This window comes from Haematobia irritans, chromosome 1, assembly GCF_050003625.1.
Source record: "Haematobia irritans isolate KBUSLIRL chromosome 1, ASM5000362v1, whole genome shotgun sequence".
Lineage (NCBI taxonomy): Eukaryota > Metazoa > Arthropoda > Insecta > Diptera > Muscidae > Haematobia > Haematobia irritans.
In genome coordinates this window covers 88192803-88264891 of record NC_134397.1, presented here as the reverse complement: position 1 = coordinate 88264891, position 72089 = coordinate 88192803, and the positions used below count along the sequence as shown (strand labels likewise).

The 72089-nt window shown below is 36.7% G+C and overlaps 2 protein-coding genes and 1 long non-coding RNA gene across 3 annotated transcripts; 2 read left to right on the top strand and 1 right to left on the bottom strand.

Moving 5' to 3' along the window:
- The first annotated feature begins 16841 nt into the window (after window positions 1–16841).
- LOC142239951 (uncharacterized) lies at window positions 16842–23587 on the top strand. The gene is made up of 2 exons (XM_075311682.1): window positions 16842–17166; window positions 21929–23587. The coding sequence occupies exon 2, from the start codon at window positions 22011–22013 to the stop codon at window positions 23088–23090; it is 1080 nt and encodes a 359-aa protein (XP_075167797.1). The 5' UTR covers window positions 16842–17166; window positions 21929–22010; the 3' UTR covers window positions 23091–23587.
- Window positions 23588–26823: 3236 nt separating this feature from the next.
- Window positions 26824–70314, top strand: Ube2g1 (ubiquitin-conjugating enzyme E2G 1). The gene is made up of 3 exons (XM_075291096.1): window positions 26824–27048; window positions 52105–52207; window positions 69710–70314. Exons 1-3 carry the CDS (start codon window positions 27003–27005, stop codon window positions 70065–70067), a joined length of 507 nt encoding a protein of 168 aa, XP_075147211.1. The 5' UTR covers window positions 26824–27002; the 3' UTR covers window positions 70068–70314.
- LOC142221380 (uncharacterized) lies at window positions 63189–64467 on the bottom strand. The gene is made up of 4 exons (XR_012718016.1): window positions 64207–64467; window positions 63848–64113; window positions 63515–63753; window positions 63189–63447 (listed from the first exon to the last, which is right to left on the bottom strand). It is a non-coding gene; the product is annotated as an uncharacterized LOC142221380 (long non-coding RNA).
- Window positions 70315–72089: the final 1775 nt, after the last annotated feature.

The following is a 72089-nucleotide window of genomic DNA, read 5'->3' as shown; positions in this document are numbered from 1 at the left end:
CCTCGCCTGCTGCGGGCCCTTCTGGCGTTTCCCGGTCGTTGTCGACAGCATTGTATTGTCTTCACATCCCGACGACCGCAGTCCCAGCAGAAAAGGATTGGTGCATTCCGGCAACGAGATACCTGGTGGCCACCTTGCCCGCATCTTGGGCAAGCGTTGCGAGGGTCTATTAGTTCGGGAGGACTGATCGGTTGGACATCTTCGTCTATCCTTCTGTGCTGCTCCCTCGGGGGTGCCGAAATGGGTGGTAAACTCTCCAGGACTTCCGCCATTACCAGCAAATCCCTTAGACTGAGGAAATCCCGCCTGCGGATGTACCACAGGTACTCGGGGAGAGCATTGCGGAAGATTCTCTCCACCTTTTGTTCTTCTGTGTAGTTGCCATGACGCATCAGGTTTTGCATCTGTAGGGCGTAGTGTTTAAACGTTTCCCGAGGCTTTTGTTTTCTTCTTCGTATCTCATCCTCCAATTGTTCAAAGTAGCGTGCAGGAAGGAAAAACCGCAGAAATTCATCCTTGAACGCTGCCCACGAGGCTCCGGAAGTGAAGTTATTCCGATACCACACCAAAGCCTTTCCTTCCAACACCTCAGGCATCATCTTCGGCAACATATCTACATCTACCTCATACATTTGGGACAACTCCTCTATCCGTTCGATGAATTCCAGAGGTTCCCGATCTCCACCGAACTTGACTCCCCACTTCCGGACTTGATCGGCCACCATTCGAAGATCCATGACGGGTGCCGGGACAGTTCTGTTTCCATCCGAGTGATTGCTCCCGCTAATCCGTTGGTCTTCGGTGATCGTAACGGGACGACTCTCCCCACGGGCCAACCCGGTGGCTCCACTGGCATCCGCGGTATTTCCGGCCATTGTAACGACAGTCCTGGGAGTTTTCTTGGCGTTGGGATCGAATTCGTCCTGGATTTGAAGAAGCCGCTCCTGGATGATTTGGTCATGGCTTCCACCTACAAATTGGCCAAACCGTTTCCGGAGTTCTTCAACCGTTCCCGAGGTCTCCAACCCGAATTCGCTGAGTAACGCGACCAGTTCCTCCTTGCGAAGGCTATAGGCCCAAGTTGCCCGTAGAGTTCCTGGCATCCTGTGTTCTAAATATTCACTATGGTGTAGTTCCTTCACTGAAACTAGTGTTTCTTCGTTTGTAAATCAACTTCTTTCCTTGTCCCTGCTCGGGCGCCACTGTAACGACGGGATTTCCCACTACTGGCTGGGGTAAGGCTCTCGATGGCCAGGGTGCGTCACAGAAATACTTATTTTGTGGACAAAGAAGAGAAGAAGACTGGGTTTTCGTTTGTAGTGCAGTATCTTTATTGTGCAGTTCTTAGAAATTGTTCTTAATTCTAGTTCGGTATGGTAGCGGCGATGATGAAGTACTGGTTGGAGGAACACTGGGACGGCGGCGTTGCGGCGTGTTAGTAGTTGTGGTACAACAAGCTAGAGTGAACGTGCACACCTCTAGTCGGTGACTGGGCAGGACTGTGGGTAGGTGAGGATACACGGGCTGGTTTTGCTGAGGGGGAAAAGGGAAGGTTGCTAGGGAAATGTGAGCACGTGGCTAGAGTGGTAGCACACCTCTAGCTATGGGATAGAAAAGGTGGGAGCACGTGGTTAGGAGTCAGGAAGGGTGAAATGGGGGAACCGTGGCTAGAGTGGTCGCACACCTCTAGCTATGGGGTAGGGAAGATAGGAGCACGTGGTTTGGTATAGAGGAAGAGGTAGGAACACGTGGTTTTGGAGGAGGGAAAGGATAAATAAGAGGAGACCGTGGCTAGAGTGGTCGCAGACCTCTAGCTATGGGATAGGAAAAGCAAGGGTACGTGATTAGGGGGGAGTGAAAGGATAAATAAGAGGAGACCGTGGCTAGAGTGGTCGCACACCTCTAGCTAGGGGTTAGTAAGGGTAAGAGCACGTGGGTAGGAGTGGGGGAAGGGAGAAATGGAGGGAAACCGTGGCTAGAGTGGTCGCACACCTCTAGCTATGGAATAGGAGAGGTAGGATCTGTTGGTTAGCAATAGGGAAAGGAAGAATGGGGGGAACACGTGGCTAGAGTGGTCGCACACCTCTAGCTATGGGTTAGTAAGGGTAGGAACACGTGGGTAGGAGTGGGGAAGGGAGGAATGGAGGGAAACCGTGGCTAGAGTGGTCGCACACCTCTAGCTATGGGATAGGGAAGTGGGATCAGTTGGTTAGCAATAGGGAAAGGAAGAATGGGGGGAACACGTGGCTAGAGTGGTCGCACACCTCTAGCTATGGGTTAGTAAGGGTAGGGACACGTGGGTAGGAGTGGGGAAGGGAGGAATGGAGGGAAACCGTGGCTAGAGTGGTCGCACACATCTAGCTATGGGATAGGAAAGTGGGATCAGTTGGTTAGCAATAGGGAAAGGAAGAATGGGGGGGAACACGTGGCTAGAGTGGTCGCACACCTCTAGCTATGGGTTAGTAAGGGTAGGAACACGTGGGTAGGAGTGGGGAAGGGAGGAATGGAGGGAAACCGTGGCTAGAGTGGTCGTACACCTCTAGCTATGGGATAGGAAAGTGGGATCAGTTGGTTAGCAATAGGGAAAGGAAGAATGGGGGAACACGTGGCTAGAGTGGTCGCACACCTCTAGCTATGGGTTAGTAAGGGTAGGAACACGTGGGTAGGAGTGGGGAAGGGAGGAATGGAGGGAAACCGTGGCTAGAGTGGTCGCACACCTCTAGCTATGGGATAGGAAAGTGGGATCAGTTGGTTAGCAATAGGGAAAGGAAGAATGGGGGGAACACGTGGCTAGAGTGGTCGCACACCTCTAGCTATGGGTTAGTAAGGGTAGGAACACGTGGGTAGGAGTGGGGAATGGAGAAATGGGTGGAAACCGTAGCTAGAGTGGTCGCACACCTCTAGCTATGGGATAGGAAAGTGGGAAAGGGAGAAATGGAGGGAAACCGTGGCTAGAGTGGTCGCACACCTCTAGCTATGGTATGGGGAATGGAGAAGTAGGGACACGGGGCTAGAGTGGTCGCACACCTCTAGCTGAATCAGTGCTACTCTACAATTTAAATTCCAAACTGCTACTGCGGTGCTCACTTACCTAGTCGATGTTAACTCCTTCGCTGCTGTTGATTGTCTCCCTCGTTCTCACATGTTGCCTGCCTTTTATACCCTTCACAAGCCGGTGTAATAGGTGATGGTCACCTGTTGTGTTGTTGTTTCTAACGGTAACTTATTTACGTCTATTCCTTATATTATTAACTTAAATTCTAATACTTCATAGTTTGTTTCAAAATGACTTTAATTCAAAAAATAACAAAGGTATTTAAATTCAAATTACAAAACAAAATAAAAATTGACTTCAAGTAGGAAAAAAAAAACAAAAAGTTATATGTGGAGCCGAAAACGAAAGATGTGACTTTCGGCGTCACAACCTCTAGCGAAAAATTTCATTCCCATAAGAAATGCATTGCTATTTATGCTAACGAAATTTTCGGTAGCGTTCAATTTCGTAAGCTGGCACGCACCTCTAATGAAAATAACGGGGTTGTCAAAAGCATATTTTGGCAGCAAGCATTTAATTTATTACAATCATTGTAGTATGTTGGATCAACTTTGCATTAGTTGTCGCAATTTCATATTAATTGTTTTGTTTGTTGGTGCAACCGCCTCGATTTTCTTTACTATTATCCTAAACAAATTGCAATATCAAATGAAAGGGCAGATTATATTGAGATTTTATTAATTTATTACAAGATTTACAATCATAATAAACTACGACGATCCCACGGCGGCGGGTTCTGTGTACCGGATCGACCCCATCCATTGGCCAGCGGCTGCCACATCAGTGTACGTGTTGTTTCGTCCGTCTTTTTGTGTTAGAGAAGGTGCATCCCGGGGAGCCTTCTCCGTTTGCTATTGGTCCGAGCCGGGATAGAGGAGAACCCCGGACCATTGTTCAGTCTGCCGAAACCTGCCGGTGAGGTGTAAGCGGTGCTTGGAGTGGGTGCACTTCCGGAACTGCTCCGGCTTAACATCGCTGCGGGAGTATAGTCATACTGACTACGTGGCAGGATGCTGTGCCAGCGATAGCAGCAGCGGGTCGTCTGACTATGCGACTCCCCCGACATCTCCCGTACAACAATATACTCCGCCGCAGCATCTCACACCCAATATTGTTGTTCCAGTTCCGGATAGTGCATCGTTTTTGGAATTTAATTGCAACGGACTCCGGGGTAAGATTAGCGAGATCGTGGACTTTATGAATCGGAAAAGGGTAAGGGTCGCGGCGATCCAGGAAACTAAGCTGAATTCCACCTGCAGCCTACGCCATTGTGATGGATACAATGTGCTTCGAAAGGATCGCACGAGAAGTGGAGGTGGTGGCCTGGCTTTCATATTACACCGTTCCGTGCAATATAGACCTATCCCGCTTGTGCCAGACACTAGTGACCCGTATATGGAATGTATGGGGGTAGCAGTCAAGTCTGGGGTTGCCGAGATAGAGCTATACAATGTGTATATACCGCCGGTGGGTAGCTGTGCTCCAGATTATAGCCCAAACATTGAGTGGCTGTTGTGCGGGCATAACCGATTGGTTCTAGGAGACTTTAATGCCCACCATGAACTTTGGCATTCTCTCCTAGGTAATGACCAGAGAGGCATAGCTTTGGCAGAGCAGATAGATGAACCCACATTTTGCACGGTGAACGAAGAGGCCCCCACGAGGATTATGGGTGACTGCAGCAGTTCGCCAGATTTATCTTTAGCGTCGCCTGGTCTGATAAATGACGTCTCCTGGCAACCCGTCATTTCATTGGGATCGGACCACCTCCCCATAATTCTCAACATCAACCGACCCTCCGATTTCATAGCCTCTGAACGGCGGACGTTTATTAATCAAAAGAAAGCCAACTGGGAAGGCTTCAGAGAATATACCGATCGGGACATCATCAACGCAGCAGCCGCTCGCTTCATACCCGCTGGTCGAATTGCCCAAGTGAGGCCCAACTTCCGAGCCGAAGCGGCGGGACTCGCAGACGAGCGTGATGAACGCCGTCATGCTAATCCTGCTGATCCTAGAATCAGAGAACTAAATCTAGAGATTAGTAAGATAGTCGACGAGCACAAGCGGAACACTTGGTTAGAGCACCTGAAGCAATGTAACTTAGGCACAGGGACTGGTAAATTGTGGTCAACAGTTAGAGCCCTCTCGAACCCCGATACAAGGGATGATGGGATTTCAGTCACCTTTGGCGACGTGACTGTGACTGATCCGAAGAGATGCGCCAAATACTTCAACCGACAGTTTGTCGAGCATCCCGAGAGTGATAGAGCGAAAAGGAGAGCCACACGTCGTATACGTGGTCTCCGAGCCCACGACACACCACAATTTACTGTAGCCGAAGTTACCAGTGTCATCAACAGCGCGAAACCATCCAAGGCGCTGGGCCCCGACGGAATTTCAATGCTAATGCTGAAGCATCTGGGAATACTGGGTGTTGAGTACCTGACCAGACTCCTCAATTTGTCCTTAGAATCACTCATTATACCCGATGTCTGGAAGATGGGAAGGGTGATTCCACTACTAAAACCAGGCAAAGATTCAAGTAAAGGTGAATCGTACAGACCGATATCCCTTCTCTCGCCAGTAGCCAAGACACTTGAGGCACTACTCCTCCCAAGCCTTGTGGAGAATTTTCCAGCTGCCCACCATCAACATGGATTCCGTAGGGTACACAGTACGACGACAGCCTTACATGCCATTTCGACACATATCAATAAGGGACTTAATCAGCCCAGGCCGTGTCATAGGACGGTCCTCGTGGCGCTTGACCTATCAAAAGCATTCGATACGGTCAACCATGCCACATTATTTGAGGACATCGAAAATACGTCCCTACCGGCAGTAGTGAAACGTTGGGTGCTGAATTATATGTGTGGACGCCAGTCGTACGTGGAATTCAGGGACAAAAAGTCAAAACCCCGTAGAGTTAAACAGGGAGTTCTACAGGGTGGGGTGATATCTCCGGCACTGTTTAACCTCTACCTGTCCTCGATTCCACGCCCACCTGACGGCGTCGAGATTGTATCATATGCGGATGACTGTACAATCTTGGCATCTGGGCCCAATGTTGATGACATCTGCGATCGTTTAAATGTCTACTTAGCTAATCTTACCAGTTATTTCACTGCGAGAAACTTGAGGATATCCCCCACCAAATCCTCAGCCACACTATTCACTACATGGACGGCAGAAGTGCGCAGGCAGCTGAATATTAGTGTAGATGGCGAAATAATTCCGACCACAAATTACCCCAAGATTCTGCCCATGCCACTGCAATTTGTAATAAGCTCCGTAGTAGAAACTGGGTCCTCAAGTCACTTGCCGGCGGTACTTGGGGTGCGGACAAAGAAACCTTGTTAACTACCTATAAGGCAATTGGCCGGTCAGTGGTAAACTATGCAGCGCCAGTGTGGACACCGCAGACTAGTGATACGCAGTGAAATAACATTCAAACCTGTCAGAACGCTGCCCTTAGAACTGCGACTGGGTGTCTCCGCAGCACACCCCTGGATCACCTTTATGTGGAGACAAAGATCATCTCTGTGCGAAGACACAACTACATGTTGTCAAAGCAGTATCTCCTGGGTTGTTATCGCAGTAATCATCCAAACCACCATCTCAGGGATCCACAACCACCACCCAGGAACGTAAGGGTTGATATACATAATCTAGAGCGCGAGATCCAGCGCTACAAAAGAGAACCTCTAGATCAAGCAGCGTACCAGGCAGGTTTGAACAGGATTCATGAGGATACTGTAGCTGAAGCGGTGAGAAGCTACAAGGTTAATCCTGTTCTCGGAGTCCGTCCACCGCCCATAGCTCCGGAGGAAAGGGACCTCCCACGGCAGACTAGGGTAGGTTTAGCCCAGTTAAGATCAGGGAAGTGCAGCCGCCTCAATTCCTATTTATCAGTGATTGATAGCAGCGTAGCTGACGTATGTCCAAAATCAACCGTCTAACTGAACGGACGTGTTTTCTAATAGCGGAGTATTTCATCGTAATAAGTACTTATTACGAATTTCACGTGTGGTGGAAATAATAAACCACCATGCAGCGAAATTCAAAGTCATCCACTGGGTTGCTAACTTCAGGGCCCAGTGGACGGGTAACGACTGAAGTTATAAATTTGGGCAGCGACCAAGAGTCAGGCCCAATTAGTCGACCTGTAGACGGGTCGACTGGCGGTGACACTTTGGCAAGTCGAACCTTTTCTAAGGTGACGACATCAAAAGGAGGCAATCCCTCTCGAAAGAGATTCAAGGAACGAAGAAATGCTTTGTTTATCCTAAAGAAATTAGGATCAGTCGACCCAAGCACGTTGTCGGCTAAGCAAAGCGATTCCTTAAAATGGGCTCAAGGAATTCTTGAAGCTGGAAAAAGGGAACGATCACCGGATGAGCTACCATCCTCTAAACGGGATCAAAGATCGTTTGCCTCAGTTGCAAAAGGCAGCCTTGTGATGGCTATTATTAATAAAGGAGCATTGGACGGTATGATTCCAAGACAAAAATGGGGGGAAATTGAGAACGCGATGTCGGGTGTCTACTCAGAGGTGCGAAAACAGTTTCCCGGACCAAGTCCTCGACAGCAAGATGCTGGATGGTATCAAGGACGATATAAGTTAATAGCTTTTGCAGACCAGAGGTCTATGGATTGCTTTAAAGCTGCATTGATGCTAATTGGTGAAGTTTGGGAAGGAGTTAGTCGATAAAAAAGACATACCGGCTAAACCTAGAGCACATGCATGGATACCGGCAAACCCTCCTGATCCTGAGTCAATACTAGAGAGACTAAAAGAATGTAACCCAGATCTTCCAACCGCCGATTGGAAGGTTGGTCGTTTGGATGAGGTGGATGGACCAAGACAACATGCGGTGTTTATATTAAACATAGAGTCGCTGCCACATCTAGCCCAGACCCAACGACGCGTAAGTTATGGCTTTCATGATATCCATATGAAGGTATACAAAAGCGATCAGCCAAAGGATACCGAAACGGACAAGCCTCTGGTAGAGTCAGCAGTGAAAAAATCTCCTAGCGAAGCCGAAGGAGACATAAAACCTGCAGACTATGGCGAAAATCATAGGCGGGAAGTTTCTACAGGCTCAAGCCTCACCAAAGCTGAACCGCGGATTGTTGCGAGAGTCACCGAGATCTGTGAAGAGGAAGCCCTTGATGACTCAATTGAAGCGGCTGATGTGACGGTGGTTGAAAATTTGGATGGTTCTACGGTTCCTCCAGATAAATCTTCACCATTGTAAGGCCGCTTGTGCTGCCTTAAAAGTTCTCCTGATGAAAGGAGACATAGATATAGTTCTTATTCAAGAACCATACATATATATGAACAAGATCTGTGAATTAAGCACTCCGGGTTTCAAACTTTTGCATAATACCGGTAACGATATAAATCGAGCATGTATAATTGCTAAAAACGAACTAAACTTGTTTCTGCTTCCTTCATTGAGCAATGCAGACACTGTCGTAGCCAGTCTAGAGATATCCACATGCAAATATTGGGTATCTTCGGTCTACATGGGACATGATAGGGATATGCCACCCTGTGCCGTTAAGACCTTAGTTGAGGAGTCACTAAAAACAAAGACAAAACTCATTATGGGATGCGATGCAAATGCACATCATAGTATTTGGGGAAGTAGTGATACTAATGCAAGGGAGAGTCGCTAATAGAGTATATTTTGCGTACTAACCTGGTAGTTTGCAATAAGGGAGATGCACCAACCTTCGTCACCAGGAACAGACAAGAGGTTTTGGACGTAACGTTGACCTCTCCGGAACTGAATGATAAGATATCTGAGTGGCAAGTTTTGAGGGAACATAGCTTCTCAGATCATCGCTACATCAGTTTCAGATTGGCTGTTCGTACTTCAAAGACCATATTTCCGCCAAATGTTAGGAAATAGGTATATATAGGAATAGGTATAGGGAATCGTTCAATTTGATGATACCGGAAGTGCCCGAGACAAATATGAGCACTGTGCAAGATATCGAACACGCAGTGGAGCGGATTACTAAGGCCTTCAACATTTCACTGAAAGCTGCATGCCCTAGAGGAAAGCCAAGGGGAAAAAATCGGCCGCCATGGTGGACTACGGAGTTAAGTAATATGAGGAAATCCTGCAGGAAGCTCTTTAACAAAGCAAAGTCCACAAGAGCTCCGGAGGATTGGGACACTTACAAGATGAATCTGAGAGAATATAAACGAGAACTGAGAAGGTCTCAACAAAATTCTTGGGATGATTACTGTAGCAGTATTGAGAATACGTCAGAGGCTTCCAGACTACGGAAGGTACTAGCATCCACTAACACCGCTCCAGGTTTCATTAAAACATCGGAGGGAAATTGGACAACGTCCAGTGAGGAGACATTGGAGGTGCTTTTGGACACACACTTCCCTGGAAATCAGACGGTTGAACCATGTTTCAGCGGTGTAACAGAGGCTCAGCGATCATTTCCTATCGAGGAAATTGTGTCGGAATCTAGAATAAAATGGCCTTTAAGTAGCTTTGGACCATTCAAATCCCCCGGACCTGATGGAATTACTCCGGCGGAGTTACAGGCAGTGGCTGAAAGAATTATCCCCTGGTTGACGGTGATATATAAAAAATGTGGAAACTTAGCATATATTCCAGAAAAGTGGAGGGAAACAAAAGTCGTCTTCATACCTAAAGCAGGATAAACCTCTCACTCGAGTGCGAAGGATTTCCGACCAATCAGCTTATCCTCATTCCTACTTAAGACCCTGGAGAGGATGATAGACATGTATCTTAGAACTAGCGTGGATTCAGGTTTGCTCTCGAAACGACAGCATGCATACTCGAAGGGCAGGTCTACTGAGACCGCATTGTATGAACTGGTCAGCTTTATTGAAAGCTCACTATCTGTCAAAGAATACACAATCGTGGCGTTTCTAGACATCGAAGGGGCGTTCAATAATGTCCATCCGAGCTCGATATTAAATGGACTGACAACTCTGAATGTTGATCCAGGTATACTTAGGCTGTTAGACGAACTTCTAATGAAGAGACGTATTTCAGCCACACTAGGGCAAGCAAACATACAAAGGTATGTGAACAGAGGCACTCCCCAAGGAGGAGTTCTATCACCTCTTCTTTGGAATGTTGCTATAAAAAACCTTCTGGTTTCTCTAGAAAAAGAAAGGATAAAAGTGGTGGCATACGCAGATGATGTGGCTCTAGCAGTCAGGGAAAAATTCCCATCCACAATCAGATATTATACAGAGAGCTCTCCGGATGACTGAGAAATGGGCGAAAGATAATGGTCTTGGTGTAAATCCAGCAAAGACAGAAATAGTCATGTACTGCAAAGATCGCAAAACTCCCACGGTTAGGCCCATTTTCTTAGGGGGTACTGAAATTCCCTTTGGTGAGTGTGCAAAATACCTTGGCGTTATTTTGGACAGGAAGCTGAATTTTAGGCTTAATATTGAAGAGAGGGCGAGAAAAGCCACGGTAGCTTTGTACTCGTGCAAAAAGGCAATAGGGAAAAAGTGGGGACTAAGACCAAAAATTGTGCATTGGCTATACACGGCAGTGGTTAGACCTATAATGCTATATGATGTTGTAGTCTGGTGGCCGGCACTTCAGAAACCGACTTGTTTAGATAAAGTTCAGCGTATGGCGAGCTTATGTATCTCAGGCGCATTTAGTAAGACAGGAACAGACTCCCTTAATGTTATGCTACATCTATTGCCTTTAGACATTTTGGCCAAACAGTCAGCTGCAACAACGGCTGTGCGGTTGCGCGAGCTATCGCTGTGGTCGGAAAAAATGTACGGTCATAGTTCGGTCCTCAAAGTAATGCCAGATGTGCCTAACGTAGTGGATTACACCCTGGCAAAACCACTTTTCGACAAAAAATTTGAAACTCTAATTCCCAACAGTGAGGCGTGGTGTACACAGACCCCGGAGAATAAAAGATATATAGATTTCTATACTGATGGCTCCAAATTGAATGGACAAGTGGGGTTCGGAGTATTTTCTAAAGATCTGGAAATTCGAATAGCGAAAAGATTACCTAATCACTGTAGTGTTTTTCAGGCTGAAATATTGGCAATAAGAGAGGTGGTGAATTGGCTGAGAAGTAATGTTCCAACAAATATTGGCATTAATATATACTCAGACAGTCAACCTGCAATAAAATCCTTGGACTCTGTGTTCCTTAACTCAAAAACGGCCATCGACTGCCGCAAATCTCTCAACGAGATGGCTGAGCAGTACAATATTCACCTAATATGGGTGCCTGGTCATAGGAACATACCGGGGAACTGTAAAGCAGATGTGTTAGCAAGGCTAGGAACTACCTTACATATTCCAGGGGAACTAGAATCTGTTGGTATGGCTCTGGCCACCTGCAAGCTCTTACTGCGTGAGAAGGCTGTTATGATGGCCAATATTCGATGGGAAAATTGCAAGGGTTGTAACGACACCAAGCAAATATGGCCCCATTTAAACTTAAACCGCACACTAGATATGCTAGTGTTCTCAAGGCGTCAGATAGCACTCCTAATATCTGCTATAACGGGTCGCTGCCTGATAGGCGAATTTGCAAAAACTATAGGTGCGAAGTATAATGACTATTGTATAAGCTGTCATGACGTGGAGGAAAAGGAATCAATTAAACACCTCTTGTGTGAGTGTCCTGCTTTTTGTGTAAGGCGTAAGCGAATTTTAGGAGCATATAGCTTTAGATTACTGGCTGACCTGGAAAACGTTAACTTAAGCAGTTTGTTAATGTTTTTGGAGCAATCTGGTTGGTACCACAAAAGTAAATAATAGAGAAGGTTCAGTGGTTAAGACTAGAAGTGCCCATATGTAATAGGTACTTTTAGTTAAATGTGGTATCACAATGGACTGAATAGTCTAAGTGAGCCTGAAATTTAATCGGGCTGCCACTTTAACCTAACCTAACCTATGTCCAATTTACAACCAAGGGCCACACGACACGCGTCATCTTTTCTCTTGCCCAGCTAAACCAACCCGACTTATCGCCAGGTCACTCTGGACGCATCCCACCTTAGTCGCAGAGTTCCTCGATCTAGCCACAAGCTGAAGTACCAAAGCGTATAACATAAAAATGGATGAAATCACTAAAAACTGTTACAACAACAACAACAGCAACAACGAAAATAAATACAAAAAGTGCTAACAACAAAGGCTTTTGATCTACATATATGTGAGATCAATTTACATTACAATTTACAATTTTTTATAGGTAATGTTTGTATACCAATGACAGATGGTTATTAGGTTGCAATTATGTGGTCGAACTACAGAACCTAATTCAATATATACTTGCCAATTTCTTCCTTAAGCCTCTAGATATAAATACAAATCGACTTAGACTCGTCCTGTATTCTTAATACAATAAAAAAAAGCTAGCTTGCCGTAAAAAGTATTTGTAATTTTTTTGTAATTTATTTGTAATTTTTTGCAATTTTTATGGAAACTTTTGTAATATTCCTTTTTTATAAATCGGTGCGATACTTACCTGAAGGCAACTTCTTTTCTATGGGATAAACTTTATTCAATGTATTGCGGACTATTATCAAGTAAATGCTGTTCCCCGTTTTGCAAATTTTGTAGCGTCATACCATTTACCATGTCGATGTTGATTAAATATTTGTTTGTTGCAACAACTATCTTACGCCCGTCCTATAATTGAACTAAGATTCTATTAGTATACTCAACTTTTGGTTGTACCAGTCATTTGTTGATTCCCATGATGTAGGTCTCACTATGCTGGTGGTTAGCTCAACAATTTTATGCAGCATAAAACCAAATTTATCGGCATTGGTTACTGTAACCAATTGAATGGTTATGGGAATTTCGTTTTGATCCTGTGAACTTTTTTATGGTCGTGTTGGGTGTATAATGGGGAAAATAATCAAAACATTGTTCTTGTAACAAAAAAGTTACTGACATCATTTCCTCATTGTAATTATCGAATTGCAACCAACCATTTCTCTGGATGTAGGTGCCCTTCTGGATATATTTAGAAGGACGCCAATAAGAGCCCTTTCAAACAATCGGAGAAAGTGCATTTTAAGATACACTGGTAGAAAAAAGGCGGTACGTGACCATTACCGTTTGGTATTAATAGTTTAGTTCACGTTACCGTTCAATTTTGATGCCACATTATATCAAATCATTTCCATCCGGTATTATTATGGTAGTAACTATCACATCCCCATTACATATATGTCGCCGTTGCTAAAAACTAATTGGTCGCCTTGGTAGTTTATTTTCTGCACATAAAGAAAGTAGGCGAGTAAATTACAATATTTCTTGGAAAACGTGACGACCAAAAACCTAATTTGTGAAGCATTGGTAAGTATAATATGTTTTAGCATTATTATTTTTGTTAATTCGGCATTCTTCTCTCATTAGATGCGTAAGAGAAAGCTTTCCAAATCTCACAGCAAACCACTTGAAGCATGCAGTGCCTGCGATGGGTCAGAGAATTTAGTGAATAACTTGAGAATAACTTTTAGAAAATTATAAAATGAAAAAATGAGGTATATGTATGTATTTTAAAATACATTAAAGAAAAAAGTCTTTGTTGCGTGTGTTTTATTTAACTAACATGTATTAATAAATACCGGGTTTGTATTAAACCCAATACCGTTTTGGTATTATTTGGTAATACCGCACTGTTTATACATCAATACCTTTATGGTATAAATATTAAAATCGTTTAGGTATTATTTTCAATACCATATTGGTATTTTCCCAATACCGTATGGTACTTTCATGCTTTGCGTACCGCTTGTACCGTTCGGTATCGATATTGTACCATACGGGGTTGGCTAACTATCAATAACGTTCGGTTTCGATTTGAGCACGTGTGGTAATAATTTTTTATGGGTGTAATCATAATCTTCGACTGCAAAACTGACATTTTGAAATACAGTGTACTCGCGGTAACGTGAACACCGTATAAGTGTGTAAATATAACCATAGCGATAGGCGAAAATTTTTTGCCGCAACGGCAAATACAATAAGCTTGACGGCGAATAATTCCCTTTTTCACGTTTCCTGGCGTTTTTGTTGTCAATACAGCATGCTTTGACAATACTAAACAATGAAATTGAATAAAAACATACAATGGCTTGTTATTTGTTGAGTTATTTCAAGAAAAAATAATCTACACGTGTCCAGGCAACAGCAATTCCTAGTGGTGAGTTAAAAAAAATTGATAAGCAATGGCAACACTATACCAGTTTTCGCCAAGGAGTTAGAATAAGTTTTAATTTAGCGACACGCCGCTAGCCGTCACGGTATTCTGTCGCGGATTTTGGGCTTCCCATAAGAAATACACGTAAATAAGTGTTCGCCTACCGCCTATCGCTATGGTTATATTTACACACTAAAGGTAGGTACTATGTTTATTGGCACGAAAAAAAGTCCCTAAATCATTCTTTCGCGTTGAAAAATGAGAGTGTTGACAATAGATTTCTAAGGAAGAAAACAGCCATTTTGGAAATATTTCGCGTTTATTTCTCCGAAATTTAATTGACAACATCGCCAAACGTCATAAAATTATTACATATGTATACGCAGCAGCTGATTAGATTGTTTACACACACGCATTCATGATAATTGTTTTGAAAAGTTTTTTCTACCAGTTTTTAAATTGTTTTGCAAACAAACCTCACACAGCACTGGACACTAATAATTGTTAAGAATAAAACGCCAGCCGCTCTACTCCTGGTGTCTTACCACATTCGGCAACAGCTTTAACGACATGTGGTACATTGTCGTCTTCTTCAGCTTTTCCAAATGGATACCGTCAATTTGTAACGCCCATCTAAGAAACATATAATTCCGGTGTTATGCTAACTTTTACATCATGCGCAGCAATGGACTCATTCATCAACAGACTTAATTCGTTGGTGTCCACAATATCTACACAATCGCATTGCAATACCTGCGGACAAGAGTGTACTTATGCCCATGCTGTTGCCGCCTCACTAGCAATTTCAAATCCAGTGGTCACCACCACGGTTCCCACAAAGGATAATAACGCCATTTCATTTGCCAATGTTGTTACCTCGGGGGGAACAACATCATGGGGTGACCAGTTAAAACACGTACACCATACAATAGCTATAGTCAAAGTGAAACTTTTTGTTCAATCAACATAAGCCTATAACTCACGTTCAAGGGTAGTTCCCAAGCAAAAGTCACTGTTCCCGACTTATATTTCGCAAGATAATTCGTCACAAAGGGATGTTAGTGTTCTATACCAGGAACTCTTCGTTGACTGAAATTAATACATTGAGATGCAAAGTGGCTGGTTTACTGAAGAATGTTTCTTGTTATACTCTCCCAATGTATAATTTTATAACTATTTCAGTCACGTTATAAAATTCAACCAGTGTTTTGAATCGATAAAATGCAAGATATATGCATAATTAATTTTTGCATTTTATTTTTGGAACATAGCAATTTACTGCCTGTTCATGAAACACACAATCGACTCGAGACGAATCGTTCGTCTAGATTGAAACTAAAATAACTTTAGATATATTTGCTAGAAAATGCTGGATTTTGTCATTAACTCATTATTAATCATTATCGCACTGCCTTCTTTATAATTACGATGCACGGCCAGTATTTGTGTTTATTATCCCTATACCCAGGAAGAAGAAACGATTGTAAAATGAAATTCACTAAATAGAACTTTATTTTGTTAACACTTTTCTATAAATTTCATGTTATGTACATTATTTCTATTCTATCATGTAGTAGGGAGCCGCTAGATGGTTATTTTTATTTTGTCAATCGATCTTATTGCATTTTTAAATAACAATGCGAACCACATTTGTGTTGTAATTTCACTCAAATCATTTGAATAAATAAATTATTTCTTAATTCACATTGCAAATGGCGCCATGTTTTGAAACTAACTAATCTCAACATATGGAAGGATTTAACACGATCTAATTAGGGACTGTGCGCTTTACGTCAGTTTTTCAACTCGAAAAAAAAACAAAGTACCGCAAACGAAAAAATATTTCGATAGTTTTTCGCATTTTTGGTTTTGTATTGGATTTCGCTGCGGAAACCGAACATAGTACCTACCTTAACGTGAATACGCTTTCTTTGACACTAACTAAGTGTGTAAATATAACCATAGCTATAGGCGGTAGGCGAACACTTATTTACGTGTATTTCTTATGGGAAGCCCAAAATCCGCGACGGAATACCGTGACGGCTAGCGGCGTGTCGCTAAATTAAAACTTATTCTAACTCCTTGGCGAAAACTGGTATAGCGTTGCCATCACTTATCAATTTTTTTAACTCACCACTAGGAATTGCTGTTGCCTGGACACGTGTAGATTATTTTTTCTTGAAATAACTCAACAAATAACAAGCCATTGTATGTTTTTATTCAACTTCATTGTTTAATATTGTCAAAGCATGCTGTATTGACAACAAAAACGCTAGGAAACGTGAAAAAGGGAATTATTCGCCGTCAAGCTTATTGTATTTGCCGTTGCGGCAAAAATGTTTCGCCTACCGCCTACAGACTACACTGGTAGAAAAATGGCGGTACTTGGCTGTTTAAGTTCAAACGTAACGTATATTTTCACCTTTTTAATTGTATCCTACTTTCCTAACTACGGTTCGTTACATCCTTGCGCGTGCGTACTATTTTCTGTCAATTGCTTGCCTCCTTGCCCCATTCTGTTTTGTTCGTTTGTTTTTATGCTACTTCTTGTTGGGAGCTTTCTGTGTTCACAACACAACAAAGGTAAAGATAATTGTTCACGACAATTATTCAATAAAAATACCATAATCGACACAAATTCTAAACCCTAGTGTTTTATTTATTCTCTTTTTTCATAATTTCAAATCCCGCATATTCATTTTGGTCACTTCGTCCCGGATACCTTGGAGATTTCAAAGCTCATGGCTTATTAATTGGATCTCTTCTTTTTCGCACAACAGGCAAATACAATTGGTTCACGACCAACAACAACTGCCCTGCATCTCACATTGGTTCTCGACCATCAGAAAAACAAAAACTTTTCCCCTTTCCAATACATCTAATTGTTTAATAAGGTGCGTATAGTTTTTTTGTTTTTTCATATGTGAGCAAAAGTGCGATTGTTCGGTGTTTTGAAATTATTGAAAAATTAAATTCTAATTGTGTCGACTACAAAAACCCCTACGCGTTCCGTATCGATAAATACAGTCCACTCTCCTCTTTGTATTGTGTCAAGAAATTAATTCTTAATAATAAAATATCCTATTTGTGATTTAAACATTAAATACCCATAATTTTACGGTGTATATTTGCATAAAATCAACATATTTTGCTTTGATAATTTGTGCTAATAATACATTGTTCGAATAATTTAATTGCCGCGTAGTGCATTTCATTTCTTTTGTTTGATTTGGTGGTTGATTTTCATTTACAAAGTCTCTTAAATAAACTCTCTTTTATTTTCTTCGGTTTTTTACACTAACAATAACCATTGAATACCTTCAACATACGTTTGGGTGTTCAAAGTTCATTTCGCGATCGCATACCCAAGCCAAGCTTTGTTTTGATCGTTTTCCTTTACTCTCAGTGCGTTGAAACCACCACCATACAGCATCACTAGTAAGAGCATTGCAACGCACCCACGCTGCTGTTACGAATATACAAATATACATACATATATATACAGTCTGCAATACAGTCTTCGGACATACAATTAGTATACAGTCTCGGGTCGTGGTATTATAACATTAACTTGCAAAAATAATTTTTTCAATGTTAATATATTATAATTGGCGTATCACGTACGACCGATCATAATACTTGTTTTAATCCATTGGCACCCTACAGTAGGTTGTTCACGACAACTTACAGTCACTACTAGCTATAGATTTCCCGATTATTTTCGATTTTTTTAGTTTTCTTTTCCAAAAATTTGATACTTTGTCTCACGGGCAAACGTATTAAAATTTGATTTTTTGGAATTTCACCCTACAGTAGGTTGTTCACGACACCCTACATACATATATTTATAACAAATTTCTTAATTTTTGAGTCTGTATAATTTTTTGAAGTTTGATTTCATACTTGGTCTCACGGACAAGGGTATTAAAGTCAATTTTGAAAAATTGTATTTGCACTCTACAGCCGGTAGTCTACGACTTATTTCAGCGAATTTTAATTATCGTGTTTATTAAAAATTTTTTGGTTTCATTTATCCTATTTATAAACTTATTTGAAATATTTTTACTTTTCATTGATATTCCGTACAGTATCGTCGCACACCCTACTGTCGGTATTTTTTTTTGAATCGGAAATTTGAATTTGGTGTATTTTCGCAGTGCGCGGTTTAATACATTTCCGTTTACGATAGAGTTTTGTGTGACTAGTTCGGGTGAATCTTCGTTCTAATACGCGATTTGTACCCTACATTCGGTCATTGGTAACAATTTAGTCGATTTACGACAATTTGCGAATTTTTATCGTTTTTCCATAAATTGTTTTATTCTATTATTTACATCAATTGTTCAGCATGTCCGTCAGTCCACTACCACCATTTATTCGCGCGTCGGATGCTCTGATTACATTTGGCGCAATGTTTGACTTGCAAAAACCTACCGAGCATACGGTTTACACTCTCGATGTGCAGGGATCTGAGTTGCGGGGATTGTGGGCGGACGTAAAATCGGCCTATGACAAATGCTTAGATTATTTTTCGTCATCAAACGCGGTTGAGCCGAAAGAAGTGCAATCGGCGGACGACAAGTATAAGTCTACATATCGGGCGTATGTTCATTGTCTTTCGACAATTAATGAATTTTTAGACGGGCTGAAATCTACCACACGAAATACTTCTGCACTTCGGGTTTCTGTTCACGACCGAACCTCTACACCGGTTCAGACTCCAGCAAGGGTTCTAGCTGCGGCTACGGGTCATGATAGCCCCTCGGGTTCAATGCGAATTAATATTTCTCATATTTCGCGCGCGAATGAGGATGCAGTTCATCATATCCCCCTGCCACCGTGTGACACTGACGTTTTCAACGGTGATTTCTATTCTTGGCCTTCGTTCAGGGATATTTTTACCGCTGTATATATAAATAACGCTCGGTTATCTGACATAGAACGTCTTTGTCATCTCGTCAGAAAGACAAGTGGCGAGGCTCGAGAAATCGTTTCGCGATTTCCTTTATTAGGTCGGAGTTTTACTTTAGCTTGGGATGCTCTTAGGGAAAATTTCGACAATCCACGTATGCTGGTTAACAACCAATTGAAACTGCTTTTCAATTTGCCAACTCTGAGTCAGGAAACGAGTTCGGGTTTGAAAGATCTTCAACGCGGTATTCGCGCTTGTTTATCCGCCATGTCTGTCTATGAAGTCGATACGAGTGGCTGGGATCCGATTATCGTGTTTATGTGTATTCAACGGCTGCCTAGCTCTACCGTAAATCTTTGGGAACAATCGGTTCGCGATAAGGCTGCTTTATCCTCTTGGAGGGACATGGATCTCTTTCTCACGGAAAGAATTCAAACTTTGACGTGCGTTCACGATTTGAGAAATATAAACGGCAATTCGAAAACTACTGACAGGAAAATTAGGGCGCATTTCACCAATGCGGGTCCATCAAATCGTCCTCAGTCTGCAACTTCTAATTCGAATTCCACCACGCGAAAATCCAAACCCTCTTGCGTATTATGTCCGGGACAGATTCATTCGCTTCGCGACTGTTCCAAATTCAAGGCTATCTCGGTGAATGATCGATTTTCTACAATCAAACGACATCGAATTTGTGTTAATTGTCTTTCGCACCTTCATGAGGTTCCGAATTGTACGAGTTCCTTTAATTGTTCAGTGTGTCATAAACGACACCACTCATTATTACACCGCTCATCCAATGTCGCTCCGGTTGTTCAGTCCTCAATGTCTGCTCCGTCCGTAAGTAATGAAAATCAAAATCTGAATTCCAACAATCTCATGCCATCTACATCTGCTGCTTCGAGGCAGGTTTTTCATACGTCACAAAATAGGACTATGCTGTTGGGCACAGCAATGGTGAACATTATTCACCAGGGGTCAAGTTTCTCCGTCCGTTCTTTAATTGATCCAGCCTCTGAGGCTTCATTCATAAGTGAACGATTGAGACACCAACTGAAACTTTCGTGTGACCGCACCTTTGTAAAAATTTCGGGGGTTAATCAAGCGCCCTCTGCGACTATCAATAAGAAGTGTTCATTCACTTTGAGTTCTTCTATAGATACTACCGTATCCTTGGGAATCACGGCTTTCGTTGTGCCTGAGATTTCGGGAAATTTGCCATCGTGCCAAGTCTCGGTGGGCGACGATCCTCGCCTTTCTCGGCTACAATTGGCAGATAGGAATCTATTTGAAGGCAGAGCGGTTGATCTTTTACTAGGAGCCGATTTGTATCCACATATTCTTTTAGAAGGGATTGAAAGAAATGTGTTGGGTACACTTATAGCGCAGAGGACAATTTTCGGTTGGATTGTCACTGGTCCTATTTCATGCTCATCTTTACAGGTCTTCACGACTACTCTCAAAGTTTTCGAGGAAGACATTTCAAATAAGCCTCTTCTTAGATTCTGGGAATCAGAAGAAACGCCTCGTAGTAGCATTCTTTTACCCTCCGACATTATTTGTGAGGATAATGATCGTCGAACCTCGTGCCGCGATTCGGATGGTAGATTTGTGATTTCGCACCCATGTTGCACCAAGTTGCCATTAACCATTAAATTGGAAATTTATCGACCGATTATTTTTGAACGGTTCTTACGGAACGGGCGTTCGCAGTCACATCTATTTAACATTGGATTGGTATCTGATCAGGTAGATTGCAGGTACCTTACCCGGGATCATATGCACCAAGTTAGTGGTCCACTAACTTCTAACGGCAATTCTTGCTACTTGTCACATCACCCCGTAATTAATTTTGGAGGACAGACTACCGAATTACGTTCGATTGTCGATGTTTCTAATTATATTTGTAATAGTGCTCGTTTGAACAATATTTTTCACGTCGGTCCGGCTTTACGATCCGATTTATTGTTGCTTATTTTACAGTTGCAGAAGGTTATCGTGTCTCGTGGATTGATTGACTCTACGGGTATCCCCCAGTCGAATTCTTTGGTTGAACGTCATGTCTTTTCCGATGTGTCGGAAAAGGCATACGCGGGGGTAAATTATGTACGAATACATTCTTCCTTTTTTGAAGATTGCAATTATTTTCAATATCGACTGTCGTCGTATCGTTTCTTGCAAGGAACTTCTCCATCACATCGGTTTGCACCGCTTAGTGTAGCGATTCGTTTCGATGAGATAAAGGCGGTGAAATTACGGTTGGCTGTTATATCACAGCAACTCCACTTTTCTGGGGAGTATCAATGTTTTGTTGACAAAAGGCTATTACCACTGGAAACTTCGCTGTTGCCTTTAAACCCCTTCTTGGACCAAGAAGGTTTTATGCGTCTTAATGTGCAACTGTCGAAATCGCTCCCGTTTTGCTACACTAAGAAATACCCAATTGTATTGTCATGTGCAAGTCGATTCTCTATGTTATTGGGTGCGTTTCTTCAAGAAATATCTGTCCATGTCAAGAATCAATTAATATTGCAAGTACTTCATATTCAGTATAGGGTGCCTTGGGTTAAAACTCGGCTTAGGGTGATTCGGCACCAGCCTCGAACAATGGTTAATAGAGATAATCAATACTTATTTTCAAGATCTTATTATCACGTACGCGTCGTCGAAATCTAGACTCAAATTGGGGTTGTTAGGCGTCCAATTAAATCTTACGATTTTAACACGTTTTATTAATACTTTAGAATGGAATCGATTAAGGAACTTTTCGATGGGGAACTTCCCGAGTACGACGTGGCCATGCTCTCTGATTAGGAACGCGAGGAGATGTCTACTCTTGGTCAGCATACTGCTGACGTTACACCAAACCACATTCCATTGACATCTCCTTCCAAAGCCGCCAAAGTTAGCATTAATGTAGCTGCTACTAGCTCATCACCATCCCCTATAAACTTAAATGCTGCAGAACCTTATGTCCAAAATCTGCAAGCCGCGCAGCCGTCTACTACGGCCCCGATAGTTTGTAGGCCACTTCAAGCCGCGCAACCGTCTACTACGGTCCCGTTAGCTAATGATACTCAACGATCTGGACCACACTCGGGCTCGAATGGTAGAAAAATTAGAAATTGTGTGGTTTGCAGTAGAAGGCATCCCCTTTACTACTGTCCCTCATTTAAGAGATTGAGCCATGAAAAGAAGCTTCGCACCGTTGTGCTCCACCGGTTGTGTTCGAACTGTTTCGGAAACGGTCATAGCTTCCATCAATGTCCAGTCCCTCAGAAATGTCGCATTTGTTCTGAGAGGCATCATACCCTCCTCCATCCTCCTAATGGTACGAAGTCCGTTCGTACCCATGGTCCGTCTCGTTCACGAAATTATCCGTCCGCTTGTGTAGCCCCTCCCGCTGTCTGTCCGACTCTTAGGTTGCCCACAAGTATCCAATATGTTACCTCGTTGGCACCAAGTTTAATAGTCCATTTGTTCTTTGGAAATCGGGCTGTACCAGCGAGGGCACTATTGGATCCTTGTGGACGCGTTAGCCAAATTTGTTCTTCGCTTGTCCGTTATTTTAGAATTCCCACGTCGTCTGTAGATAGCGATAATTTCTGTCGTCTCACTATCCATTCCATACATAACCCTAACCAAAAGGTAAATGTTACGCTGCGGGTGGGCGATTTGTCCCATGTTCGGTCTCCCTCCGATTCAGTCTCGGAAACACTGGTCGAGCACTTCCCGGGCTTTCAATTAGCGGATCCCGAATTTTACCGCAGCAGAGGTGTGGCTCTGATCTTGGGACCGGATATCTATCCACAAGTTATGCGCGGCCAGATCCATTCGAGTCCGGGTCAACCCCTAGCCCAATACACTATCTTTGGGTGGGTCATATCGGGTCCATGCTCTTCGTAAGGAGATCTGCTATTCCAATAAAATGCGTGTTTACTACACGCACTGGATTTACTATCCAACTTGTTTTTGGAAAAAAAAACTGAAATAAAATGCTCACATGAAAACAAATGAACTATCGCTTGTTAATTTTATTATTTATTTAATTATTTTGAATTTATATTTTGATTTAATTCCTTTTTGATTGTAATTAGAATAATGCTAAATTTTTACTAATTTTATTCCAACATACCAGGATGTTGCAAGGCGGGCGGCAATGTTTAAGTTCAAACGTAACGTATATTTTCCCCTTTTTAATTGTATCCTACTTTCCTAACTACGGTTCGTTACATCCTTGCGCGTGCGTACTATTTTCTGTCAATTGCTTGCCTCCTTGCCCCATTCTGTTTTGTTCGTTTGTTTTTATGCTACTTCTTGTTGGGAGCTTTCTGTGTTCACAACACAACAAAGGTAAAGATAATTGTTCACGACAATTATTCAATAAAAATACCATAATCGACACAAATTCTAAACCCTAGTGTTTTATTTATTCTCTTTTTTCATAATTTCAAATCCCGCATATTCAATGGTCATTACCGTTTGGTATTGATTGATTGGATCACATTACCTATTAATTGTAATACCACTTTATATCAAATGATTTACATCCTGTATTATTATGGTATGAACTATCACATCCCCGTAACATATGATATGTCGACGTTGATAAAAACTAATTGGTCGCCTTTGTAGTTTATTTTCTGCACAAAAAAAAAAGGAAATAGGCTAGTAAATTACAACATTTCTGGGAAATCAACGCAAACTTAAATTTGTGAACACAGCGAAGCATCGGTAAGTATAATATGTTTTAGCATTATTAATATTTGCTAATTCAGAATCCTTCTCTCATTAAATGCGTGCGAGACATACATAAGCTTTCCAAATCTCACTACAAACAACTTTACTGCATGCCTCAGTTCCTGCGATGGGACATAGAATTTAGAGAATAACTTTGCATGAAAAACTGATGTGGTATATGTATGTATTTTATGTATTAAATACACTAAAGGAAAAAGTTTTTGAGTGTTTTATTAAACTAAAATGAATTAACAAATTCCGGATTTGTATTAAACTTATTACCGTTTTGGTATTATTTAGTAATATCGCACTGTTTATACATCAATACCTTTATGGTATAAATATTAATACCGCTTAAGTATTATTTTCAATACCATATTGGGATTTTCATAATAACGTATGGTACTTTCATGCTAATTTCGCTATTCGAATATACTTCGAAACCCACTTGTCCATCCAATTTGGGGCCAACAGTGTAGAAATCTAAATGACGTTTTTCCCATGCTATGTCCCTGCCAACATTTTTTGAATTTGGGGGCGCTTCTGAGAATCCCCACTACGTCGAAAACAATCATACGACATCAAAAACTCGTCGGAAAAGCGCCGTCACTATTGAGAAGTTGTACCACGCCAAGTTACTACGAAAAGTTTCTCATCAGCGCAATTATTAGGTGCCTATTTAGATCAATTTCGAAGGACGCCAATAAGAACCCCTGATAGTTTGCAGGAGTCTGTGGTAGCGATGAGGATGAAATGGAACCTTGAAATGCTGGCAGGGAAGTGATCGTTTTTCAAATATTTTTCCAGGCACGCTATCTCCATCGAAAATAAACAAACTGGCTGATAGACGCTGCAATATGTAACTTGCTACTTAAAACTCAACATCATTCTTTTATTAATGCAAAAAATTATGTTAAATGCGATGAGATAAACCGAAAAATGTTATATTTATAAGAAATTATAAATGTTTAATCAAACCAATAAACATCTACACAATCGTGTTTAACTTGACCACAATGATTCTTCTACAATTACCTTAAAATGCACTTTTTCTAATAGTTTGCAGGGGTTCTTATTGGCGTCCTTCGAAATTGCTCTTAATAGGCACCTAATAATTGCACTGATGAGAAACTTTTTCGTAGTAACTTGGCGTGGTACAACTTCTCAATAGTGACGGCGCTTTTCCATTTCATCCTCATCGCTACCACAGACTCGTAAGTGACACTGCAACAATCGCAAACTGTGATAGTATTTTGCCATCACTATTCGCATGAAAGTATTTTGCCATCACTATTGTTACAAGAGCCATTTTATATTTTGTGAAACACCAAGCGCAACTGGCTTATTATAATTTATTTCAATGAAAACGAAAATAAAGTGCTGAAAACATGTTATTACGCTTAAAATTGTGAAAAGTAAATTGGTGAACAATTTTTGACTTTCCAAATGGAATAAAGTGATAGTTTTTCAAATATTTTTCCAGGCACGCTGCCTCCATTGGGAATAAAAGTACTGTCTGATAGACGCTACAACATTTAACTTACAACTTGTAACTCAACATCAATCTCTTATTAATGCATAAAAATGTGTTAAATGTGATGTGATAGCCGTATAAATGTTATATTTATGAGAATTTATAAATGTTTCATAAAATTAATAAACATCTAAACAATCGTGTTTTACTTGACCACAATGATTCTTTTACAACTATCTTAAAATGCACTTTGTCCGATTTTTTTAAGGGGCTCTTATTGGCGTCCTTCTAAATGTATCCGGAAGGGCTCCTAATAATTGCACTCATGCGATACTTTTTTGTAGTAACTTGGCGTGGTACAACTTCTCAATAGTGACGGCGCTTTTCCGAGGAGTTTTGGATATCGTATACGACTGTTTTCGACGTAGTGGGGATTCTCTGAAGCGTCCCATATTCAAAAAATGTTGGCAGGGTTTAAGCCCGCATCCCGATAATAGAAATACAGTGCACTCGCGGTAACGTGAACTAATTAAACCCAAGAGAGTTCACGTTAGCGAAAATGTACACGTTAGTGAACTTCAGCGAATTTCAGAACAAAACATCGCCATATTCGGGAGTTTTACACGTTCTAAAGTGATAGTCTTTAATTTTTTGTTATTAGTAATATTAAAAACTTAATTTAATTTCATAACAAAAATTAAAAAAAAGATCGGGAAAATATAAGTGGGTATGGAACTATAAAGCAATTTAAATTAATAATTAAAATTCACGAAAAAAGTTAAACTAGATCACTAAAAAATTCCGTAGTTGTATTTGAAATTGCATTTGGCATTGTTAATCTGCCTTTAACCTCAAATCTCATGATTACGGATTATGCGCTTTATGCGCTTTACAGACTATCAGTTATTCCGGACGGAATGTCGGTGTTTATAAAGAATCTTTCAGTGTGTCGGATCGATACGACTTGTCGGCGATGACTAAATAATCGGTAAATGTGTTATCGATCCCATAAACATGCAGCAGTATCGATTATACCTTCGGACTTAACTTATAATGTGCACAATATATGGGATATGTCCGACACGAGCACTGTCGTCCGGAATAACTGATAGTCTGTAAAGCGCATAACAGCTATGACACATTTTGGAATTGAAATTTTGCGATTTTCAATTCCATACGCTTTAGCGCGATTTCTGGAACAAGCATTATAATTCGCACGATATTATTTTCGATACCAATCGCAAAATTTTGTGATTTTGAGTATAAAGATTTCATTCCTAGTGTGAACGTAATATTATAGTGTGAACGAAGTATATGCGGTGGCAGGACGCCATTTAGGTAATGGGTTTTATGTCTCATCTCATAGTTATTTTCGTACACTTACAATGGAAATTACAATTTGTAGATAAATTGGTACAGTGGGAGTAGTAGAATTCCAACCCTGATTGTAACCATACACGGTTTAATAATATTACGGTCAAAAGTTTGCGGTGTTGTATACTTTTATTTGCTCCTGACCGTTCAAAAACGTAACCAAAAAAGGGAAGACGGGCCGTAGCTTATTTTCTGCACACCAAGTATCATAGTTTTTTTTTGTAAGAAATATGTCTGAACCTCAGTCATCGCTACTTTTAAAAAAGCAATTGGCAGGTGAGATCTCGATAAACCTATACTACTAACGCGATATATGTATATTTATATTGTTCGACAGCGTTTATAAGGCGTATAAAGGATATACATTCTGAAACTTATTTCGTGGAATCTTTCGCTTGCAGAAATTTTTTTATTTACCATGCGCTATCCACCATCTGTATAAATTGGTTCAATGATTGATAGGGGGCACCTCGTGTTTTCTTGAGTTCAATAAATAGCCGCACGTCCGTTTTGATTTTTTTTATATTAATAGATGAAAATTACTTCCAGAATTATGTGACTCACCACTAAACTTTCGATGGTAACGAGACAGACACTTTTTGTACATTAACTTGATCCCCGGTTCCATATCATCAGTTGTGCATAATTGTTAAATGTGATTGATTCTGAGCCTAATGAAATTTTTAATTTTGCTTACTAAATTCTGCGACAAGTGCTCATCTCAGATATCCACACTTCGATCCATGTCACATATTGATCCCTAGCGATCTCTTATGTGTGTTGAGAGTGTCATATTTTATGGTGTATGTTTGCTAACAATTAATTCACAATAGCTTCATTATATGCTGTATAGGACGTGCCCCCAATTTTCCTTAGAGATAATCAACTCGATACAATTCCATAATGGGAATTTCTTATAATATATTCCTTTCTATACTTACCACCAATAGAGAGGTGTGTAATAGGTTTACCATTCCGTTTGTAATGTTTAAATATCAGTTTCCAATTTCTCGATAAAAGGGAAAATACTATATTGATGGACTACATTGGTCCAAGATTTTATATATAGCCGGATTTGCAGATTTTAAGTATGTGCGCTCCTCCTTAAAAAACCTTTTTTTACACTCAATTCGCTTGATACATGTAGCTAATGTTTCTTTTGATCAATAATAATAAAATATGCCAAATGTGGCGGTCCATATTTCGATATAAATAAATGTCCTGATTTGCGTTCTCATATATTTTTTTCGTTTGTATGAAAATATGTCCATTATCAAAAATGAGTATTTTCAAACTTTTGGCCTGAGAGTTCCAATGTTAACAATGTTTATACTTTTCCTTGACACCTACATATAATATATGTTCGTTTCCAACTAGACAACAAAATATGAAGTGACTTGCTTTTCGTTAGTTGATTAAAAATTGTCACTATTTTTAGCTCTTTACCTACAATAAAATAGGATTTAAAAATTTATATTTTAATCAAACAAAAATGTATTCGTATAAAAATTAAATAAAGCACTTCAACTTAAAAATACAACAATTCTGGATTACAGAACCCTTTCTTTTTTAAAAGACCCTTCTTGCTCTTGCATAATCTGCAACCATTATGGAATTTAAATAAGTTTTGAATGAAATGAAATTTCTGAAAATGCTATGTTTGATGTTGCATTTGATAACATAAATGTTATTATAATGTTCTTACAATCCAATTAAACATTATTTAAACTTTTCTAATCATTTGGTAAACGTAATTATAGTTCTGGGTATCATTAATGATTAAGTTAACACAGGGGAATAAAATTGAAATTTTTTGTGTAGATTTGAAATTTATAGCAAAATTTTAGTAATTTGACTTGGTTTTTTTTCTTTCACCTCGACTTTTCGAGTTATGTTCAAAATTAAGGCACTTCCGCTACATATATTGGAATAAATTTAAAACGGTTCACCATAGTAAATAAAAAAGAAAAACAATCGAAAATCCTAAACAATATTCTCTTTAAACCGTGCCTACATTGTTTTTCAATTTTCCAAGTAGTTTTAAAGATATCGTTAAAGTTTTGAAAAAAAAAATTAAAATTAAAAAAGAATTGTTCTTTAAAAATTCCTAAAAATGGGACAAAAATCACAGTTTTGGTCCAGAAACATTGTTAAATATATTTCGAATAAAATGAGCTTTATTTCATTACAATCAGTGCACAACTTTTGATTTTGTATACGACTTACTGAATTGATATAAATTTTGTAAATCCAAAATGATTTACAAAAAATATATATTAAATTATTAAATTATTTTGTGTAGCAATACTACCTCGTCGTTTCCTGTCGAAGACATACACCATCTCAAACAATTGTCCGTATATCAACCTGTTAAAGCTATATTTCATCGTATCGCAGAAACTAGATAATTTGATTTTATTCGATATTTTAGGTATCAAATAGAAAATAATTATTCAAGCTTGACTAGAATACAAAATACAATGAAATATAGCTTTAACAGTTAGGTGTATTGAGATAGTGTATCTGACTATATCATTATAGGCAACATTTAATTTCCGTCTGTCTTCAACATCACAATTAGCAAACACTTCGCAACCATAAAGAAGGGTCGGAACAAGATAGGATTTGGCTAACAGTATTTGAATATTCAGTGGTGTGGAATTTCGTACATGTTGCGGAGTTTACCCACAGTACGTTTTATGTGATTGTTCCACGTTAGCGTTGAATTAAAGACGATACGAAGATTGCTCGGTGAGAGTACGCTGTGTTCCCAATAATGACGTTAATATTAGTACAGTAATTCCTCGATTTACTTCGTGATTGGTTCCGGAATTTGACGACGTTAATCGAAACGACGTAAATCGAATTAAACTATCATTATTCAAAAATATCAGAGTTTAAAAATTAAGCAAATGACAACCCGTTACGTTGTATACATATAAAAAACATCGCTACTTCGACAAATGCGTGATATATGCAATATCAATCAGAATTAGACAAATTTTCGGTAAGAATTTCAGCAATAAATGTTTCGTTGTTATCATCATTGGTACTTATTTCTCCTATGGAAGGCGTTTCTGATAAAGTTGGCAAAAAAATCGACGACGTAAATCGAAGTTGGATGGAACACAAAATTTTACGACGTAAATCGAAACAACGTAAACCGAGGCGACGTAAATCGAGAAATTGCTGTAATATATGTTGTATTCCTATTACCAATCAGTAAGAATTTTGACTTTTTGGGGTTAGACCATTGTTTTTGGCCATGCGTGAATTACCTTGTTTATCACATATACAGTAATTTGCAGCCGTACTAGGGAATTGGTATAGTTTCTGCAGTTTAAGTGGAAGCAAAGAGTAATCTACAGTGTCAAAGGCCTTGCTGTGATCTAGTAATATGAGAAATGATAACATTCGATTATCCAAAGTAGACTTAATGCCTTCCACAACATCTAGTAGAGCTGTTGTACAGTATCGTTGTTTTCGAAATCCTGATTGGCTATCAGTTAAAAGGTGTTTATACCTTTCACCATAGGATGGGGGATATGCTAACTTTTGTCATTCCGTGTCGTGGAGAAATTCTGAGTCGATCTAGCTGTGTGCGTCAGATCTGCCTTACGGAGACTCCTGGAAGAGCAAATCTCATGCGATCCAGTTAAAAATTGGTACGTGATGTTAGTATATGACTTTTATGATATGCTAACTTTTGTCATTCCGTGTGTAACACACCGAAATATTAGTTTCAGACCCCACCCATAAAGTATATTTGTATATGCTGTGTCGTGGAGAAATTCTGAGTCGATCTAGCTTTGTCCGTCAGATCTGCCTTACGGAGACTCCTGGAAGAGCAAATCTTATGCGATCCGCCTAAAATTTGGTACGTGCTGTTAGTATATGACTTTTAATAACCATGCGGTTTATATGGTTTATATATATAATATAAACCATATAAACCGAACCCTAAATTAGTAGAACTTTCTACGAAATCCATCGTAGAGGGTACATAAGTTTTGGCATGGCCGAACTTACGGCCATGCCATGACATTAACTAAAAGTACCTATTTTTTCAACATTTAACATCATCTTTATTTACACTGAATTTCAATTCATATGTAGCAATCCCTCGATTTACGTCGCCTCGGTTTACGTCGTTTCGATTAACGTTGTCAAATTCCGGAACCAATCACGACGTAGATCGAGGGATTACTGTATACCATTATGCCAAACTGTATCGATGCTTAACAGAGAAACAAATTTAACTTTAGAAAGAGTAAATAGTTAAAATGAAAAATGAGCAAAAACTATAGAGGGGCAGTATACACCCATATACCAAATTTTAGGGCACGATGAGTAAAATCTAAATCTGAAATAATTTAATCAAGTTTACTGCCAGAATTCGAGATATTTGTACTTTAAGTGGCGATTGAGTTAAAGTTAAAAACAAACGTGACCACTGTGCAAAAACTATAGAGGGGGCTGTATACACCCATATACCAAATTTTAGGGCACGATGAGTAGAATCCAAATCTGAAATAATTTCATCAGTTCATTGCCAGAATTCGAGAGATTTTCACTTTAAGTGGCGATTGAGTTAAAGTTAAAAACAAATGTGAACACTGTTCAAAAACTATAGAGGATGAAATTATTTCAGATTTAGATTCTACTCATCGTGCCCTAAAATTTGGTATATGGGTGTATACTGGCAATGAACTTGATGAACAATGAACTTTTTTTTCATGGACAATGCCTTGTTTTGTTTGGTCAGTATCATATTTTTCAATCTGCTGACTTGATGAACGCAACTGTGTTCTTTTTTAAACCCGAACTGTTCCTTTGCAATAAGAGAATTGTCGGAAGCAAAATGCCTTTTTTAAATATTTTCCCAAATTACTTAGCAAGCTAAAAGAAGGTCTATAACTTTGTGGATCCGTTTGAGTTTTGTTTGGTTTAAGAATTTCAATTACCTTAGCCCTCTTGAAATCAACAGGAAAATAATTCAAGTTTAAACAAGAGTTAAAGATGACTGATAATTGTATGGCTTTTGCTGGCAGATCTTTAATTATTATAAATTCCAGGCGACAGAGTTTTCAGTGATTTTATTATATGTGAAACTTCTTCAATTGTTGTGGGAATTGTTTCTTCGTCTTCGTTCGTTCGTTTCTGTTTTCTCTTTAAAAAGCTACATACTTTTGAATTAACGATTCTATCGATAGAGTGCTTATAGGAAGTAAGACAAGTTTCTGATAATAAAGTGTACGTATGCTAGTTATTTATATTTTCACTGTCACATCTATAAGTTTTGTTATTAACAGTAAAATTTGGAATGTTCTTCAAAAGGATTTGACACCTGATTTTAATCTGGAGAGCATATTACTCCGCTAGTTGTTACGGTGTAGGTTAATTTTTTATTTAAGTGGTCGTGTCGCGAGTTTAGCAATTTTGTTTATCTCAATAGACTCGGATACCACAAAATTTTCTGTCGATATTAGAATTTTGTTTTCAATAAATTGTTTAAATGAAGTCCAATTAGTCCGTTTAAAGTTAAAAAAATAACTGGTGTCTATGAAGTTCATGGTGGATGAGTTTATTGTACACCAAAAAATTGTTGGAACAGCAAAAATGCTTGCTAAAACCACAGTTTTTGTAACAAATAACAAACAAATACTGCTTAATTAGCAAACGTGTTTGCTAAAAGTTTTCGACAAATATCGCTGACGAAATAAGGAACTGCGTTAGTTTTTTCTGCTATAACAACTACAAATTTTTATTGTCTATCAAAAATCTTTGTCATTTTTTAATCGACATTTTGAGATAAAATAAAGTCAGAGAGAATAAAAACACAAGAGGACGAAAAATTCTCTTCTGCGAAGAAAACAAACGTCAACCGTATAGATGTCGCATAATGCATGCAGCTTTGGTATTACCGACGTTGCGGTCAAAGCGCTGTTTTGATAAATTCTTTATAAAGTCATCGGCAGTTATAATTTCAAATTGTCTGCCAAAAACTTTAATGGCATGAAAACATTTATAAAAATAAATACTTTTCGTAAAGCCGACAGAGAACTGAACTGGGGGACGCCGACGCAAATTGTATGATATTTGAGAGAAGCGCCGACAAAAATTGCATGACATTAGAGAAATTTTCCTCATGACTGCCACCTACTGACGCAGTTTCGCTTCACAGTTTCGTTCTCTTGTCTTTTTATTCTCTCTGATAAAGCATCTAATACAATAACTTCTACATTTCTCCGTAATACAAGAAACTTTGGAAAATATACCAAAATATCAGCTCTTATTGGAAAATACTTTACAAAAATATAGAGTCCTTTTAGAAGACCTTCATCGAGTTTAGTTTGCTGTTGCTGTCATTGCCGAAGACATTGACATTTAAGATAGTAATTTTCTGAGAGGTTTAGCATATACACAATTCCCAGGGTTCGTTTCCATAAAATAATGTTTTAACTAAAATGTAAATTACTATCTTCTTATGGGTCATTTATATTGAATAGGGCTACTTGTTCACAAATTTCATTGCATAATCAAAAAATACTAATTGTTTTTTAATGTTTGAATAATGTGTACCATTTGACTATTTTGGGCTTATTGCAGCAGTAATTCTACTATCAGATAGACCGGAGTGAATTTGTAATTTTATTCAGATAAGGGTGGTATTAAGTTCGAGTTTAGCTGCTAAAAACATGATTTTTTCACGATTACTTTTCTTTAATAATCCATTTTAAGGAATACAAAATTTGTGAAAATTTGCTTTGGGCTTTTCCCCATCAAGTTATAATAAAATTTGCAACAAATATGTATAATTTCATGCATTTTTCTTATTGATTTAGTTTTCACTTTAGCGATTTTAGCGGCTAAACTCGAACTTAATACTCACCTATAAGCAAAAACCTATAAGCAGAAAAGTTCGATAATTTTACTCTTCATACTTGTTTTCACAAAAAATATGCCGCTCGTAATTAAACACAACCGTTCTGTGAGAGAGTCAGTAGCAAACTTGTTGAATATGGTAACTCTGTACAGCGTGGATGCTGTTAGCTTTGTAGTTTCATACGTTTTTCTATAATCTCTTTATTCTTTATCGTACTCTTGAATTGTTAAGACAATTTTTGTAAATAAATAGCAAAACTAAACAGGTTATGGGCCCAGGACATTAAAACACATTACGATTGGAAGTTAATTATTGAAATAAGAAGATTTTAGAAAAGAAAATGGCTGTTCCTATCGCTCAAATAAAGAAGTTGGCAGCAATTATGATAGCTGGTCTATACAAATGAAAATTGTCCTGATACACAATGTTTATTGGAAAATTGCGAGAGGACAAGAAACGAGAAATGCGGCAAATACAAAATAGGAAGAAATTAATGAAAAGGCTTTAGCATCAATTTGCTTGAGCGTGAAGTCGTCGCAGTTGCTATATAAGAGGATGCTCCACATCTAACGAAGCTGGGGAAAAGCTCAAGGAGATATGTATGCTAAAGGGTCCATTGCAAAAGGTATCACTGTACAAGCGATGGCTGGGTCTTTCCATGCCGAAGAAGAAAATTGCTGAGGTTACTGAGAAACTCCACGAGACTGGCATAGACATTTAGGAGGAGCTTCTGGAAATTATGTTGCTATCGAGCCTTCCAAAAGAGTTCGATAATTTCGTTGTTGAAACGAAAAATCCTTGAAGAGGGAAAGAGACGACAAGAACAACATAATGAGGAAGACACATCAACACAACAACAAGCATTCGCAGCTAAAGAGGGCAACAAAAAATACAACGCAAAGAAACTGTTCAAAGGTAAATGCTATATATGTGGAGTAACGGGACACATCGCAAGTAAATGTGATAAAAGAGACAAAAAGTAACAGGCGTTAACGATGTTAGCTGCAACAGAGGCATCAAATTTTGTAGATAGTGGCGCCACTTCACATATGTGCAATGATCGTGCTATGTTTATTCGATTCAATGAGCATAGAGAAATCATAGCATTGGCTATAAATATATTACAGCCGTTGGGAAGAGCGACGTCATCATGCACAATAGCGGATACGAATTGTTGTTGGAGAATGTTTTATATTCACCATAGCTACAGGCAAACTTTATATCTGTATCCAAGGCTGTGGACAAAGGCTTCCCCAGCAAAAACTCTCATTACCCGGTAATCTTGTAGGTAAGCCGTTTTTAAAAATAATAGCCACTTATTAATTGGCATCGCTCCGGATTACATTTACATACGCATGTCCTAGGAGGAAAGTACTTCTCCCCAGTCATACTTTCGGCCATGAAATAATTAGTGCTTTTAAAGCATATAATAACCTAATATGTAATCACTTATTCGTAGATACACCAAAGCTTGTAAAATAGCCACTTATTGTCTCAGGCAATCAAATCTCGAAAATATTGATTTCTATCGCCGATTACAATGGATCAAAATATGGCAAGTAATGCTGTAATACACCCAGAAAAAAGTGCCTTCGAAACTAAAGGAAAAAGTTTTCATCAATTTAGATTAGCCATTTTATTTACATTAAGTTAAATTACAACAGTTTACACTGAAAATGTACACTTGATGAGAGTCGATTTTTTTATGTATTTTGATCTGCTGAAATCGAAAAAAAAATGTTTTAAAATTTGCATGGAACAGTTTTTGAGATATCCTGTTATTTTTATTTTTTCGCTCTTTTCTCTCTAAACAAATTATATCTCGAGTTAAAAATGTCCGATTATATCGTTGGTACTTAAATGAAAGGTATTAAGATGACGAATAATCGTGTAAAATTGGATCTGTTATAAGTTAAGTGGTTCAAAAATTTTCGATGCGAAAAGCCATATTTTCAAAAAATTATAAAGGACCTTTTCCGCCAGAAAAGTATAAACCATTGAAAAAACGTCTGGAAGAGAAGTTCATGATCGTATAGATGATACTCTAACGTAAGTAATAAGATCAATTAGAAGAAAAACGACCGAAAAATGTCGTCCCATAAAAAAAAAATAATTTTTTTCGAATTCAGCAGATCAAAATACATACGAAAAGTTGCCTTTCATTAAGTGTACATTAATTATTTTTTTTTTGTAAACTAGTGTTATTGTGTGAAATAATAAAATTTACTTGCTTCAGTAAAAAAATCCTAAACTGAAAGAAGTTTGGAATAGTTCATTAAGTAGAATAAGACATGGCATTTTACTAATACTGTTTTCTTAGCGTGATAATCGAATTTACTACTGAACAAGAAAATTTTATTCACTGAACAAACACACACCGAACAAAAACTAAAACCAAATTTAGTAAAATTTCTTATAAAATGATAACTCTGACTTTTTTTATTATAGAAAGCTTATCATACATACGAATAACACTTAGCATAGAAAAATATTTCAGTTCATTCGTATTTAGCCAACTGCCTAAAAATTTGAGAATAACAATTCGAAAATTATTAGGCATTATATTTATTTTTGTCATTACAAGTAAGTCATTATAACTCACCGCAATGTAATGCAACGTGTAATGACAGCTTTACTCCTGGTAATGCCAATTGTAATGAGATGTGGTTACCTAGTTTTTGCTGGGTCAAAATTCTTGATGCGTTACGCCAGGACAAAAATTGTTGCTATTGGAAATTCATCCTTATGACATTTAAACTTTAATAGTTTGTCTCAGTTATTCGAAAGACACATGGTATGATCATTAAAAAGAATTCTGATATGAAATGTAAAACATGTATCCTTAGTAAAATACATGTTTTACCATTTCCGAGGATGTCCGAGAACAAATCCGATGGCGTTTTAGACTTGATACATACGGATGTGTGTGGCCCATTTAGAACAAATTCAGTTGGCGGTTCTAAATACTTTCTGACGTTTATCGATGATAAGTTCAGAACTATTTTCGAGCGAGCCATCAATACGGCAGCATACATAAGAAACAGGTGTCCTACGAAGATTTTAGGAGATAAAACACCTTACGAAGTATGGTATGATAAAAAGCCGAATGTGAAACATTTGGTTCAAGCGCTGTTGCCCTCGATAAGAAGAAGTCAAAGTTTGAAGCAAAGGGTACTGCATGCATTATGGTCGGGTTTTCTTCGTCTTCAAAGACGTACCGTCTATTCGATAAACAGAGGAGAAAAGTATATGAACATCGAGATGTACTTTTCAATGAGGAGCAGTTCTTTAATGATACAGTTGAGGAGCCTGAGAATTATCTAACTCTATATACGGTTCGGAAACTTCTTAGCCTATCAATGAAAGAGAATAGTTAGTTTTTAAAAAATATTTTTATTTTTCAATATAATCTCCTGAAACTTCAATACACTTAGTCCAACGCTTTTCTAGCAGTTCTATCCCTTGATTAAAATAGTTTTCTTAAGGTCTTAAAAAATAGTGTTTTACAACTGTAATTGCATCTTCATTTGAGGTAAAACGCTTGCCAGCAAGGATTTTTTTAGATTTGGGAACAAGTAAAAGTCACTGGGATCTAAATCAGGCGAATATGGTGGATGGTCAAACAGCTCGTACTTTAATTTGTTGATTTTAGACATTGTTAAAACACTCTTGTGCGCTGGTGCGTTGTCTTGATGAAAAATTATTTTTTTGTGTTGTAAGCCAGGACGTTTTTCTCGAATTTGTGCATTTTATTGATCCAAAAGGTTGCAATAGTACTCTGAATTTATTGTTTTACCCTTTTGCAGATAGGCAATCAATAAAATACCTTTGAAGTCCCAATTAAAATAAGAAGTGTCCCATCTATTCGGAAATTTAATGAATTTAAATCATTTCTATGTAATTTTACGGAATTACCGAGTATTATTGCATTGCAAGAAACATGGTTTCAGGAGGGTTTGACGCAATTATATGGAATACCGGGGTATACAAGTGTGCATTGCTGTAGATGCGATGGTTATGGGGGGACATCCGTTAATGTTAGGGATTGTTTGAATTTTACGGTAGAATTATTTAGAATCTACAACTATGTGGAACTTATTGTCTTATCATTGTGTGGTGTAAGAACAAACCAATTACATTCGCGTCATTTTATAGATCACAAAAGTGTAGAATAGGAGAGTTCATACCGATACTTGATAGCCTGTTATACGATTATGCCCGGAATCCGATTATAATAATTGGAGATTCTAATGTGGATTTATTTTTAAACCCCGCTTTTACAGATTTGATTAATGTTGTGGAGTCTTACGATTGCAGAAATATACATAATCTTATAACGGGCCGTTGCGTCAATCTTGCATAGATCATGTATTTAGCAGTTGTACTAATGTTTTTATTGACTCTGTAGAGTGTACTCTATCAGATCACAATATGATATATTGTAAGGTGGAAGTAGTTGCTTCGCATAAAAAGTACATCGAGTTTGAGAAGGTATTTTGCGACTATGAAAAGGCTAAGGAGTTTTTGAATAATGCTCTATGAGTAGTTCAGATCTGGCAGATAATGTCGTCTCATGCTTACAGCAAGCCATAACGTATTCGTCGATTAAGACTAAGTGTAGAAGACTTTCACGTTTTGAAATGACCCCATGGGTGAACAGGAATCTACAGGCTTTGATTCTGATGAAGGAAAAGCTCTTAAGGAGGAGAAGGAGAGCGTCGAATACTAGTGACGTTAATGAGTTACTGAAGCGTGTTAGTAGAATTATTCGTATTGCCATCAAAATTTGTAGGGAAAATTATTATGCAGATAGTCTGGCCAAAATTGGCAGTGATCCGAGTAAAGGTTGGAGTTTCATAAACAAGACGCTAGGTCGTAATAAAAAGCCAGCTGTTAATCTCGGATAGTAGGGGATGATAAGATGAAGACAGATATCTTCAACGCACATTTCATTGAATCAATTGCGTGTCTGAAGAACCAAATTCCATACAATTGTTTGGACAATTTTAATTCGTTGAGAACACTTACACAACGTTCTGAAAGGTTCATCCTAGAAGACTTGGCTAATGATGACATATTGAATGTTATATCCAGTATGGATGTTTGTAAGAGCCCTGGGTGTGATAATATGTCACCCAAATTTGTATGGGAATGTAGGTGCGAACTAGTGCCGATTTTAGTCACCCTGTTTAATATGATTATTTCTACTTCCGTTTATCCTGACATATTTAAGATTCATAAAGTAGTACCAATTCCTAAGGACATGAACACACTGGATGTCAATAGGTATCGGCCTGTTGCAATTTTATCTACGATTGATAAGATACTGGAAAAGATATTATGCGAGAGGCTTCAGTCATATATGGAGATGAATAAATTCATACACGACAGGAAATTTTGGTTTAGAAAAGGTGGGAGCACAAAGGAGGCAGTAGTTAATGTTATTGGAACAGTATGTAAAGGATTAGATGGGGGATATAAGGGAGTGGGGTCTGTATTCTACGATTTTACGAAGGCGTTTGATCTTATTGATCATGTTATTTTATTAAAGAAATTGAGTTTGTATGGGAATCAGGGAAAGGAGAATAAATTATTTGAAAGCTATTTTGTGAACAGGAAACAGTTTGTGCAAATAAACAACTGTCGCAGTTTTATGTCTAGTGTCAAATATGGCGTTCCACAAGGTAGTGCTTTGGGACCGTTATTTTTATCTATATATTTAAATGACTTAAAAGATCTTGAGTTATGGGGTAGTCTTAATTTGTTCGCGGATGATATGTGTTTGTTGTATCCATACAAGCATGAGGAAGCGTTGCAAATCCAGATGGAAAAAGATGTAGCATTAATTCTTGAATTTTCAAGGCTGAATAAATTGGTCATAAATCCCTCTAAAACTCAGCTTGTTAGATTTAGGCCACATAATTCAAATGAGCGGAATAATTTTTCAATAACGCTAAACGGAGAGCGTGTTACCGAGTCCTAACAGGTTGGCTGATAATTCCCCGGTCTAACAAAGAAAAACACATTTTTTGTCAAAATTCGTTTTTATTATTCAACATAGTTTTTATTATTCCAATTTTTTGAAACCATTTTGGTAGTACTCCTTCGGTTTTGCCTCAAAATAGGCCTCAGTTTCGGCGATCACCTCTTCATTGCAGCCAAATTTTTTCCCTGCGAGCATCCTTTTGAGGTCTGAGATCTGTGTGCCAGATCTGGAGAATCTGTGTGCCAGATCTGGAGAATACGGTGGGTGGGGAAGCAATTCGAAGCCCAATTCATGAATTTTTGCCATCGTTCTCAATGGCTTGTGGCACGGTGCGTTGTCTTGGTGGAACAACACTTTTTTCTTCTTCATATGGGGCCGTTTTACCGCGATTTCGACCTTCAAACGCTTCAATAACGCCATATAGTAGTCACTGTTGATGGTTTTTCCCTTCTCAAGAGTAATCGATAAAAATTATTCCATGCGCATCTCAAGGTTAGGTTATGTGGCAGCCCGATGTATCAGGCTCACTTAGTCTATTCAGTCCATTGTGATACCACAGTGGTGAACTTCTCTCTTATCACTGAGTGCTGCCCGATTCCATGTTAAGCTCAATGACAAGGGACCTCCTTTTTATAGCCGAGTCCGAACGGCGTTCCACATTCCAGTGAAACCACTTAGAGAAGCTTTGAAACCCTCAGAAATGTCACCAGCATTACTGAGGTGAGATAATCCACCGCTGAAAAACTTTTTGGTGTTCGGTCTTAGCCGGAATCGAACCCACGACCTTGTGTATGCAAGGCGGTCATGCTAACCTTTGCACCACGGTGGCTCCATGCGCATCCCAAAAAAAACAGAGGCCATTACTTTGCCAGCGGACTTTTGAGTCTTTCCACGCTTCGGAGACGGTTCACCGGTCGCTGTCCACTCAGCCGACTTTCGATTGGACTCAGGAGTGTAGTGATGGAGGCATGTTTCATCCATTGTCACATATCGACGGAAAAACTCGGGTGTATTACGAGTTAACAGCTGCAAACACCGCTCAAAATCATCAACACGTTGTTTTTGGTCAAATGTGAGCTCGCGCGGCACCCATTTTGCACAGAGCTTCCGCATATCCAAATGAATGATATGACCAACACGTTCCTGCTATATCGATCAACTTCATTTTACGGTCATTCAAAATCATTTTGTGGATTTTTTTGATATTTTCGTCGGTAACCACCTCTTTCGGGCGTCCACTGTGTTCAATGTCCTCCGTGCTCATTTCACCACGCTTGGGGCAGAGTCCGGAAACTCATTATCAAGCCAAGTTTTTGCTTCCGCCGTATTTTTTCCCTTCAGAAAACACTATTTTATCAAAACACGAAATTCCTTTTTTCCAGTTTTTTTCACAATAACAAAAGTTGCTTCACAAAAGACGCTCTATCTCACAAACTAATTGAATTACAGACGTCAAATTTTGACACGAATCATTTGAAGGTTGGTACTATATAATAATGTATTTAATACTAGCGACGCCATCTATGTATCAAAGCGGGGACTTATCAGCCAACCTGTTATAGCGTAAGGTATTTGGGAGTAACATTACAGAGTGATTTGAATTGGGATCTTCATATGATCGATTTAAAAAACAAAATAGCGCCAGCCGTTGGCATACTATATAAACTTCGATACAAATTGAACAAAGAAGCAAAATTGATGATATATCAAGTTCTGATACAATCTCATCTGAATTATATGGCAATTAGTTATGGTTATAGGACTAAAATCAAAAATTGTGCATTGGCTGTACACGGCAGTGGTTAGACCTATCATGCTATATGGTGTTATAAATAGTCTGGTGGCCGGCACTTCACCAGCCAACAAGTTTAGACAAAGTTCAGCGTATGGCGTGCTTGTGTATCTCAGGTGCATTCAGCAAGACAGGAGCAAATTCCCTTAATGTCATACTGCATCTATTGCCTTTAGACATTTTGGCCAAACAGTCAGCTGCAAGAACGGCTGTTCGGTTGCGCGAGCTATGGCTGTGGTCGGAAAAAAGTTACGGTCATAGTTCGGTCCTCAAAATAATGCCAGATGTGCCTAACACTTTGGCGAGACCACTTTTCGACAATAAGTTTGAGACTCTAATTCCTAACAGTGAGGCGTGGTGTACACGGACCCCGGGGAATAAAAGATATATAGATTTCTACACTGATGGCTCCAAATTGGATGACCAAGTGGGTTTCGGAGTATATTGTAAAGATCTGGAACTTCGAATAGCGAAAAGATTACCTGATTACTGTAGTATTTTTCAGGCTGAAAAATTAGCAATAAGAGAAGTGGTGAATTGGCTGAGAAGTAATGCTCCAAACAATATTGGCATTAATATATACTCAGACAGTCAACCTGCAATAAAATCCTTGGACTCTGTGTTCCTCAACTCGAAAACGGCCATCGACTGCCGCAAATCTCTCAATGAGATGGCTGAGCAGCACAATATTCACCTAATATGGGTGCCTGGCCATAGGAACATACCGGGGAACATCGAAGCAGATGAGCTAGCAAGGCTAGGAACTACCTTACATATTCCAGGGGAACTAGAATCTGTTAGTATGGCTCTGGCTACCTGCAAGCTCTTACTGCGTGAGAAGGCTATCATGATGGCAAATGTTCGATGGGTGAATTGCAAGGGTTGTAACGACACCAACCAAATATGGCCCCATTTAAACTTAAACCGCACACTAGATATGCTAGTGTTCACAAGACGCCAGATATCACTCCTGATATCTGCTATAACGGGTCGCTGCCTGATAGGCGATTTTGCAAAAACTATTGGTGCGAAGTATAATGACTATTGTATGAGCTGTCATGATGCGGAGGAAAAGGAATCAATAAAACACCTATTGTGTGAGTGTCCTGCATTTTGTGTAAGGCGTAAGTAAATTTTAGGGGCACATAGCTTCAGATGACTGTCGGACCTGGAAAACGTTAACTTAAGCAGTCTCCTAATGTTTTTGGAACAATCTGGTTGGTTCAACAGAAGAAAATAATCGAGAAGGTTCAGCGGTTAAAACTAGATGTGCCCATATATAATAGGTACTTTTAGTTAATGTGGTATCACAATGGACTGAATTGTCCAAGTGAGCCTGAATCTTAATCGGGCTGCCACTTTAACCTAACCTATGGTTATAGGAGAAATAATTCCAATATGAGGGCTTTACAGAGGATGCAAAATAAAGCTCTCAAATCTGTATATAATTTATCTAGAAATTTCTCAACCCTGGCTTTATTCAGGGATGTCGCTAAATCTATTATGCCTTTATATGGATTGCACTTATATCAAGCTGTGGTTTACGTTTTTAAATGCCTCAATAATATTGGCTATCACCATGTTACATTCTCTCAAAACCAGAATAATGTAAGCACAAGAGGCAGGATGAACCTTAGAATACCCCTATGTTGGCTTGAAAGAACGAAACAAAGAATAGACTTTTTAGGACCTAAAGCATATAATAGTCTACCTCCTGGAATAAAGTCCACTAAAAATATTTCAGACTTCAAATTACGCTCAAAAAATCATATTTTAAATTCTGTTGAAACACTTTTACTTTAGCAACTTGTACTGATATTGCTATCAAACGATACATTACTATATTCATTATAAATACAATTATATGCGATTCTATCTGTTGGAAATAAAAGTAACTATTCTTGAGAGTAAATCTTCAAATTTATTTATTTTGTAAAATTAACTTCAAAATTAATAGTTTTCTCAATCTGATATTTTTTCCAACTGACGTTAAACTCAATAATTCAAATAAACTAATATTTTTTTGTTCAATGGTATAGTGATGAATAAAGAAAATAGTAAAACAGGTATTTGTCGGCAACATTCTCCCCCTCGTTAAAACATCGTTTTAACCAATTGGAGCAGAGCGCTTAACATCCAGTTTCGCTAATTTGGCAACGGGTCGATGTATAATGCCACCTTCTGTTACTACTTCCGCACTTCGGATATTTCCATCTTTTGATTTATATACTGTCTGGACTATCCCTTTCGGCCAACTATTTCGTGGTAGATTGACATCAACTACTATAACCACATCATTTATTTCAAGAGGTTTACATTTTTCAAACCACTTTGTCCGTCTAGTTATAGTAGGAAGATATTCGTTTACCCATTTTTTCCAAAACATGTCGGCAAACGATTGGTATATCATGATTTTTTTCTTCTAATTCACCTAGATTTTCTAGAACAAACTTAGAGTTTGACTTCCAGTTTCTTATGAAAAAACCACCTTCTCCATGTATAAATGATACTTCCTTTGCCAGAGATATTGCTTCACTTTCGTTACATGCACTATCCAATAGGTCGTCGACGTAGTTGTGGTTCAAAATAGAATCAACGGCTCTTGGGAAATGGACGCTGAAATCCATAGCATTCGTATTCTTAACATATTGGGCAGAACTTGGAGAACATGCCGCTCCGAAAGTCATAACTTGCATAACATATATATCAGGGTTCCTGTTTTCAGCATTTCGCCATAAAAATCTTTGAGCGCCTTGATCCTCTTTACGAATTAGAACCTGATGAAACATTTCTTTTATGTCTCCTGAAATTGCAATTTTTCCAATTCGAAAGCCATGCAGAACAGTTAATAAAGGAGTCACCAAATCAGGTCCTTTAAGTAACATAGAATTCAAAGAAGTATTGTTTACTTTTGCTGCTGCATCCCATACTAATCGAATTTTCCCTGGTTTATTCGGGTTAGTTACCGTAAATATTGGAAGGTACCATGTAACGCCTTCTAGAACCTCGGTTTTACCTACTTTCCGAGCGTACCCTTTTTTCACCAAATCATCTATCTGTTGAGTAATAATTTGTATATATTCAAGACTTGCCTTTTTTTCGAGACACTGAAGTCGTTTCATTGCCATTGAAAAACTATCAGGAACAACAGGTATATTTTCTTTCCAAAGCAAGCCGGTTTCAAATTTACGACCTACAAGATGAGTGGTTTTTTCTAAAATTTGTATAGCACGCTTTTCTTCTTCGGAAACCAGTTCATATTTACAGCCGACATTTTCCAAAGACATGTATTCGGAAACCACTCTTTGTAATTTCTCAATTTCATCATCACAATGACAATATTCTTTATTGTGGAAACCAACTGTTTTTTCCATGCTTACCTCATTACCACCGTGAATAACCCATCCCAACCTTGTCTTTGTTACGCTTGGTTCATTTCTGTTTCCTTCAATCGTCTTCAAAGAGTTGCAAACATAGCTATTATTTAGGCCGATCAAGATTTTCGGAGACGCATTGCTATAAGTAGTTATAGGTATATTTCTTAAATAAGGGTAAGATTCCAGATCCTGTTTTAGTACATTCTGCATTGGTAAGGAGAGATTTTTAACGGTCCTTACATTAGACAGTTCATATTTTTTAGACATTTCTTTGCATCCCGATATGAAGACATCGACTTGTAGAGAATCTTCCTCTACACGGCTTGTTTCTGAAGTCCATTTTAAACATAAATTTTTGGCTTCGCCCTCTAAACCCAGTTGATCGCAAATATCTCAATGTAACGAACATAACACGCTCTTGATTCCATATTATAAATAGACCTAGCGACAGAGTACCGAGCATAATCAAAATCAGATCCCGTCCTCTTATAACGTCTAAAACATCTATTCCTATCAATCCTGAGTCTCGTCAACACAGGAGAATACAATGGCCGATTCCTAGGGAAATCCACCCATCCACGAGGCAAAGAGAGAAAGCAGGGTGATACCTATCATCAGGATAAAAAGCAGGATCACATCTGGACAAATCAAAATTATAAGGATCGTCTACAAAAACCAAATCAAGAATCTTCCCAAAGAAATTCAAAACTCCATTTATCTGACCAAAACCAGCATCAAGAAAAGATCCAAAAAAGTCGTCACCCATTCCGATCCACCAGAACTATCAGGCAAGTCGAGCCAAGACACCATAGGCAAATTAAAATCGCCCAAAACCACGATCCTGTCCGAATCATTCATTCCAGACATAATACTATTTATTGCCACAAAATGACGCTCATAGATAGAACACTCAGAAGCCGGAGGAATATATGAGAATGTGACGAATAACCTGCTAGGTAATCTAGCTAAGTTATCAGACGTTGGTCGGTCTCCGACCAACAAACTCCTTAACGGAGGCCAAAAATCACGATTACACAGCGTATCGAAGAGATCAGCATCGACAATAATCTTAAATGAAGATCTATTCTCAGAGAACTGAGACTTCAACCTAATAGTCCTAAAACCCGATATACTATCGACCCTAGACCTAATATAACAATCAATGTCCTCAGCCTTCGTCTCAGCGGAAAAACGAGAAACAAAAACTACCCTCTTTGAGGCAACCATATTGAGTCTCTTCGATCATTGTTACCAACGTACTACTCATCTACCACCTTTGCAGCCAGTCCAGCACACCTCGAATGCCAATACCCATCACAAAGCCAGCATACAATAACAATCTCATCATCAGGAGCAATTTTACAATCCTCATTCGTATGCTCGGATGAATTCAGTTATGCATATATCTTGCATTTTATCGATTCAAAACACTGGTTGAATTTTAAAACGTGCCTGAAATAGCTATCGGAACTTATACATTGGGAGAGTATAACAAGAAACATCCTTCAGTAATCCAGCCACTTTGCATCTCAATGTATAAATTTCAGTCAACGAAGAGTCTCCGGTATAGGACACTAACATCCCTTTGTGACTTTGATTTGGATATAATGAAAGCCATAACATACACGGCCCTGGGACTTTGCTAGATGTGGCAAAGACTGAATGTTCAATATAAACACTGCTTGCCGTCTTGGTCCATCCACTTCATCCAAACGACCAACCTTTCAATCAGCAGTTGGAAGATCTGGATTACATTGTTTTAGTCTATTTAAAATAGATTAAGGGTCAGGAGGGTTTGCAGGTATCCACGCATGTGCTCTAGGTCTAGCCGGTATGTCTTCTCGACTAACTCTAGAGCAGCTCCTTCCCAAACAAAAAAGTGCTCGGGTCGACTAATCCTAATTTCTTTAGAATAAACAAGGCACTTCTGCGCAGTGTTGCCAGTATTTTCCGAGCTCTTGTCCCCAAAATGGATCGCTTTTATCCCCAAAAATCCCCAATTTAATTTAAAATTCCCCATAAAAATCCCCAAGAAATTTTTGGCAAGTTTTTTGAAAAAAAAGTAAACGAATAGACTCATCTGTAGAAAATCCGTACAAAATTAAAAAAAAAAAAAAAAACATTTTAAATGAAATAAAAATGTGTAATTTTTGTTATACCAGTTTGCGAGTTACAAAAAGATGAAGATTTCAAAACACAAAACCAGGAGACGGGTGCTCAAAATATCATCCGATACCAGCCCCATCAGAGTTAATTATTGGTATAAAGAGTCATCGAGTCATCTTATGCAAATCCTCGCTCGAGAAATAAAAATGGGAGTTCGGTCAACATATAGTCAAGAAATAAAATTGACTTATCGATCAAAATGCGTTGCTGTCCCGATATGAGCTCTACTCTGTATGTACGGGATATGGGATACATTTTCAAAATCAGTGATGTACGCATATGGGTCCTTACGAAATAATTTCACAATAGTAAAAAATTTCTTAGGAAAAAGAGTAAATTGTAAAGAAGCTCTTGGGCCACCCTAATAAATTCCGTGGAATAAAGAGGAGGAAAGTTTATTTTTTTTATTTTTGAGAATCTCTGTACTTCTTTAAGCCTTTTTTTAAGCATGTAAAGAATTTCATATAAACCATAGTTCTTACTGTGATAATTACTCGTATACTGATCAAGTATCGAAAATTCCCCAAATTTGTGGAAATTCCCAACCAAATACCCAAGTCCCCAACTCAAAAATTTGGTCCCCATCCACGAAAAAATATCCCCGATTTGGGGAAAAATCCCCAATACTGGCAACACTGCTTCTGCGTTCCTTAAATCTCTTTCTGGAGGGATTACCTCCTTTTGATGTCGAAGGTTCGACTTGTCAAATTATCGCAACCCGTCTGCAGGTCGACTAATTGGACCTAACTCTTGGTCATTGCCCAAATTTATAACTTCAGTCGATACCCGTCCACTGGGCCCTGAAGTTAGCAACCCAGTGGATGACATTGAATTTCGCTGCATGGTGGCTTAATTTACCACCACACTTGAAATTCGTAATAAGTACTTATTACGATGAATTAATAAGCTATTAAAAACACGTCCGTTCAGTTCGACGGTTGAATGAAAATTTTATAGTACATTTTTGGTGCTTATTGCCATTCGGGAGTTTGCATTACTGGTCAGGCGCATCCCGTAAGAAGGGACCAGATTGCCTTAATGTCATGCTGCGTCTATTATCGTTAGACATATTAGCCAGTCAGCAGCAACAACGGCTGTACGGTTGCGTGAGGTATCGATGTGGTCGGAAAAAATGCGCAGTCACAGTTCAGTCCTCAAAATAATGCCAGATGTTTAAAAGGTAGTGGATTACACTCTGTCGAAAACTCTTTTTCATCAAAAAGTTTGAAACTGTAATTCCCAACAGTGGGGCGTGGAGCACACAGACCCCGGGGAATAAAAGTTATATAGATTTCTACACGGATGGTTCTAAATTGGCGTGAAGAGTAATGGCTACCGCATGAGTTCTAATGATACGGAGGAAAAGAAATCAATTAAACTCCTCTTGTAAGCGAATTTTAGAGGCATATAGCTTTAGATTACTGGCGGGCCTGGAAAACGTTAACTTAAGCAGTCTGCTAATGGTTTTGGAACAATCTGGTTGGTGCAACAGAAGAAAAACGAGTATGTTCTGTGTTGAAAACTAGAAGTGTCCATATGTAATAGGTAGTTTTACTTAATGTGGTATCACAATGAACTGTATAGTCTAAGTTAACCCGAAAATAAACTTTTTCATTTAAAAAATTAATTGATACAATTAAATTTGTATCTAATCTAGAAACCTTAAGTCAATGATTTTTTAATTAAAAAATTAATTGGTACAATTAACATTTTAAGCAAATTCGGAAGACTAAGTCAGTTAAAATATTTTTTTAAATGTGTAATTAAAAATTTATTTCAGTTAAGAAAATTATTGATAAAAAAGAAAATCAATATAAAAAAAGTAAAATAATACAGAAAATTAAATTAAAAAGTTCACACCCACGGGATTTGAAACGTGGCTGTTGACTTTTTCACTTCCATGGAAGTTCTTTTGTAAATGTTTTGCAAATTACTAGAATTTTCAATTTTTATTGAGTTTAAATGGAAAAAATATATTTCTACAAAAATATAAGCCGAAAATAACAAAATAAAAATGTTGTACAATATGAAAAAATCTTTTGAAAAATATTTGATAAAAACAATTTGCCGCTGGTGAGATTTGAGCCTGTGTTCCTTTTTTCATTCATACTAGTAGTTAGAATGTTATGCCTTGGTGTCATATTACGATCATAAAGGGTGATACGGTAAAAATTTGGTCAATATAAACTTGACGTATTTCTTTCAATTTTGCATTTAAAAAACCTGAACACCCCTCATTTTTAAGGTGTGTGTGTGTAGAATGTTGCTCCTATTTTGATTTTGGAATTCACTCTTCAGTTGTCAAAATGCCGTGAAGCAAGAAGAGTAGCGTATCAAAATTTTGCTCGCGCATCGCGAAAATCCGAGCTACTCGCACGCAAAGCTGGTAAAATCGCTAAAAGTTGCCAAATCAACCGTTACAAATGTAATTAAAGTGTTTGGGGAACGTTTGTCGACAACTAGGAAGTCTGGATCGAGGGGAAATCGAAAACCGGAAGCCGCTGAGACGACAAAGAGAGTTGCCGGTAGTTTCAAGCGAAACCCTAACCTCTCTCTCCGAGATGCCGCAAATAAGCTGGGTGTATAGTCTACAACCGTGCATCGAGCCAAAAAACGAGCCGGACTATCGACTTAAAACAAGGTAGTGACTCCAAATCGCGATGATAAACAAAATACGACGGCCAAAGCGCGATCCCGGAGGCTGTACACGACGATGCTGACGAAGTTTGACTGCGTGGTAATGGACGACGAAACCTACGTCAAAGCCGACTACAAACAGCTTCCGGGGCAGGAGTTTTTTACGGCAAAAGGAAAGGGAAAGATAGCAGATATTTTCAAGCACATAAAACTGTGAAAGTTCGCAAAGAAATATCTGGTTTGGCAAACCATCTGTACCTGTGGCTTGAAAAGCAGCATTTTCATAGCTTCCGGGACTGTCAACCAAGAAATTTACGTGAAAGAGTGTTTGAATAAACGTCTGCTGCCTTTCCTGAAGAAACACGATTGTTCCGTACTGTTTTGGCCGGATTTGGCATCTTGCCATTACGGTAAAAAGGCCATGGAGTGGTACGCCGCCAACAACGTGCAGGTGGTTCCCAAGGACAAGAACCCTCCCAACACGCCAGAGCTCCGCCCAATTGAGAAATACTGGACTGTTGTCAAGCGGAACCTAAAGAAGACCAAAAAAACTGCTAAGGACGAGCAGCAGTTCAAGGCAAACTGGCTTTCTGCGGCGAAGAAGGTGGACAAGGTGGCTGTACAAAATCTGATGGCAGGTGTCAAGCGTGAGGCCCGGCAATTCGGATTTGGAAAAGCGAAAGCCTAACTGAATATTTTTCCCGAATTTTATACTAATTGAACTTGAAAAAGAAATTTAATTTGATTTTTTAAATAAACGATTTCACCGATTTACACGCGTTTTCCCTTGACCAAATTTTGACCGTATCACCCTTTATCACAAACATTTGAATTGACGTTTCGACTCAAGTTCAATAGCGTTTGTGTCTGAGTTTGCAAAGGCGTGCTGTTATGGTGCCAACAAACTCAGGGCGGAGCGAAAAATTTCTTCAAATTGTAGAACTTAGATAATTAGAATATTAAAGTGTAATAAAAATATTGTTCAAAATAAAAAATTGGTGAAAAACTATTTGTTTTAGTTTTTTTTCAAATTTCTTCATTGGCATGAACTTCCAAGCAAAACTTCTAAAGCAGTGCAAAGGATCCGAAAACGAAGTACTTCCGTCCTATGACAAGCCCATGTAAAATTTTTTGGAAATGATCCAAGTTTGCACTACTTCCGGATCACAAGTTGGGTACAAACAAAAAATTTTTATTCTGATTCAATCACGAAATTAATTGATCCTCTTAATTTTTTAATTGAAATGTCTTCAATCACAAAAATGATAATATCAATCACAGTTTTAATTGGGTATAAAAATACTTGATTAAAAAATTTATTGATTTCATTAGCAAATTTAAATTAATTTTTTAATTGATCCAATTAAAAATTTAATTGAAATTGACTGCAAAAATAAATTTTAATTAATTTTGTTACTATTTTCAACTACTTAACTGACTTGATGTTGTTTGTAGGTTAAAAAATGTATTGTTTGAAATAAATTTTTAATTAAAAATTAAGAAAATATCAATTTTTTAGCTGACTTATACACCCGAGTTTTATTAAGAAGATAATTGTATCAATTAATTTCAATCAATTTAATTAGATAGACCTTGATATTATTATATGATCAGATCTACCAATTTATACCCGCGTAGTTTATATCATATGGTTTACAGCGAACGTTGAGCATTTTAACGTTACATAAACTGAAATTGATTTAACTCAAAGAAAAAACTGTCTCTAAAAAATAAGTACAGTAATACCTCGATTTATGTCGTGAATGGTTTCGGAATTTAACGACGTTAATCGAAACGACGTAAACCGAATTAAAAATTGATCATACTTACCCTAAGTCCGCTGTGTCCGAGAAACAAAACAATAATGCATTCATGATTGAAAAGCTACACACATAGAAATAAATCGAATGCTAAACGTGTACAGAGTTAAAAACTGGGATTCCCCTGCTTTTACTTACAAATTGTAAACAATTGAAGTTGAAATTGAATTGAAAAAAATCGACGACGTAAATCGAAGTTGGATGGAAAAAAAAATTGACGACGTAAATCGAAACCGAGGCGACGTAAATCGAGGGATTGCTGTGCCCTTGTCAAATTAGGGGATCTAATCAGATATGATTAGATCTCAAAATTGGCCTTTTTAGATATAAGCACATATAAACAGATATGATGAGATATAATTATAATTCTATATATGACCAGATATATTAACAGATCCAACTATGTATAGGGATGCATATAATTACATGTAAGACATTAGGTCTAGACCAATATTAAGATCTGATCACATCTACTTCCATAGTAATTACATATGATTAGATAATAGCATTTTTTCGGATCTACTCATCTAATCGTATCGGATAAGCAGATCTCTTTATTTTTACTCGGGTACTAAAAGGTAAACTGTAGTTGTGGAATATATCTTTTATTTTGCCCATTAAAACATATAGAAATTTATAAAAAATCTATTATCTTTTGATATTTTTAGAGTTGAATAAAAATCCCGTGGAAGGATTTTCAGCTGGATTGATAGATGAGAATGACATATTTAGATGGGAAGTACTCATTATTGGACCTCCAGATACACTGTAGTAAGTAATATTATAAGTAATAAATAAAATCCTAATATCAACAAATTATACACTAATAATATTAATAATAGTTTCGATCATATCAGTTGATATATGTAACTTTGTCTGATTAGACTTGCTTGTTTTAGATTACATTACATTGCAGGAGAGCAGTTCATCACTGTGGTGGTGAAATAGTAGGCTGCCAATTTACCTAACCTAACATACGCAGGATTTTATTTCGAGGGCCCAACCAAAAAAAAAAAAACAAAATTAGTAAAATTTAAAAAGTAGAATCATCGTTGAAAAAACTGAAGCCACTATTGGACAAAATGTAGGTCTATTTCAGCAAAAAAAGAAGATGGAACTTAATACAAATAAGTTCCCGTCCGTGTAAAAATTGGTGGCTCTAATCTGATATGATTAGATCTTAAAATTGTCCCCTTTAGATATAAGTAGAATTGTCCCCTTTAGATATAATTATACACCCTCACAAAAAATCGCTTCTGTAACATATACTCCCAAACATATTTTGCTTCAAGCATATACATTTTTGGGTATTGCCCAAACATTTATATGTTTGATCTCTACCAATATATAATATGTTTGAAAGCATATTGGTCTAAACAATATATGTTTGGGTAGTCTAAGTTCCAAACATTTTGTATTTTTGCATCCAAATTCAATAATGTTGTCTTCCAAAAAACAATATGTTATTATGTGACCATATAATATGTTTGGAAGCATTTTGCACCCAAAAATATTATATGCTTAAAAAAATTCTCCCAAACAATATTGTGCTCAAAATTGTATTTATTTATTTATATATTTACAATCATAATGAATTATGAAAATAAACAGGTAATATAGGTGCTAACAACATAGGTTTTCGACCTGAATGCTCAAAATTTTGTTTCTGCCCAATTGTATATTCCCCGACATCTTTCTCACTTCCACGAGATTTTTTAGTTCTTAGCACCTTTTTCTGTAATACAAACATTGCAGAAGAAATTATTCAATTTTATGATTTTTTTTATTTTAATTTTACCTTTTGCCGGACGGGGATTCGAACAGCGGACCACACAGTTTGTAAGGATCAAAGAAGTAGCTGTTCAATTGCCCAAGGAAAAATAGAATGTTAATTTTGTAATAACAAGCAACAACCACCAACTTAATTCAATATCGCTCCCTGTTAAATAGCGTTCCAAGCTACTAAACACATATATGTTTATAGGCTATTTCTAAATTAATATATGTTTGCATCCAATCATATTATATTTACAAACATTTTATGTCCCAAACATAATATGTTCTAACATATTAACATATATGTCCCAAACATGTTATGGTAGTTTATGAACATTATATGCTTGCACTCAAAAATATTGTGTTTAAAAATTTGTGTTCCAAACATATAATGTTTATAGCCAAACATATGAAAATCAGTCTTTTTCAACCGTGTATACACATGTGGACAGAAAAATAGGAGTAAGTATTTTCTTTTTAAATGAGGCTATGGTTTTTATATTTTTTTATTGAGTATTTCGGATTAATTTTTTATTGTTGGTTTGTTCTTCAATCATATTTGTTGTTTTGATTTCAGCTTAAAACCATTGTGTTGACTAAACTGCAAGAGTAGCTTACCCAACAGAGGAAAAATATATTAGTCAAATTTATTTGGGCAAAGCCCTATAGACTGCAAGATGGTTGGATGGAGTGCCGTTTCGGAATTACAACATTCCTCATCAGCATCCTCTACACCCTCAAAAAAATTGCTTCTATAATATATGTTCCAAAACTATTTTGGAGGAAGTACATATATTATTGGATATTGCCGAAACATTATTATGTTTATTTTATGTGAACATATATGTTTGGAAGCATTTTGAGCCCAAAAATATTATATGCTTGGAAGAATTTTCTCGCCAAGAAGATTGTGCTGATTCCCTCACATAATTTGCACTTCCACGAAATTGTTTAGTTCAAATAATGTTGAAGAAATTATTCAATTTTATAACTTTTTTAAATTTTACTTTTCGCCTGGACGGAGAATCGAACCGGGAACCATGCAATTTGTAAGCCAACACACTACCAGTGGGCTACGTAGCTGTTATAGTCACCAATAGACACTTATCGTTATAAGTTACATTTATATAGCATAGATTGCAGCGCCCACGAGCCGATGCAAACAAAACATTCAACAGAAACATATATTTGTTGGCCACGTGGAGCAGTAGTTAGCATGTCCGCCTTGCATGCAAAGGATCCTAGGTTGTTCAATTTATTTTTGTATTTATATTTATATATTATTAAATTAAATTTTTACAATGAAACTTCGAAATGTGTGTTATTAAAGATTTGCAGTCAGAACAGAACAGTGCTTGATATAAACGAAATGGACTGAGACTGAGCAAAAATAACAATTATGTAACGAAAAAATAGGCTTGGTATAAAAGTTTGAAATTTTCGAAGAAATTCAAAAACTCTACCAAAAGAAGAGAGTGAAGTCGAGTATGAACATACATAATTTTACCATATACACATAAATTTATTAAAGTGTCAACTATTTTTTACTAGCATTTCACACCATTTTAAATGCATTTAAATTTTCTCGTATTTTGAAATTCAAATAAATATGAATAGTTATTAACGAATAATTTTGTACTTAATTTAATTTGTTACACCCAGAAAAGGAATATGATCACCTCAAACATGTTTTAAGAGCAAAATGTTATTTTTGGATGGTGACCATGTAACATGGTTTTCGCAACCATGTTATTTTCTCGGAAATCATGTATCTGATTTCGGCAAGAAAATAACATTTTAGTGACGAACATGTTACATGGTCACCATGTTTGAGGTGATCATATTCCTTCTCTGCGTGTACCTTTAGGGCCGGAATTAAGTTGGCACTAACGCTCTAAAATGACAATTTTTTCAAAAAGCAAATAAACTTTTTCAATTATTGCTTTCAATTATTGCTTTGGAGTTTTTCCGCTAAAATGAAAAATAATTTTAGCGGCAAAACGCGAACTTAATGCCCGCTATTATTTTTGAAAGTGTTTGTCAACTCATCTTGGACTACTTATTAATAAAGAGGAACAAAACGTATTTTTTTATTTTTTATATATTTTCCACTGTTTTTTTTTTTTAATTTCCTTTCTTGCTAAATATTTTTACTTACTCGTCGTACGCTCCGATTTCTTTTGACGAACCAACAAAAAAATGTGCCCATAATGCCAAAATGATAAACAAAACACATGTCCACAAATACTTAAATTGCTGCTCTCAAAGCAAAAACACATGCTTTTTTTAATATCTATTCTCCTGGTTCCGAATGTCTACTCTCTTTACTTCGAATACGCAATTTAATGTTCAAATTAAATAATATTTAGACTTAAGCATATCCAATTTTTGGGGAAGCCTTATTAACATGCCAAGCGCATAGCCAAAACAAATGAACACGTAAAACAGTTTTCCGAAACAACATACAAGCAGTTTCAAAAAATTGCTCTCTTTTGATTCTCTCGCTGTGTTATGTTGATATTTTTCGTCAACCCTCCCGGATTCTTTCTCTATACTCTCTCTGTCTCTCCCTGAATAAAATATCACAACATATATATGTTTACTCGAAATTTGTAAATTTATATATGTTTACATTCATACATATTTTTTTAGAATTACAATACAATTATTGCAGCAATGTATTTCACGTCTACCGCTTGATCTAGTTTAACATGTTCAAGTTAATTGAGTTTACTGAAAATGCGCTAGTAAAAAAGCTCTATATTTGTAGGCTATTTTTAAATATGTAACCAGATTCCTCCAATCTTCTTCATTTTTTTCCATTCAAAATGTTCAAAAATTCTTCATAGTTCAATGTTGACTTTCCGAAGGCTGCTCTTCTAAATTCATTTTCTTCTCTTCTTCTTTTCTTATCTTGGATATTTCACAATTTACATTCTCTCTCCGATTCATTGGCTGTGAAGCTGTTACAATTTAAATGTAGCATTCCATTCTTGCTTTAAAAATCCAGGTAATTTCCTCCGGTGTATAATTTTCATTCAAATATAACTGTGCTCTTGATGGATTCAAAAATTTGTAATCTCTTGTACGACTTTCTGATTTACATTTTATTCTGTTATGTTTCAGAGCAAGCTTTAATGAACACAAGAGCTCTTTTGAACAAATATTCCACGACTCCATGGTATTTAGTGCTTCTTTCACCCAAAATACATTTTTACGTATCAGTAGAGTAGTTAGCTGCTTAGGGAGTCTATCGCGGTGATACTGGAACATAGCTCTACAAATATACTTAAGGTGTAATCCTAACGAGTATATTTGACTGTCTTCTACATCCGTTTCCAGCAATAGAATATATGTTGGAGTAAAGCTCGGAAGTCGCAATAACTTCTTTATGAAATATATTTGCAATGAATTCACATCACGGAAATGTGTATAGCCCCAGACTTGAGCCGCAAATGTTTGCACTGTCCTACAAACAGTGAGGAATAATTTCCATTTGGCATTCATATTTATATCATTGCGGCCGAGAAAACTCTCCCAGATTGAATTGATTGCATTTTTTGCCATATTGTTACGATTTTGGATATGTTTTCCAAATTTCAAGGTTGGTGTAAGTATAACTCCCAGGTATTTAAACTCGTTTGTTATTCTTACTTTACTTCCATTAAATGTCCATGTTTCATTTGTGCTCAATCTTCCTCCATTTCGAAAAACCATTATTTCAGATTTTTCCAGATTTACATCCAGATTCCACATTTTACAATAATCTTCGAGTTTGTGTATCATATTCTGCATCTTTTTTATATCATCAGTTAGTATAACTATATCATCGGCATATAATAACAACCGAATGTTTAGACCGTCTATATTTATCCGTCTTCTAGATGTTCATGTAAATCATTTACATAGAGGGCAAATAGTATGGGTGACAATAAGCACCCCTGCTTTACTCCCCTAGTTGTTGCGAAGTATTCAGACATCCCTTGCTCCGTCCAAACTGCTGAAACAGTGTTTTCGTATATCTTTTTTATTAACCGTACCATTTTAGTTGATAGTCCCATTTGGTGTAACTTGTAAATTAAGGCTTGTCGTGATATATTATCCAAGGCTGCTTTAAAATCGATGAAAAATGCATACACTTTCTTTTTTTCAGCTAATTTCAAGCTTACTATGGCTGCCAGGTTATAAATGTTATCAATGGTAGAACAATACCTCCGAAATCCTGCTTGATATTCCGTTAGTATATTGTAATGTTCTACCCAGTTATAAAGTCGATTGTTCAAAATGCCCATAAATATTTTGCCTGCACAATTCATGAATGATATGCCTCTATAGTGTGATGGGTCGTCTAAATCGCCTTTTTTATGAATTGGATAGATGATCGTCCTTTTGAATGTATCATAAATAGCGCAATTATTGTATATTTCATTATAACTTCTTAAAAGTTGGAGGTGGAATTGCTCGGTTGCGTTTATGAAAAATGCATATGGTATTCCGTCTTCACCCGGAGCCTTGTTTAATTTGACCCTCTGAAGCATTTGTTTTAGTTGTCTTAAAGTTATAGGCTCATCGAGAATTGGATCTTGGTATAAAATTGGAGCGTAGTATATCGTGGTCGTAATTTGTGGTGGATTTAAGAGTCGCTCGTAGAATTCTTTGAATGTGAAGGGTGTAATGTTCGGGCCGATTTTGCTTTGATGGTTTCGCATTTCTCTGGCCATCATCCACCATTCTTTAGCGTTTTTTATGCCATTCAATTTTGTTGCGATATTCGTATAATAATTAGTTTTGCTACTGTTGCAAATATAAATATTTTGTTTTCCAAAGAGTTCGATTTCCCATATTTTGCCAAAAGCTGAAAACTCTGTAGTCGTGCTTCATTACATGCTGCGTTATACCATCTATTTTTTGGTTGAAATGATTGGCTTCTGTTGGATGACTTAGGCCAAGATTTCACTATCATTCTGCAAATTGTTTTTCCTCGATGTTAAATTGTGACCATATAAAGAATCATTGAGATTTCTCTGGTACCTATTTTTTCTTCATTCTTCCACATTAACTTTGGGAGTAATTCCATCCTTTTTCCAATGTCTAATGACGTGTGACAGTTAATTTTTAAAACGATTGGGAAGTGGCCTGACCAGCTTGCATCTCCGACCGTAAACTCTCTGACAATTCCTAGCAAATCCTGAGACATGGAGCATCGTTGCAAATTTTCAAAAATGTTTTACCCTTATTATTAACTGTCTTATCTTTTGATTTTCTAACATCAAATCCAGCAACAAAAGTTTCCTTATAAATTTCAACTATATTCTGTTTCAATCTTCCAATGCGAACGTTTAAGTCTCCTATGATTATTCCATTTCTAATATCTTGATCTGTAAATATTTTTTTAGTTTATTGAAGTATGTTGGCCAAGAATCCGGTGGCAAGTATGTCGGTATTAATGTGAAACAATATGTTTTGCTATTTATATTTACAATTTGACCCTCACATCCTTCCTTCACTTCATATGAAGTACCAATATCTTCTAATTTCTTGCTGATTCCATATACTTTTTGATTTGATTTTTGATTTATTGATTGATTTCATAAAGCTAGTACAACAAGATCTTAAATCTTATAAATGAAAGTACCAGCTTATCATATTACAAATGTTATATGTAAGAAACAAAATAAAAAGTTATAAATTATATTTTGAACGTATTAACATAATATAATAAATAAAAACATATTAACATAATATAATAAAAAGAAGTGAAAAGTGTGTAAAAAGTATGTAAAAATAAAATTTTGTAATTAAAAACAATATATATTATTTTCTTTAAGTAAATGTTTTAAATATTTCTTTTTTAAACAAATTAGCATTGCTTATAGTTTGTAGACGTGATGGTAAGGAGTTCCAAAGACGAAAACTAAATATAAAGAATTGTCTCTCTGATATCAATGACTTGATTCGTGGGTGTATTACTTTTAGTCCTCTGTTTGATCGGGCAAAACGAATACAGTTGTAAAGGTGCTGAGGTTCTTTAGTGTAAATTATTTTATGTAGTTGTGTCAGGCATTTCACTTTTAATAGGTTCTCGAACGTAACATTAAATAGTTTAAAAGCAAACTCAGATATTCGGTCTCGGCGGCCTTTGTTGAAAACATATCGTGCAATGTTGTTGATGCTACTTTCAATTTAAGGGAATCTGAGTAGTCGCAGCTCGCAAATAATTCACAACCATACAATAGACTTGGTATTAAGTACGATTTAGCTAATAGAATGCGTATGGATATTGGTGTATTTGTCCGAACAGCCCATAAATTACGCAGCATTCCTTGAAGCTTACCAACGGCACATGTTATATGATCTGTCCACGATAGTTTCGAGTTAAATAGAATACCGAGATTCCTATGGGCCTCAACATATTCGATTGCAGTTTTGTCAATGTATAGTCTGTTACGGATCACACTGTTTTCAATACTTTTATTTCTGGATATGACAAGATATTTTGTTTTTGACGAATTTAGTTGTAATCCATTATGATGGGCCCAATTTTGAATTCTATTCAAATCGGCATTTATATTTTGGACACATGTATCGATATCTGACACCCTCATACTGGAGTATACCTGTACATCGTCTGCATACATGTGTATGTTACAAGTAAGTGGGACATCAGCCAAATCATTAATGTACATGCTGAAAAGGGTTGGGCCAAGGATGGATCCTTGAGGAACACCTCTTGATATGTCCTTAGGATTCGAACTCATATTGTTTATAACAACGATTTGTGAACGGGATCTTAGATACGAGGAGATGAAATTACAGGCAGTTCTGGAAAAGTAGAAAAAATGGTGAAGTTTAGATAGCAATATGTTGTGATTTACCGTATCAAATGCCTTGCTGTGGTCAAGAAGCACTAAATACGTTATCATGTTATCATCGAGCCGTTCCCGTATGTTTTCAACAACTTCAGTAAGAGCTGTGATGCAATTTCTTCTCTTCCTAATTCCTCCATTAGCTCTCCCAAAAACGACAATTCCGTGTTGCTGGTATAAAGATTAGATGAAATCCGCTTAAAAACGCCCTTGCTCTTTCTGTTTTCTGATCTTCTAGATGAGTTTCCAATAAAATGAAAATATCGAAAAAGGAAGGATACAGGTATATATTTTGTAAACCATTTACATTATAACATAGTATTGAAATCATAGTCTCATTTATCGTGTTGGCATCTGCTCCGGATTTTTGGCCTTTCCTAGTTTTTTGAATTCGGGTAGGTTTTTAGATTTTCAAAATTTATATTAATATTCCGAGCTGCATCCCCATATAGTTTAACCAATTCATTCATTCCGTCTCTACCACCGCAAACAAGAACGTTTCCATTACCCCACTTAAACCAGCTTTCTTTCATTATCATTTTATCCTCACGGATTTTAATTTTATGCTCTTTGCTAAAGCTTAATATTTCTTTTTTTTAGTTTCAAAAAGGCTTTTTTATATTCCTGTTGTTTTGGAATCATATCACGCTCAATGGAGATGTACCTGCCAGTTTTGAAGTGTTTGAAAACTTCTTCTATACCATCTTGATTTTCGAGTTCCACTATTACTGCCATTTTTCCGTTGCGTTCAAAAAATTTTTGATTGTTTTTATGGACACCAAGTTTTTCCACAAATAATTTTTTAGCTTCTTCCTTGGGTTTATTTGTCGGGGATAAACCTTTAATAAACAGTTTGTTTCACTTTACATGGTTTTGTAGCCATTCGATATATCTTTTTCATTGTCTCATTCTCATTCCGTACTTTACTCAGTTCTTCCAATTTTTTGATACCATTTTGGTAGTACTCCTTCGGGTTGTCTCAAAATAGGCCTCAGTTTCGGCGATCACCTCTTCATTGCAGCCAAATTTTTTCCCTGCGAGCATCCTTTTGAGGTCTGAGAACAAGAAAAAGTCGCTGGGTGCCAGATCTGGAGAATACGGTGGGTGGGGAAGCAATTCGAAGCCCAATTCATGATTTTTGCCATCGTTCTCAATGACTTGTGGCACGGTGCGTTGTCTTGGTGGAACAACATTTTTTCTTCTTCATATGGGGCCGTTTTGCCGCGATTTCGACCTTTAAACGCTCCAAGAACGCCGTATAATAGTCACTGTTGATGGTTTTTCCCTTCTCAAGATAATCGATAAAAATTATTCCATGCGCATCCCAAAAAACAGAGGTCATTACTTTGCCAGCGGACTTTTGAGCCTTTCCACGCTTCGGAGACGGTTCACCGGTCGCTGTTCGCTCAGCCGACTGTCGATTGGACTCAGGAGTGTAGTGATGGAGCCATGTTTCATCCATTGTCACATATCGACGGAAAAACTCGGGTGTATTACGAGTTAACAGTTGCAAAACCGCACAGAATCATCAACACGTTGTTGTTTTTGGTCAAATGTGAGCTCGCGCGGCACCCATTTTGCACAGAGCTTCCGCATATCCAAATATTTATGGATGCTATGACCAACACGTTCCTTTGATATCATTAAGGCCTCTGCTATCTCGATCAACTTCATTTTACGGTCATTCAAAATCATTTTGTTAATTTTTTGATGTTTTCATCGGAAACCACCTCTTTCGGCCGTCCACTGCGTTCACCGTCCTCCGTGCTCATTTCACCACGCTTGAATTTTGCATACCAATCAATTATTGTTGATTTCCCTGGGGCAGAGTCCGGAAACTCAGGCCACAAAATTTCTACACATTTCCGTTTTGGTGTTTGATTCGATAGTGACATCGCTCCTTAAGGTTTCAGTTAAAATAAGAACCATGGCTGAATAAGGAGGTTGAATCACGATAACAAAAACAACAAATTTCAATATGTTGTTTACAATTTTAAGAAGTCAAAATCAGCTGATAAAAGTGGCAATTATTTATTCTTTCAATTGTCCTGAGAAAATAATTAAAATCCAGAGAAAAATAAAGGTTAAAATTTAATTGCGTCACCTATGAGTGATTGTGAAGTGGATAATTCATCCGAGGAACGCCGATATGAGACAAATAAGACTATAATACCCACCAAAGTTAAGAATGGAAGTCAGTCAAATGGATCTTCGCCATCTATTAACAAAAACAGTTTATGATGCAGTTTAAAAACTGATGTACGTGGTATTTTGGGTCTGGAATATGTTATCAAGATACTCAAGTCATCTTTGAACAATTCTCCAGCTATGAATGCGCGAGTTTGTTTGAGATGCATTTGCATGCAGTGTCATTTGGAGAGCTGCAATCACCATAAACATATGATTTTGACATCTTAAAATTTTGTCGAAATAAAAAAATTGTAACTATATGGGTCCATGATTTAACCTTCTTGTTCAGCCATGATAAGAACCTTTAACGGCTATTCTAATATGGCAACACCATACTTTGACAATTACACACAAAAAAAAATTTTTTTGATTTCAATCACGAAAATCACGGATTCAATCATTTTTTTAATTGAAAGGTCTTCAATCACGAAAATGATAGTATCAATCACCCATTTTGATAGAAAACCAACACGATTTTCAGTTAAAAACTTTTGTCACGGAATCAATTAATTGTGTGATTGAATCAATTAAAAACGTGATTGATTTTTAACATAAAACTCAATTGAATCAATTAAAATTTTAATTAATTTCGCGACAAAAATCAATCAACTATTTGATTCATTCAATTAAATAATTAATTGAAATTGGCTATAAATTTCAATCAAAAAATTTATATATTGCGACCCCAAAATCGTATTTAGTTTTATTTGAAATAAAAGGAAATATGTGTTTCTTATAAAACATATTTATTTTATTTTTATTTTATTTGCAAAATATTTTATAAATAAATTTACAAAATATAGTTTAAAGGTGCCTAATAACTAGATCATATGCACCTGTCGGTGTTTAAGCATATACTGTTTGTTACAAAAGAAAACTAAACTATTCAGTTGTCGTAAATAAGAAGAAAGAAAAAAGAATAGGTAATAACACATATTTAATATTTTATTATTTTTTGAATTATGCAATAGACAAATAAATTTGGTTCTTGTCATTTGTGTTCTGTTCTAACATAACTTACACATACAATTACTATCAATAACAACTATAGGGTGAATAAATAAACTATATAAATCATTATCTTCCTTATAATAATAACCATGTCAGCATGTTCCTTATAATATGTAGATGCGCCTAGATTTCCAATAAATCAGCAGCCTGTAAGCTAAATTAGTTTTTCTGAAAGTAAACAGAATAATTCGAATTTAATTTTGTTCAATTAAAACTTGATTTTGTTAAACATTACCTGCATAGAATATCAAATTCAATTCTTAGTTCCAGATTGCAGGTTTATAATCTTCTTTTGCAGTTGTAGTCTTTTAGCATAAAAAGGTGTATTAAGGAGCTCGGTAATTTCATTTTAGTAACAATTCCTTTCCAAAAGTTCCACACATTGAAATCGTCTATTAAAATTTGAACCAATCAAAGACAAAAATAATGGCAAAGCAATGTATTTGGTATTATATTGATGATACTTTGCAAATTCTGGAAATAAAAAAAATATAAATGGAAAATACATATTTTTATTATTTTCGGATATTTTTCATATTTTAAAATCCAAAAGAAAGAACTTTTTTACCATTACATAATTCATCTCATTAGTTTATATATCAGATATACTGCTCTCTACTTGGGTTCAAACTGGAAAAGGCAGGTAAAACAAAAATGCAATTTAATGCCAACGCTACTTCGCAACTTCAAGGTGAATCTTCCAACAAACTCATACCGGTTTTAAGAAAACTATGAGTGTACCCACTTTTTGATTGCAAACATATTCTTATATATTTGATAAAAGGATGGAGTTGATGGGATTAATTGGTAACTTTCACGAAATAAAATTGGTCACTAAAAGAAATGAATAAAAAATATATTATTTTAGTCCGTTTAATGTAAACAGGATTCAATGTAAAACGGTATTCACATTTCACAATTTCTTACCTTTAATAAACGTAGATTGTTTTCCATTTTTACAATGCCACAAAACACAAACACAGGTAATTTCAAATGCGTTCTCTCATATATTTTTTTCCAACCTTTACCACGTGGCCATTTGTTGTTGCACAGTTTATTTATTTCAACCCTTTGCTATGATTTGTTGTTGCGTTCAAAATATTTATGCACACATTTTGAATGCAGCTGACAGAATTTCGCCAATCATGTTTTTCAATTTACGCGAAAAACAAAAACCCAACCGTTCGTTACGAGTTACTTCCACAGACTGATCTCTCCATCATACATTGTTGAATAAATACCCATTCTCTTGTTCTCTTTTCGCTCTTTCCATTGCTCAAAATTATTCAATTTCAATCACAAAGGTGATTAGATCAATCACATGTGTAATTGGAAACGGAAAAATTTTGAAAATTATTTCCGAATTGATGAACAAATTGATTGAATCAATTAATATTTTAATTGGAAAAGTAACAAATATCAATCAGTTTTTTAATTGGTTTTTATTCGGATTTGATTAAATAATTAATTGAATCAATTAACATATTAATTGAATCCGTTTCCAAATTAAATTAAGTGTTTAATTGAAAAAATTTTGGTGATAATTTTTTGTGTGTATCGATAACTTTCGTTAGGCTTATCGAATATGTTACATCGCAATGTTCGTTGGACAAGGCCAGCTGATATAGCTATTTTGTTTTCATATGAGTTTGTTTATATCAAATCTGCAAATTTGTTTCTTAAATTAAGATAAATAAAAAACAAATATCCTCTCACCGGTTACGCTATATCCGAGCGATTTCACAACAGCTAACCAATGAATCAAGAAATCATCACTTCCACGTACTATATGCAACTCCGCCGTTTTCTTGGGAAATTAACCACGGCGATCTGGAGCCTTACAAAACACGTCCAACTCAATCAATCACGTAGAAACAGTCTCTACATCTACATATTATTTTTATGAAACATTCTTGTCCTAAACATAATATATTCACATATTAACATATGTGTCCCAAACATTTAATGATAGTTTAGGAACATTACATGTTTGCACTTAAATATATTGTATTTAAAAATTGTTCTCGAAACACATTTTGTTTATATCGGAACATATGAAAAACATATTTTTCTAACAGTGTACTTGCAGGAAAATTGTCAACCAATTATCAGAATAAATTAGGGTAATTCACTAAACCCAATGTAAATTACACTCGAACCTCCCGATAAAAGGTTTTCGATAGTCGTCTTTGCTAAATAAATTTTTGTACAAATTAGAAGTGTGCACGTGACATAAAATTGTCGTGGCTCATGTGAGTCATGCTGATGGCAACTACACTCACGAAAATAATAAACTATTGTTATAGTTGTAGTAATATGACCATAATCATTTATGCCTGCACGACATCTACCAGATAGTATAATGCACTAGATTATTAGCCAAGACAATGAGCATAAGCCTAAAAGTACGTGTGCCATATCACCTGTACAATAACGCCCGATAGAATGTTCTAGATAGCCAAGACAATGAACATTAGCCGATAAATATGTGCGTACCAGATAGTAGTAGATTAATCTAGAAGGTTGTAGGCCAATTAGCGAGAACATTCGAAATCGTCATATCTCGGTATATAAACCCCTAGCGGAGAGAGCTGTCAAGTCAGTCGTAAGCTAAAGTTTATACAGTACACATCGTAGAGCAAATAAGTGAAACCAATCAGTTAAACAAATAAATTGTAGATTGTCGTTATTGGAAAAAGAACTGTGTTTTAATTATCGGATAATTAAATACGCCTCAATATAAAAACGTAACAATATTTACATACGTGTCTCAAACATTTAGTGTTAGTTTAGGAACATTACATGTTTGCACTTAAATATATTGTGTTTAAAAATTGTGCCCGAAACACATTTTGTTTATATCGGAACATATGAAAAACATATTTTTCTAATAGTGTAGGACCGGCACAGGACTAGTGTGTATTGGGCAGTCCTAGTTCTGGAAAAAGTGTATGGAAGGGACCGGTCACTTTAATATGTGTGTGTCATTGACGTGGTAAATGTACACTTTAGGACACGTCATGGACTCATCCAAAGCACACGTCCTGTGACAACTTGGTAAGATTACCCCATAGACAGAACATCGTGAACTAGTCTGAGACAAACTCTCCACCATAATTCTATTTCAGAAAATGTGTAGTCCAATAAGATTTTAATATCAAGAGAGTATAGAAATCAATAAATTATATAAAAAAATTTTAAACTTGCAACAAACTGGAGCAAAATCTTTGACATAAGTGTATTGTGGCTGGATATTATTTTACTTTGAGAAGCAAGAAATAGATTTACCAAAATAAATAAAAAATTATAATTATGAACGAACCCAATAAACACAAACGTTTGAAAAATGCTAAATTTCAACAATTTTTCAAACATTTTTTCAAAGGATTAGTGTGATATACAATTTGAGAAATTGTTGAGAAAATCGCGTTCTCAACAAAAAACAGACATTACCCTCAACAGTAAATTACAACACATAAACAATAATGTCTCAAATTTTATCCTCAAATTGAAATGCATCGCTACTCAATAATTTCTCAAACAATTTTTGATACGAGTCAAATTAAAAATTAACATCGTTGCAAATACTTTTCAACCAAAATTTGTATGAATGATATCCCCACTTCAAATTGAAAGTCAAAGCCAAAATTCTATGAATTTTGTATAATTTATTAATTTTCGTCAAAATAAAATATATAATAATACACTACACTACATAATAAACTACAATACCAATTGAAAAATAATAATCTTATTTAACATATCAACAAATAAGAAGAAAACAACAAACAACAAAACATTAAATATCTTAAACATTATTTGTAAACACTTTTGCATTGATAATTCGATTTCCTTCCTGTTGGTGTCATAAAACAGCATTACAATTTGAAATTAGAACGTGTTGGACCGCGTGTTAGAATAGATTCCTAGCAGAAGGAATTCACAAAATATCCATTTTAAACTGATAATAGGATGTAAATTAAACTGACGATGTGATGCACATTTTCATCCAGAAGTTGTTGATTTTAACAATTGGTTGTTTTTAACAATTTTAATTGGTTCCACTTTGAAAGGTTTCTGGAAACTTTTTCTTGTCGATAAGCCACTCATTTTTCATTGGTCAGCTTCTTAATGTTTGCAAGAATGTAGCATCCAAAGATTTTAGTTTTCTGCAAAAAGATTTAAATTTAGTGACTTCTCTAAAATGTTGATTTAATTTTTCATATTGACTTACCAATTATTATAAACTATTTGAAGCAGTCACAGCCAATTGTCCAACATTTTTTCATCGGTCAGCTTTTTAATGTTTTCAAGAACGTAGAATCCATAATTTTAGTTTTCTGCAAAGAGATATACATTTAGTGACTTCCTTAATGTTTTTTTTTTTATTTTCACTTGCCTATTATTATAAACTATTTGGAGTAAATTCAGTTATTTGTCTAAAATTTTCCATTTTTTTTATTTCTTCCAATTGACCACGAACTTCGTTGCACAAATAAGTATTGAAAACCACATGGTTTTTTCGTTGCAGTTTTAGCGTAGTGTTTTGTCAAAGTTTTCTCATATTATCTTCAGCACCTTTTCAAAGATTTCATCAACATTTTGGCAAATTGGAAGTAATTTGCAACCAATTTGAAGATATATTGAAGATGAGCTGTTTTTAAACTTGCAACAAACTGGAGCAAAATCTTTGACATAAGTGTATTGTGGCTGGATATTATTTTACTTTGAGAAGCAAGAAATAGATTTACCAAAATAAATAAAAAATTATAATTATGAACGAACCCAATAAACACAAACGTTTGAAAAATGCTAAATTTCAACAATTTTTCAAACATTTTTTCAAAGGATTAGTGTGATATACAATTTGAGAAATTGTTGAGAAAATCGCGTTCTCAACAAAAAACAGACATTACCCTCAACAGTAAATTACAACACATAAACAATAATGTCTCAAATTTTATCCTCAAATTGAAATGCATCGCTACTCAATAATTTCTCAAACAATTTTTGATACGAGTCAAATTAAAAATTAACATCGTTGCAAATACTTTTCAACCAAAATTTGTATGAATGATATCCCCACTTCAAATTGAAAGTCAAAGCCAAAATTCTATGAATTTTGTATAATTTATTAATTTTCGTCAAAATAAAATATATAATAATACACTACACTACATAATAAACTACAATACCAATTGAAAAATAATAATCTTATTTAACATATCAACAAATAAGAAGAAAACAACAAACAACAAAACATTAAATATCTTAAACATTATTTGTAAACACTTTTGCATTGATAATTCGATTTCCTTCCTGTTGGTGTCATAAAACAGCATTACAATTTGAAATTAGAACGTGTTGGACCGCGTGTTAGAATAGATTCCTAGCAGAAGGAATTCACAAAATATCCATTTTAAACTGATAATAGGATGTAAATTAAACTGACGATGTGATGCACATTTTCATCCAGAAGTTGTTGATTTTAACAATTGGTTGTTTTTAACAATTTTAATTGGTTCCACTTTGAAAGGTTTCTGGAAACTTTTTCTTGTCGATAAGCCACTCATTTTTCATTGGTCAGCTTCTTAATGTTTGCAAGAATGTAGCATCCAAAGATTTTAGTTTTCTGCAAAAAGATTTAAATTTAGTGACTTCTCTAAAATGTTGATTTAATTTTTCATATTGACTTACCAATTATTATAAACTATTTGAAGCAGTCACAGCCAATTGTCCAACATTTTTTCATCGGTCAGCTTTTTAATGTTTTCAAGAACGTAGAATCCATAATTTTAGTTTTCTGCAAAGAGATATACATTTAGTGACTTCCTTAATGTTTTTTTTTTTATTTTCACTTGCCTATTATTATAAACTATTTGGAGTAAATTCAGTTATTTGTCTAAAATTTTCCATTTTTTTTATTTCTTCCAATTGACCACGAACTTCGTTGCACAAATAAGTATTGAAAACCACATGGTTTTTTCGTTGCAGTTTTAGCGTAGTGTTTTGTCAAAGTTTTCTCATATTATCTTCAGCACCTTTTCAAAGATTTCATCAACATTTTGGCAAATTGGAAGTAATTTGCAACCAATTTGAAGATATATTGAAGATGAGCTGTTTCAAGTCAAGTTGAATTTATGTTGAAAATTATATTTACCCTCAAACTGAAAAGTTGTTGCATTTGAAAAACGCTCATCCTGTGTTTATTGGGAAGTCTTACTATTTTTTTACACATACGTTTGATTTAAATACATGAAAAAATTTAGATGCACCAAAAATGTAAAATATACAAAAGCACACTACCGAAGTGGATATTACCCTTTTATACTACGAAACTTTGAACATATACAGTTACATACACATTTCACAGTAAATTTTGAAGTTGTATTCATTTATTTAATTAAATTTCCACATTTGTAATTTGCAGCGAAGGCGGCTTTTTTAAAGCACACTTATATTTCCCCAAAGAGTATCCATTGCGTCCACCTCGCATGAAATTTGTCACGGAGATATGGCATCCAAACATTGAAAAAAATGGAGATGTTTGCATTTCTATTTTACACGAGCCTGGAGACGACAAATGGGGTTATGAGAAGGCTTCTGAACGCTGGTTACCAGTACATACTGTTGAGACAATATTGATATCTGTGATATCGATGCTTGCTGATCCAAACGACGAGTCTCCAGCTAACGTGGACGCTGCCAAGGAATGGAGAGAATCGTATCCCGAATTCAAAAGGAAAGTAGCGCGATGTGTAAGGAAGAGTCAGGAAGAATGCTCGTAGAATTCGCTTGTATTTGTATATTTATAATTACAATTTGATACCAATCTGAATGAAAAAAACATGAATCTAATTTTCTCCTTAATAACGTATTACTTTTGCATCTCGAGTTAAATAGCTCTTAATTCTGTATTTATTGCATTAAATTATAAAGAGTTTTAATTTTTTAAAATTGTAAAAACTTCATTGCAAATTTAGAAAAATGTTCAATAACATCAATTCCAATAAATCCTTATTAAAATCTTCGGAATTTCTTTAATCTTCATCACTTTGTGTTAATGGGAATCCAATAGGTATACAAAAATCAGGTGAAAGCTTACATCTCAATATGCTAAAGGATTACAAAACCACCAACCATAACTTTTTAATAGCTATTCTAACTAAACTCTACAAACAACCACGAGTATTAGTGTTGTTAAAAATTAAATGTTATATTTTTTATACTTTATTTTATCTACGTTATATGGACTGCGCTGTGAAAAGCTTACGAAAACGCACTAACTCATGTAATGAATACCCCTATTTTGTAACCTATTGTTGAACACATGGTTCAACTTGTTTGCAACGAATACCTTTAATAATTCTATATCATATAGTCACTTATCATTTTGAATTTTTACGATACATTTTTGAATTCGCCATATATTCATGCCTGTTCTGAATATCACCGCACTGTAACATACACCACACTGCACACTTTCTTCACACCTCACAAAAAGTTAATTTTTCTGACTCACACGGCTACAAAGCATAGCTTTCGTAGCGTACAGACGTGTTTTTGTTTGCTCCGATAAAAAACCTTTTTCTTTAGACTTAAATACCGCCAGATTGCACATAAATCGCTTTTTCGGAACAGCTGTAAGTGTAACAATGTCATCCAGTTGTTACCATAGTGAAAAACAAATATCAAATTATAAAATAAAAGCTTGAAACGCAAAACATAAACAATAATCAAAGCATTCGAAACAACACGAAAAGAATATTACAACAACAAAAAAGAAACAGCCTAAATATTAACATCAATATTACCCTCTGCTTTTTCTAACAACAACAATGGCAGATACCAGCCTCAACTGCACACAAGCTATTAACATTGCCAATGAGAATGATGATATGTTACTTATGGCGACTAAACTAGTGAGAGATCTTCAGCACAATGCCCTTCTTATCAGCAGAAGCAGCAGCACTCCTCTCCGCAGCGTGAGCGAGTCCCATCAGCGCACAGTGGTCGATCCCTTTGGCCAAAAATAAAAAATCCAAGTTAGAAATTTGTCAAATAGTGTGGCACCACTGTTTCTTATGCAAACAAGGTTTTACAACGTGTATTTTTTTGTTTTATTCCATCTGTACTCTTTAAGAACGGCTTCAAAAGAGAGAGCAAGTAAGCAGTTGGTTTTTGAAGTGTGAAAAAGTATAACATTAAGTGCACTTTTAAATAAATAAAACAAAAGAAAAAATAATTATATCGAAATAAATCGAAATGAATATTGAACTAAATGGTATTACCTATATTTTAAAATAAAAAAAAATATATATAAAAATTGTTTTAAATTTATTATAAAATCGATTTTTCTCAGTCTCATTGTTTCGTGTTCGTTCGTTCGTTCTTATATGTAAATTTTATGTAGAGTTTTAGTTGTGTTCCCCCTGAAGTCTCCAATGGGATTTTTTGTGATTTATTAGTTAATATTTCAAGATTTCAAATTGATAAAAATCAGCTGCTTTCTTTTGCCCCCCTTTGTGCTATCTCCCTAATACCGAAGTGGTCTTGTTTCTTTATATCCAAATATGAATTTTTGTGTGGTGTTTGTTACCACTAGTTTACACTGAAAATGTACATTTAATGACATTTCGACATTTCTTATGTATTTTTATCTGCTGAATTCGAAAATGAAGGTTAAAAAATTGTTTATGAAACCGTTTTTGAGATATCCCGTTATTTTTAGTTTTTCTGACTTTTTTCGCTAAAAAAACAAATTATACCTCGAGCTAGAAATGTCCGAGTATATGGTTGTTTGTAGTTGA

Excerpts from the sequence above, each read along its gene's own strand:
- LOC142239951 (XM_075311682.1), top strand. The coding sequence starts at position 22,011 with ATGTCTACTCTTGGTCAGCATACTGCTGACGTTACACCAAACCACATT.
- Ube2g1 (XM_075291096.1), top strand. The coding sequence starts at position 27,003 with ATGTCTGAACCTCAGTCATCGCTACTTTTAAAAAAGCAATTGGCAG. Across the intron at positions 27,049-52,104 it reads TTTAAAAAAGCAATTGGCAG|AGTTGAATAAAAATCCCGTG; the intron begins GTGAGATCTCGA and ends TGATATTTTTAG. Across the intron at positions 52,208-69,709 it reads GGACCTCCAGATACACTGTA|CGAAGGCGGCTTTTTTAAAG; the intron begins GTAAGTAATATT and ends TGTAATTTGCAG.